The sequence below is a fragment of the Trachemys scripta genome, chromosome 6, assembly GCF_013100865.1.
Source record: "Trachemys scripta elegans isolate TJP31775 chromosome 6, CAS_Tse_1.0, whole genome shotgun sequence".
Classification (NCBI taxonomy): Eukaryota; Metazoa; Chordata; order Testudines; family Emydidae; genus Trachemys; species Trachemys scripta.
In genome coordinates this window covers 71,141,552-71,213,640 of record NC_048303.1, presented here as the reverse complement: position 1 = coordinate 71,213,640, position 72,089 = coordinate 71,141,552, and the positions used below count along the sequence as shown (strand labels likewise).

The following is a 72,089-nucleotide window of genomic DNA, read 5'->3' as shown; positions in this document are numbered from 1 at the left end:
AGACCCGCTACATTTTTTTAGGTTTTATATTGTGGCATTCCTGTAGCCACATTGACCTGTTATATGCATTCACTGGAAGCTGTAGCGAAGTGTGCCCTTGAGCATGTATAATAGTAAGGCTGGAGAGAGTTGAGTAATAGAAGATCTATTTAAAGTGTCATGAATATAAGCCTAAAAGGTCAATATCTGAATCTGTACAGAAAGAACACATATTATATATCATGTGAAAGTGTATTGAGATTAGTGTGTGTGTGTGTGTGTGTGTGTGTGTGTGAAAAAGTGGTGCTTTCATGTATAGCCATTTCAGGTGACATACAACTCAACAAAAGAGAGAAACTTCCTAAAAAGCAAGGGACAGTTAAGTAGTTGTATATAAAGGGGGAAATGTTTCTGGCTCTACTCTGTTCATACTACATCTTAAAATATAAAGAGTCCACTTCCTGCTTGCTGAGGGGCAGAGCTGTGAGTCAGTTCACAATAGTCAGTACTAAGAAATTAACAAACAGACTGCGTTCTCAGTATTACATGTGTAATCACTGTTGCTGTTTGTACCATCCCATCCTGGACACTAGTTATTTTCTTTATTATTTGTGTCCTCAAGAAGTAAACCACACACTGTACTCTGTCAGGGTGATTGAAAGAAGGCTCCATGAGAAAGCAAACACCCAGTATGCTATTCACTCCAGAAAAAGGGGCCTGACTTGACTGACAGCCCTCCCCCACAGCAAACAGGCACATCTAAAGGTACAGCCTCCAGCAAAGAGACTCATATTATAGACCCTCTGTTTGCATAGCTACATTTGCCAAATGGGTAGCTAAGTGCTATGTAGGTTCTTTCATTCTTTTATCTCACACCACCTTGTCCTCTGGTTTGGTTTTGTTTGCCCACTGTGTCCGTAAAGTCTGGTAAGCATTTAGGATGTACACCGTTTAGAGAGAAGGCACAAATGTTAATTGCATAAACATTTCAGTGTAGTCAGATCTGCATAGGCTTCTGGAAACACTTAGTTCATGCTATTAATACTAGCATAGTCTTCCCTACAATAACATTACATAAATTCATTTGCATAATGCCCAGAGGTGAAAGTAAGCTTCACCATTTTGGCATGCACTATTTCAAGATTAGCAGCGAGATTGATAACACATTTTTTTCCCCTTCCTCAGTGAGATCAGATATTCCTAGATGTTTCTCTAGGAAACATAGCAGAAAAAATGCTCAGGTGGAAGTATGCCACTTCATATTTTATGCCTTCAAGATGTAGCCTGGCTCTGTTTAAGTGTGCTTTTTTTTTTTTTTTTTTTTTTAAAGCACCATTCAAAGAAATAGACTACAGTGGGAACTGTTAACAGAGTTAAAAACTATTAATCTCAAGGGTCAGAACCAGTGGAAAGTAACTTCATTGATCTGAAACTGGCCAGTGAGGAAAAAACAAACATTAACCACAATAGAGATATGTGAACTGGAAAATTGGATAGAAGAGATGTCAAGCCACAGATCAGCAGCAGGTGCCAAAGTGACCTTTCCATAAATGATTCATACAGGAAGAATAATAGCAGGATTTCCAGGTTCGGCTCTCAATTAGAAAAAAGCATAAGGAATTATAAATGGCTGAAGCAGATAATGAAATGACTGTGTCAAAGAGGGAGATTGAGTACCTCTTATTGAGATTCACCAGCTCTTGGAGAGGCCTGAAAGCATTGTTTGGCGGAATGAGTCCGTGTGCATTCATCTTTAAGCCCTTTGTTAGTAATAATACCGTCTTTTGCCTAGAAAAAACTTTGCACACAAACATATCCACACCCTACCCCTAGAAAGTAGAAAAAACATTTTTTTGGAAGTTGTGCATCCAAGTAATTTCATGCAGGGCCTAGGCACAGGTGATAGGCACCTTAGAAATACCCAAAGTAGCATAGCTTTTAGAAAAATTAGTTTTCATATTGTGCTCCAAAGGAAGCATACCTTGGCATGCCTTCTAAAATCAATATCAATAAGGAAACATATTAATTACAAAATTATCTTTTTATTAAGGCTGAGTTACATCACACTGAGAGAAAGTGAAAGTCCTACAAAGTATTTCCTAACCCTATCCAAAATGTCTGCCAGTATCCTCAAGCTCCCATAAACTCCTAAATGTTTCTTTATACTAGGGAAAATGAGTGGATTTACTTGTTTTTCCTCAAGAATTTTTAAAATGCTACTAAAATGTTTGTTTTGGTCATGGGGCCTATCCTCATGAATGTTTAATTTTCTTTAGTTAAAATAATTTAAACTATTAAATGATTCTTGTCAGAGAGGTCAATTGTAAGAGTCATTAGACAATATCTGTTAACTGTGTTTCTGTAGCATCAGGAGAAAAAGAGACAGCCACATTTTGCCCAAGCAAGGATAAATTGCCCATATGGCCAGGAACCTGAAAATTTAATCCCGTCTGTATACAGTAGAGATTATACCACTATAACTTTTAATAGTACAAAGGCCTATGCAGACAGCATATGATGATTTATCTTGATCTGAGACACAGCATTATAGAACTCTGTGGCTTGTATTGTGGCTACCTGTAGCAGGCCCATCTGCCTCAGTTTCTCCTCTTGGTAGTCATCCATCGCTTTCCAGGCTAGTTAGACTGCTGAGGTGACTTAGCCCTCCAGCTAAGTCTCAAAGTCTACCCCCTTCCAGAGTTAATCAAAGGCCAAAAGTAAACACAACCCAATCTTCTACCTCAGATTCTTGCTGGGCATAACCACCTCTGTGGGTCTGTCCTCTTCCACGACAGTCTTTAGCCCTTCTCTGGGATCAGCTCCCAGCCCTCCAATACTGATTCATCCCCCTGTTGTGAGCAGGCATACCATCTCAACAGGTGGCAGCATAGGGAGAACCCACACTCACCTGCTACCAGGGTTTCCAACCCTGGGGCCTTAACAATTGAACTCTGTTCCATAATGGAAATTGTCCAGTCTTTCCTTCCTGGAGCTTTTTCCTATGTACAGAGCCTAGCCTCCTCATTGGTCCTTTACTGCTCCTCAGTGGAACATCCTCTCTCAGGTCAGTTTTCACTGGAGCTTTTCCCTTTACTGAGCATAGGCTACCCTGATATCTCCCAGCTGGCCTCATCTATAGTCACAAGCTACCCTTGTAACATGACCCCAACACTCATTCCCTTTACCTGGAGAAGTGTTAAATAGCCCAAGTGTGGCTGAGTCCCACTTCTCCTTTAATGAGCCAGCTCCACCCTGACACTATCCCAGTAAGGGAAAGTTATTTACCTTATAGTAACTGGAGTTTCTTTGACATGTGTGGTCCCTATCTGTATTCCACTGTAGTTGAGCATGTGCTCCATGTGCCTCTGACCAAGGAGATAAAGTGCAGGGAGGTCTGACTGCCTCTCCAGTGAGAATCAGAGAAAAACCGAAGCAGAGGGGAAGGAGGGCAGTTAGTGGAATAGAGATAGTGACGACATCTCAAAGAACCTCCAGTTACTACAAGTTAAGTAACTTTGTTTTCAAATAATGGTTCCTATGTGTATTCCACTATGGATGATTGACCAGCAGAACTCAAATAGGAGGAGGGTGCAAAGTTGTAGATGGCAGAGCTGAATGAAGGACGGCTGTTCCAAAAGATGCATCAGCAGAGGAATTCTATACCAAGGCATGATGTCTAGCCAATGTGTGGACTGAGCTCCATGTAGTTGCCTTAAAAATAGCAAGTAGAGGAACCTCTTGAAGTGATGCCATAGATGTTACTTGCACTCTTGTGGAATGAGCTCTTACCCTATGAGGAGGGAGAAGATTAGTTAGCTGACAGCAGAGCAAAATATAGCCCGAGATCCATTTAGAGATTCTTTAAGATAATATAGCCTGACCCCTTACCCTTTCTACTGTGGCAACAAATAGTCTAGGGAACTTCCTGATTGTTTTTATTCTCTGCAGGTAAAAAGGTTGTGGCTCTCTAGATGTTGAGGGAATGGAACCTCCTTTCTTCTGAGGATGTCTGAGGTTTTGTGAAGAACACAGGTGTGACATTACTGACATGAACGGTGACCATATAGATCATTGTTGCAACCACTGTTATATATCTGCAGCAGATATGTACAAAGGTTGTCGAGTGAGGTGTCTATGACAAGGTTATCATATAATCATAAAATTATCAGGGTTGGAAGGGACCACAGGAGGTCATCTAGTCCAACCCACTGCTCAAAGCAGGATCAATCCACCACTAAATCCCCAAATGGCCCCCTCAAGGATTGAACTCACAACCCTGGGTTTAGCAGGCCAATGCTCAAACCACTGAGCTATCCCTCCCCCTGGTTATGATTATGCTATCTGTATATGTGTATCATTTTTGTAGTTGAAGTTATGAATATTGGCTATGTATTTGTATCTCAATGTGTTTGATTCTAAGTAGCATTAGTGAAGCATTTGGTCAGCTTCTTGAGAAAGGAATTTGCAGATTAAGTGCCCAATCAAGAAACACTTAACTGACAATGGCCCTTGGGAGACTCCAATCCACATAAGAAGTCTTCCTGGGAACCTTCAAGTTAACATGTGAGCAATGGCTGCTCTCCCTGTAAAAGAACTGAGTCATGCATGGACATGTGACTTGCCCATGTGACTCCAAACTCCATCTTGCTGCTGTGATTTTCCACAGTAAGAACAAAGGAGTGTCCTTCCACATGGCAGAGGATCTAAAAGGCTCTGGAAACCCATCCATTTTGTCTTCAATCCTGCTTCTTACCTCTGGAGGAACCTTGCTACACACTAAAGCTCTGAACAAAGGACCGAATTCCCATCCAAGCTGTGGATGTACTCCAGAGACTTGATTTGAACCTGCAGTTTATTCCATCACTGCTACAAGCCTGAATCAAGAACTTTGCTATTACTGTAGGTAATTAATTCCATTTAACCAGTTCTATCTCTCATCTATATTTCTTTCTTTTTATGAATAAACATTTAGATTTTAGATTCTAAAGGATTGGCAACAGCGTGATTTGTGGATAAGATCTAACTGGTATATCGAGCTGGGTCTGGGGCTTAGTCCTTTGGGACTGGGAGAACCTTTTTTCTTTTACTGGGGTATTGGTTTTCATAATCATTCATCCCCATAAGGAGTGGAGCTGATGGTCATATTGGAAAACTGGAGTGTCTGAGGGAATTGCTTGTATGACTTCTGGTTAGCCAGTGGGGTGAGACTGAAGTCCTCTCTGTTAGGCTGGTTTGGTTTGGTTTGTCTTAATAGTAAAAGAAACCCAGCCTTGGGCTGTAACTGCCCTGCTCTAAGCAATTTGTCCTGAATTGATACTCTCAGTTGTGTCCCACCAGAGGCCGCATCGGTACAACAGGTAAGCGGATAGATTGTTTCAGGTAAAACTCTAGACTACTTTGAGGGTGAATTACAGTGTAAACTTAATGAAGCCTTATGGAATATAGTGTAAGGAGGCTCCACCCTCCATGCCCCAAACTCACTAACCCTTCTGGCTGAGGTGATGGTTACCAGGAAAGTGACCTTCATGAATACAAGAGACATGGAGCAAGAAGCTAATGGTTCAAAACAAGGCTTATTGAGTACTGAGAGAACAAGAGTCAAGTCCCATTGAGGAGTAGGTTTTTTGTTTTGTGTTTTTTTTTTAAATAGGCGGGAAGGTTCTGATCAGGCCTTTCCAGAATCTGCTAATCAGAGAGTAAGGGAAGATTGAGTAGCCCTGTGAAGGCAGAGTGTAAGCACTGATTGCTGACAAGCAGATCCTTAAGGAACTGACAGATAAACCTGTTGTCTTCAAGGAAAAAATATAGTCCAGAATGAGAGGACTATCTGTAGCTTTTAGAGAAATAAGTCTTTGGTTCTCCCTGTTAGAAAAATGCTTCCCCTTGGCTAGGTTACTCTTCCTATTAGAACAGTGGTTCCCAAACTGTGGTTCGTGAAATGTTACAGGGGGTTCTCAGAAAAAATTCCCTAATGGCAGACAGAGCTGTCCTTAGGGACCCCGGGCAGCACGGGACCAGCAGCCTCGCAGCCCCTGGACTTCCAAGAGCTAAGCAGATCGAAGCAAGCACATCTATCACACTGAGGAGATTTAAACTTCAAGACTCCTTATAAGAAATGGAAAGGAAGGTGGATATTTTTTGCTGTTTTTAAAAAATAGGCAGCTAGTATTGTTTTTAAAATTATTATGCGGTGCGCGTCCCCCGTGCCTAGTCTCCCTCCTGCCGAGAAGGAGCAGCTGGACGCGCGCTGCATGTGCCCGGGGCAGGCCGGGGGGTGCGTCCCGCCAGGAAGGAGCCGCAGCCGCGAGCAGGAGGGAGAGGCGTGGGGCTCCCTGGCAGCAGCAGGGATTAGGCCCCCTGCCACCCACCCGGCTCCTGCCCGCTCTGCGCTGCCCCCGCTTGGACCCACTGCGCTGCCCCACGGGCTGCAGGGCTGGAGCAGCCTCCAGGCTGTGCTCCCGGCCCCGGGTGCAGCGGCCCGGGCAGGAGCCCTCTGGCACGGCGGGGGGACTCACAGCTGAGCCCCCCCCCATCTCCCTCCCTTGCCAGCCCCCCTTTTCCCACCCGCCCGGGTGCCAGAGCTGACTCACCAGCTCCAAGATCCAGGCACCACCGCCACCCCCTCCCTCCAGGCTTTCCCCGCCATGCTGCAAGCCTGGGAGGGAGGAGGAATGCTGCGTGGTTGGGGAAGAGGTGGGGCCAGGGCGGGGATTTGGGGAGGGAGCCAATGGGGGAAGGAGGGGGCAGAGCTGGGGCAGGGGGGGTGCGAGTGCCAGAGCGGAGGGCAAAATTTCTTTTTTGTCCAGTGTCCCGACCAAACATTGGTCGGGACGTGGGACAAAGAAGCAAATAACGGGACAGTCCCGATAAAATCGGAACCTCTGGTCACCCTAGTTGTTTGCTTGAACTGCTCAAGACCTGAATGCTTGTATAAGAGGAACTCTGAGTTGGCTTCTTAGATACCTTCATGCTGTTTTACATCTGATACTTCTTGATGAAACATAGGAGCCTTGTCTTATAACAAGCTACGAAAGTGAGATCTTGGAAGAGTGTTGCCATTTTCATAATGTAATAAAAATACTGTAATGATAAATAATAATTAATAATAGTGTGTAATAAGCAGGTCATAAAAACAAATGTTATATTTCCAAGATCACTGCTTTTATAATTTATACTCAGGTAAAGGAGAAAATCCCTGGAAATATTCTTTTTTAGGAGGGGGTTCGCGAGACTTGACATTTTAGTGAAAGGGGTTCACAGGTTGTTAAAGTTTGGGAACCACTGTATTAGAAGGATGTTCTGTACAGCTTCAGAACATGATTGCTCTAAGAATGATGCCCATGCAAAAACCAGGCTCTGAGTTGAAACCACTGTAGGTTGGGATGCCTGATCTTGCCGTTTCTATGAGTCAGGAGATTGGGAAACATAGGACTAATGATTTGTGCCCGAGATAACATGCATAGGCGGTTCAGGAACCAAAACTGTCTGGGCCAGTTGGGGGCAATGAGAATAACTTATGCACTGTCCTGCCAAATCTTGCACAAAACTTGAGGCAGGAGTGGTAGTGGAGGAAGGCATAATTCAGATGATCTGAATAGGAAGGAGTAGAGCATCTCATTTTAAGTCGCAATCCGGAGTGTCTTTGGAACAACACATTTTGTACTTCCTGTTTGTTTGGGAGGCAAACAGGTCCCTGGTGAGGATCTTCTATAGAGCAAAAATACTGTTTACCACAGAGTTATGAAGCTTCCACACGTGATTGACTGCAAAGTGTCTGCAGAAAGAGCCTGTTAGCAAATACTGGTTTCCTGGGAAGCAGACTGCCAACAGGGTTATTTGATTGCCAATGCACCAGATCCACATACGGATTGTTTCTGTACACAGAAAGGTGAATCTTGCTCCTTCCTGTTTGTTGATGTAAAAGACAATTGTGATGTTGTCTGACATTATAAGGGCATGGTGACCTTAAATTAACAGGAGAAAAGTTTTGCAAGCCCTTCAAACTGCACGCAGCTAAAGAGCATTGAGGTGCATTCTGGACTCTTGAGATGTGCCTTGCACTGTATGGATGCCCATGTGAGTCCCCAGCCCAAGAGGGACATACTGGTAATGATCATCCTGTCTGGTACAGAGATGAGGAAGGAAACATCAATGAAAACCTGATGGGGATTCTTCCACCATGATAGGGATGATATCACTTTGTTGCTTATGGACTGTTGATTTGGCGAGTACACAGTTTGAAGCCATGCTTGTAGGCAACAAAAGGTAGAGTCTTGCAAAAGGCATGACGTAAGTGCATCGGGCCTTATAGTTTAGGAGAGAGAGATTGGTCTTGACAGGCACTCTGGGGTTGGTTTTGATAATATCAAAGCCTGGTCTATAATATCATAGCCTAAAACCTGTCTCTTGGCAAGTAAGCCCTTGCTATAATGGAATTTAAGAACATCCTGACAAAGTCTGAAGTCCGTGCAGGGGTAAGAACAGATTTTTCAGCATTACGCTGATCTTGGAGAGGAATTGTAGCATTGTCAAAGTCAATGCCTGGGCCTCTTGGTGTAACTTAGTGACAAGGTGCTAATCGGTGAGGTAGGGGAAGACTGTGAAATCACGGTATCTGATATAGGCTGCTATGATGAGAACACCTTGGAGGTAAAGACACGGTGATAGCAATGCCGAAAAAAAGAAGTACTTTGTACTGAAAGTGGTCAGAGCAGACTATGAATCTGAGAAAGCAGGGTGAATGTCCATGTTGAGACCTATACACCACTTTTTTTTCCCCCCAGGGATGGAATTACGAATGCTAACATGACCATAGGAAACTTAAGTTTGCAAATAAAGCTGTTGATATGGCAAAGGTTGAGAATGGGTGTCCAACCACCTTTGGGGGGGGGGTACCTAGGAAATATCAAGTAAAACCACCTCCTATGGTACCAAAGAGGAACCCACCTTATCATTCCTCGCTGTAGGAGAGATTTCTTGTTTGAGAATGTTCTTGTGAGAGTGGCCACCAAGAGGGATGGGGAAGAGGGTTTTGGAGGGGGCAGGGATGCAAACTCTATATAGTCAGAATGGATGATGCTGAGCATCCATTTGTCCATTGTTATTGCACTCCAGTGTTGAAAAAGAGTGCCAGACAACCCCCAAAGGACATGTGGGAGTTGGAAGGTGTTTGACACAGTGGTTTGCAGCTCTTGAGCTCCTGCCAAAAATAATGTTTGGTACAGGGCTGGCATTGGAATGAGGAACCCACAGCAGATGATGTGGAGAAGTGGGTCTTTTGAGCTCTCTGCCTCTTATGGGGTGGCACATAAGGTCTCTGGTGGAAGAACTCTTGAGCCATCGGTCTAGGTTAGTGTTTCCCGTTGAATTTTCTTTTGGGGGCAGGAGTATATATTCCCAGGGAGCAGAGGGTGGCCCTGGAGTCCTTTAAAGTGTGTAAGGTCATCCATCTTCTGATTAAACAGATGAGTCTCATCAAAGGAAAGGTCCCCAATAGTATTCTAGACCTCCCTGGGAAATCCAGAAGCATGGAGTCACAACTCCCAGCTCATCATGATGGCAGTAGCTATTACCCTGGAAGATGCATCAGCTGCATCCATTGGTGATTGGAGATGGTCCTGGCAACCATTTTGTCTTCCTATATGAGAGCTCCCCTGCTATGGGAGACTGTCAAAGTCCGCAAATTTCAAATAGTTCAGGAAGTCATACTTAGCCAATTACCAACCACTAATGGCTATCTTGAACTGGAGGCTAGAAGAAGAAAACAAAACAAAAAAACCCCTTCCCTTCACAATAAGTTGAGACCGTTGCCCTCATCATCAGTCAGGGTAAACTGAGGTTGTTGCTGCTTAGATCTCTCTGTAGAAACTTGGACCACTAAATAATTAGGAGCAGGGTGAAAGAACAGAAAATCCGCCCCATTGGCTGTGACATAGTACCATTCCTCTGCCCTCTTAAGGGTAGTGGCTCAGGTAGCTGGGGTATGCCAGACCACTCTAGCTGGCTCCAGAATGGCTTTGTTAACAGGGAGTGCTATTCTACTGGAGCTGGAGGATTGAAGAATGTCCAGGAGCTTGTATCAAGGATCCTGTACCTCCCCTAGAGGAATCTGCAGCTCCCTTGCAATTCTGCAATCAAGTTCCTGGAATTGCTTATAGTCATCAGGGGGATGGAGACATCAGAGTCACTGCCTCATCTGGTGACGAAAATGGCAATCTCATTGGATCCAGTGGAACCACTGGCTCTGGCATGTACTCCTCCTCAGTTGGATGCGGGGCAGCTCTGGTTGTCCCCTCAAAAGGGGAGGGAAGAGGTGACTTCTTAACAGACTGGACAGACTCTGTGGGATGGAACTGGTCCCATGGCCCCCATTATGGCCAGTAGGACGGGGCAAATGGCAGGTGGTCCCCAAAGCATGAGGTATAACTGTTTCAAGGCGGATGATGAGGTGGAAGTTGGTCCCAGGCTGGCCCAGGTCTTTTGACCAGGAAGGTGTCTCTTGGAGGAGAAGGGCATAACGGTTCATTGGGTAGTTCAGAATCTCCCCATAAGAAAACTGCTTCTGCTTCCTACAGTAGTACCAACAGTGCTGCTGGGGGCAAATCATAGCCAGAAGATGGAATGGGAGACAAAGCCAGCTCCCTTGGTGGAGTCATGACATCCCTCAAAAGGGAAGGACCTGAAGGAGTGGAGACTCAGGGTCTGTGACAGTGAATATGTCCTCAGGAAGAGCATAGGTCTTGGCTCTTCCTGGTGCAAGAGGGATCCTGGCTACCCGAACCACCAGAGCTGCAGTAGAGACAGTCTGTGCCATAGCTATGTCTGTGAATCCGCAGGTGACTGATGCTCTTGGCAAGTGGTCTTCATCAGTGCCAGCAGATCCCAGGATTAGTGCTTGGAAGGTCCCGGAGGCACTGTGGCTGCCAGGTCGCAACTGGTGCTGATGGAGCCTTAGACTTGTGAGCTTTCTTATCATGTCTCTGAGACTTAGGATCTATTAAGTTCTCTGGGGCTGAGCTATTTCTTGGTTTAGGCCGGGCTGGATCTGACTTCTTTGAAGTGGATTTAGAGGAAGACAGCCTCATGCTTATGACAAAGTTCCCTGCTCTCCCATCAAGACTCTGCTGAGGGATCTGTGGGGATAGATTCCCTCACTCCTGATTTGGACCTCACGGCAGGAGGTGCACTTCTTGCTGAGTCAGGCTGATGTATGGGGGTAGGGAGTTCCCCAGTCCGGGTCCAATTGTAGCCTCATGGCTTTTTCATTAGATGCTTCCTAAGGTGAAGTTCCCACCCTTTCCGGGTTCAACTGGGGAACAAATGGAAGATACTGCATCTTGCCACGATGTGGGCTTCCCCAAGGATGTACAAGCAGCGTTGTTGTGGTCGCTGTTGACCAAAAAGGATCACAGGCAGGAAGCACAAATTTTCAAGCCTGGAGTCCTGGGCATAAGCCAGTACATGTGTGCGGCAGGGAGATGCTCTCCAGGTCAGGGAGACTAACTATAAAACACAAACTATCAGATAAAAACCTTCAAAACTCTAGAATATAGAACTATTTACAGATATCTAAATATATATTCACAGATGAAGAAAGCTGAAGCTTTCGACATTGGAGGTTCTGACCTGAGCCATGCAGAAGGAATTGGAGAGGCAGTTGGTCCACCCCACCCTTTATCTTCTCAGTTGGAGGCACAAAGTGAGCCGAGGCACAACGTGAGCCAAGGCACATGTGCGGACCAATGTACATTGCTTTCAAAATCCTCTGACTCCAGGCAATTGAAGCACATGCGACCACATTAGAATTATGCATAGGGACCAGCACTCAAAAAAGAAAGGTGGTTTCAAGATTCCTCCACCCACTGAAGTTGGGTGTGCTAACATTGGTTAAATAATCACCACCAGAGAATCTCTCAAATATATAATGCAAGGTCCTTGTGATGTCAACCCTTTCCTTCAGAGAGGTGAGAATAGAGAATCATTTCAGTATTACTTTTGCTGCTTTTATTTTTAAACCTAGGAGCCTATTGTGGTCATTGAGTAGGACTTTCGCCAGCTCTTGAATCCTCAGTTTGTCACCAAGAGAACCAGAAAACCGCTTCCTGAACTTAATGGCAAGTGACAGCATATTGTGCAACACACAATGTGTACACTGTTCTAACCAATTGCAAAAGCAAACACAAACATTTAGCACCAATCCACATTCATAGGAGGTCTCTCTAATCTCCGTTTGGCAAGAAACATGTTTGGCATTAGTTGCACACATCACTCAATTAACTGGAAAAGTTGCGCTGGGGGCATCAGCAGAACAGTGAGGTAGCACACAATTCCATTACGTGGGAGACCCACCTTTTACAGTAGACTCAAGCGTAAGGTCACATCTGGGGCTTAAAGAACGGCTGAGCTGGCATGTTATAATGAATTAGTAGAACAAATCTATTAAGATAGGAAAGTGGGAGGAAAGGATAGCTCTTCTGCTCTCAGAAAACAACTATTCCACTCCATCAATGGAAGATGTTGGTTTTTCTCCTACACATTCCCTTCATAAAAATCCATTGATTTGGCTTCTTGTAGCCACCAAAGACAAAAGGAAGAAATAAACAGAGGTAAAAAGATTAGAAAATAAGCTGATTTAAACTGATTTCCATAGAATACAGTATGTATTGGCATTGACACCAAGCTATTGCAAATAAAAACTCCACACAAGTTGTGGTTTAAACTAACAACTGCAACTTTAATAAATACATGGAAAATTAAAAATCCCAACAACTCCTGGCTGTCAACGCTAGTTCAGTGCAATTATCTCCTCAAAACTATGGCCACAAGCAGCTCCAAAACCGACAAGAGCCCTGGCTGGGTACAGCCAAACAGCTGCCTCCTTAAGCTGGGCATGAAATACTGGTACTTTTAATCTGTGAGTGATGTAAACAGCCTCCACCCATCCTACCACTCATTACATCCCATTGCCCTCTCACTCCTGGCCCTGTACTAGAGTTTGGCATAAGCCTCAATATGATCTATTATTGCAAAGAATTCCTGTGTACACAACCTAGTACTGTACACACAACTCTCCACCCCCAAAATGCATGGCAGACCTCTTGACTGTTTCTCAGGAACCCCCTATACCCCACTTATTTACCACATGATCAAGGAAAGGCAAAAACTCCCAGCTGCAGCAGGTCAATTCTGCACTGCAGGAAAAATTCCTTCCCAACCCCAAATGGTGATCAGCTGCAGCCCAGAGTACATAGGGAAACATGGAATGTACCATGGTGGTGGCCCATATATTCTTCTAACTGGGAAGGGAGGAATGAAAGAGAGGAACAGCCACTTAACTAATCTGCACAATGTAACCCCCCCTAACCCCGACCAGAAAGTATTCTCCCACTTTCCCATACCAGGCCAATCAAGGGCATGCAGTGGGCAAAAAGAACTGCCTTTCATTGGTAGTTGGTGTAAAGAACTATCCCTTCACTGTCACTGTATGTTTATCTCAGTCCCAACCCAATACTGTGTTTGGGATCAACGGTGGGTCTTGATATGCAGAGCATTCCTCCCACAGAGAATGAGCACAAGCTTGAACATGCCCCTCACCTAGCCATGTAATTAAAAACTGTTCCATCTGAAGTCTCACATCAGTAAGAAACATGTCAGTACTTATAGCCAACAGATCAGCCCACTCACCCTGCACATCAGAACACACTTATGAAATACCCGGGCCTGATCACAGCACCTACTCTTTCTCCCTGAAAGGTACTAGTCTCTCCCTATTTGCAACTCCTCTTATCTACTCAATCTCAGGTTGCCTTGTGGTACTGCAACATACCTGCCTTCAAGGCAAATTCAGACAACTGAGAGCAAGATAAAATGCTGTGCTGCAGAGATGGCTTTTGACTTGAACAAAGAGACCCATTCTAGTCCCACCAGTGAGATCATCTTTCCTCAGGTGAATGTTTATCAATATCTTTAGGTGATCCAACCATACTTCCTTAGAGCTGAGTACAGATCAAGACTCTTGGTGTTGGGCCGCTGCAATTGTTTGTGCTCCATCTGGAAGTCCAGTTGCAATCCACTCACCTGTTGCAAGCTGTTGAAGGGCATAGTGGATGACACGTGGCTTTAGAGCTGGATTCTCCATGGACAATGTCTCACAATCTCATGAGTAAAGTAAACAGAAGACATTAGCAGTCAGCTGACATTAGCAGTTCAACCAGCAACAGCCAATGGATTCTACTTAGGATCCAAGTCTAGCACAACCAGTGAAATAGCATCTCCAAATGAAGGTAGAACAAATTCTCCCCCAACCCATTTTTCAACACCATTCCAAACTGAAACATGAGCAGTACACTACCATCCCCAGGCAGGAACAGAAGGCCTGGTGCAGCTGGTCAGAAAGGGAGATAAGATTGTTGAGCATACACATATACCATGTTCCCTGAGTACTCTGGAAAAGACCCTATGTGCTTGATCTATTTTGGAAAAATGCTATCTGAACACAACAACACCCCACATCCACTGGGAGTTGTCCAGCCCTGTGCCTGGCCAGAGTAATCACATGACAAATGAGGCATTAGATTGCCAATTCAAAATGTTCCACAAAGGCTACTACCATCGAAGTATAAGAACTACTGAGATGGATGTTCTGAAGAGCTACCAGCAGATATCAGATCTTCTGAGTGGTGACAGACTGATACAATTCCTCTCCTCAGAAGTTGTTAATTCAAAGCCTCTAGAATTATGCACACCAAGAAACTTATTCACCTAAGCAAAGTCTGCTGAGTGAAAGAAAATACTCAAGATATGATATGGTAGACTAGGCCAGCCCTAACTAGTTTTAAGCTCTCCACAGTTCACTCCTTCCCCACATTTCTGTATTCCCTCCTTTGTAACCCCCATCTCCACACTCTGTATCCTGTCCTCATTGTTTCATGCCCTCCTCCCTTTGGACTCCTTCTCTTTTCCAAGTTCTATCCCATACTTGTTTCCATTCATGCCATCTACACTCATTCTAATCTCTCTTCCCCCTCTTAATTTCAGAGTCCCACCTTAACCTCATAGCCACCCATGCCTTTTCCCTCCAACCTCCATGATATCTGCTCCTTCCACTCTCAAGTACCCCCTTAAAAGACAAAATGATCTGAACTTACCCACTTTCTCCCAAAAATGTTTGTGCACAGAGAGCCACCTCTGAATTAGTTCCTTAAGGTTTTCTTCTTAGCGAATAGATGTTTATTTGGAAACCTGTATTAAGTTATAATTTTGCTTCAGACATCTATCACCATTTTGTTCCACATGACTTATCAATTTCATACTTGCAAGTGAGGTAAATCTGAATGCACAATATGAAAAATAATCAGTATAGTAGCATCATATACACATAAAACAGCTGACCTTGATTCTGAACGTTCTACCAATATAAATATTGGTTTTAAAAACAGAAAGCAGAAGCTCTGATTATTAAAACTTGAAGTACTAAGAGTGGAGAGATCACCTTGGCACTTTGTGGTCATTAGATATTAGGAAATTTTGCCTTGTGGTATGAACATATTGATATAGTAATGGATTTAGCTCCTACTATTATCATATGGTTTATAAGGAGATACTATTCCTATATTCTACTTAGGAGGAAAATAAACCACATGAGTGATTTGTATGATGTTTTGGTTACTCTGGCTATTTATGTTGAGGCTGCAATAGAATTTCTTCTGTTGTGCACATACATTAGATGTAATAGAATATAATTTATTATAGCTTAGTACATTAGGGAAAAGAGGAGATTCTTAAAGCAATGCAATACAGACAATTTTTCCTCAAGCAATTGTACATATCAACAGTTCTGTAGCCACAATGAACTCTCTAGGTAATGGCTATAGTATATATAATTTTTTATTATAGAAATGTATTTCTCCCCTCCCACAAGGGACCAAAAAGGAGTTGTGTCTATTTGTAAAGGATGCAAATGAGATCACATGGAAACTTTGTGGTTAAAATAGTGTAATCCTTTTCATAGTTAAGACCATTTTATCCAACAAACAAATGTTTTCCTCTTAACTGTGAAAGTTGGCTGACCTGTCAAAATGTTCCTATGAAAATTTATACAAGTATTGCATGTTCTTTGTAAAAGGATTGCAGATATACAGATTAAGTTCATAGTAGATGCCAAATATACTGATATGTGGATATAGATTATATATAAAACTATTAGCAGCTGTATCAAGAGGTAGATCATCCCATCTGATTTCCAGTTACATAGACACAAACAGGAAATAGATATTTGAGGCTTTTTCCTTTTCAGTGAGTGAAGACAGTAATGTGTTCCTGCTAATTCTGTTACTCTCTCCATAACTCAAAATGGCTATTTTCTCTCTTACACACGTTTATCAATGTGGCTCTGATATAATTGGTTCTTATACCGTTCAGGCAGTTTAGCTACTGTCATATAGAAATCACCCTAGTAAATCCATGTGGAATTCCAGTATATCTTTTGATAGCAATGTTATGTAAACTGGTTTCAGCAAAATGCTGGAAGACAACTGAGGGCTGACTGGAGCCAAAAATATTTATTTTATTTTTTCCTCAGGTTTGTGATTAAACTCTGAAGGATTTTTATTGGAGTCAGGTAAGGGAGGCAAATGCGGATCTGCTCATTCCCATATTTCCCTGTCATCTTAGTTTTAGAAGAGGGATGAAATACTCCCTGCAGAAGACCTGATTTGGTTGTCTGCTGATAGAGGTGATAGCAGCCAGAGGAAACAACAGGGTTGTCATCAATCTTTATACCTTTTAAGTGTAGGACAATCTGAAGGGAGTTTAAGTTGGTTAAAGAAGGCAATGATGGGGTAAAAATGCTTGCTGATTATTTGATTTTGTTTTCTCTGTGACTATATATCTACACACAGACACACACGATGGGGATAGCTAAGATCATCAAATCAATATTGAAGAGTAGGATACAAGCTGATCCAATACAAGCAGAAACTGCACCACCTGTCTGTACCTTCTTTGTACAACTAAGATGAATAATGTTTGATGAATATTTCATTACATTATATACACGGCCTCATTTATCACTTGTCAACTTCTCCAAAAGCCAATATAGCACATCACGGGTTACATGAGTTTTGATGACACCAAGTGCTATGGTCAATCAACCAAACAATAGTAAATACATTATGCATCCAGATGATTGAGCACTCAAGTGTACAAAACAAACATAAAATACCATGGACTTAACAGAGACACCGGTTTTATGGCTCATTACAAAATTTGTAACACACCCTGCTGCCTAACACTTGGTTGCCCACTTAATTTCAAGTGGTCTCCTACAGCACATATGAGCCCCTTATGCTTAATCTGTTCCACCTTGTATTTAGCTGGGCACTCTGATTACCTTCTCCAGACCTGAGAAGGAGCTCAGTGTAGCCTGAAAGCTTGTCCTTTCTACCAACAGTCGGTCCAATAAAAGATACTATCTCACCTAGTCTCTCACATAAAATACTGAGGGTTTGTTTTTTTAAATCCACAGTAAAATCCACCGATTTTGTTAACTGAGAAGCTGAATTTTAACGTACCAGCAATTTGTTTTATGTTTCTCCTATTAAAATCATAATGTATCAGGTTCAGTGCATCCTCAGTAAATAATGAACACAATATTTTATCAGTAATTTAGGACAACTATACAGCTTCAACTTACACCTCTACCTCGATATAACGCTGTCCTCGGGAGCCAAAAAGAAAAAGTCTTACTGCGTTACAGGTGAAACCGCGTTATATTGAACTTGCTTTGATCCACTGAGTGTGCAGCCCTGCCCCCTCGGCGCACTGCTTTATCACGTTATAGCCGAATTCATGTTATATCGGGTCGCGTTATATCGGGGTAGAGGTGTACTTTAATTTTCAAACTGAGATAGGTACAGAATGCTAATTTGAGATAACACTTCAATATTTAATATATTATAAATTGATATTTTTATTATGTTTAATGGCTATGAATAAAAAAATTCACAGGCAAAAGACATTCTCTTGACATGGCAGAGGAATTAAAAGCCAATTTAATTTTAAACTTATGATGATTAAAAGGCACTGAATTAGATTTTATAGAGTGAAAAACGACACTGTAGAATTATATAGCTCACTTTAACTACCATTTCCCTTTCCCTATAAAACTATATCTTTGAAAATCTATAATCCAAGTGTCTTCCATCACTGTCATAAAATTGACTTCTTTGTAGTCAAACAAGAATGCTGGGTGACAGTTATTCTTACTGCGCTCTAGAAGAATGTGTCAAAGTTACAGACTAGAGGGGATTTCTGATATCTGGCAAGCTTCTAGTAATCAGTTTTATAATCAGTTTAACCTATTTTAAGATGCAAGTATATGGCTGGATGATTTAATGGGTTACTGGACTTCACCTCCGGAAATCTGGTTAATAAATTGACTACATTATAGTTGCCTAGATCGTGGACATTTGTCCACAGTGTGATAGCACAATTGCCAATTCATGATCAGGGGAAACCCAGAATTTGACTAGCCAAAATGTTTCAGGTCTTGACTGAAGCGCAGATGTGGAAGCTTATGCAGCAAATGTACAGACTATAGGCTTGGTTCTAAACAGTGCTATATCACATCTTCCCTTCAAAAAGAGTTCAAATTCACTCTTGGGGGAGGAATAGCTCACTGGTTTGAGCATTGGCCTGCTAAACCCAGGGTTGAGAGTTCAATCCTTGAGGGGGCCACTTAGGGATCTGGGGCAAAATCAGTACTTGGTCCTGCTAGTGAAGGCAGGGGGCTGGACTCGATGACCTTTCAAGGTCCCTTCCAGTTCTAGGAGATAGGATATCTCTAATCTCACTCACTGATGCTGTTTTATACAGGAAGAGTGGATGACTCAGTGGATTAGTAGTGCAATATGGAGTCAGTCTGTGATATTGAACCATATTTCTAGCCAGCCCTCAGGAACCTTCCCTCTCTCATCAGTTAGAGAGAAAGTGGAGGGAAAGAATATCCTTCCCTTCCCACCCAAGCAGTCTGATGTGGAGAAATGAAAAAGATGGAGCTGCAAAGTCACAAAATAATCAGGGTATCCTCATGACATTACATCACCAATAAGTCACTGATTATGGACAAAATGCAATATGAAGATGGCTATTTTTTGGCTCTCTGAGACACTATCTGATGACAAAATAGTTCTCCAGCCCTTTGAAACTGAGAATTATTAACTTATCCATTTCTAATTGGCCCAAGCTGGTACTGACCTTAACCCTTCACCATCTGCTGGATGTTGGTGGCCTGTATAAAATAATTTGGTATTCTTACCTATGCATCCCTGTCACAAAGTCACATTGGGCACCCTTCTTGGCATACTTGAGTCCAGTGAGTGAATGAGCGTGAAGACTGAACTATCCTTCCATTTTAGAAAGGAAATAATTAAATTGTAATGGTGAGGCACGTATCAAGAGATTGCATTCCGCTTCACAAGTTTACTTTTTCTAATTTAATAGGTAAACAGAAAAAACATGCGAAGTGTGGAGTGCAAACATTCTTTGGTTTACTCATAAAATAGAAGACATATCAAACAGCAAAAAAACTTGGCAATTAAATACATTGCAAAGTTCTTTATAAGCTTCTGCACAAAAATTCCTCAGGTGTTTGAAATGTTTTAGCATGTTACAGTGTTTGGGAGTCACATATTTTTTGTACCAGTGAAAAGAACTAGATAACATTTTTTGATTTAATCTGTGGTATTGTAAATGCCTTCTCTCTATTTGTTAAACAGTTGTTACTATATGTAACCCAACAACATAAGCTCGCTATATACAAAGCAAACTGCTGTGGAATTTATTTAGCCTTCAGATACTTATGTTATCTAAATTCACATTACCATATCCGTTATCTTAATGTGCAGAAATACATCAACCCTTACGTTTTCAGAAGAGGATGGATATAGTAGTAGGACTCGCATGTTAATTAATGAGCGTTCTTAGCTCACTCACTGCATTTTATCTTTTAATTGCACATGGAGTTTTAAAATTCTGAAACAGAATTATATATCACAGGTGCTTTCTTCTACCACACACTATTCAGTCTGTAGAATGCATTTTCCAAGCCAGGCTGAATTATTGTAGTTTACTGTTCCTAAAATAATCAAACTTAACAGGCATCAGAGTTGATCTGCAAGGGTCACTGGGTAAGTTTTCAAACAACTGATTTTCATTACTGGACTGCAGATTAACAATGCAGTTCAAATGCTGCACAAAAGTATCAGGGATATGACAACTGTAAAACTGAACTGTTCATAAAGGCAGCACAAGGAAGCTGTTATCTACACATATACATAGAATATATATTTGATGCATTTATATTCACATGTGCTCTTTCTTTTTAACATGTGAGTTAAAGAAATTACAGAATGTACCATCACCATGCTAGTCTGATACAAAAAAATAGCCTTTTGATGATTTATAAATATTACTCTAAATGTAAGATTACATAGTTGGATTGTTTGACTACATATAATTTCATTTTATTATATACTTCACAAGAGTCTTCCTCTACTTGAGCTGCTCTGTTTCACAACCTTTATCTAGCCGTTTCCTTAGGCAAAGCACACTAAAGCAGTATTGTTCGAAGTCTTTGTTCCAGGTTGACTGGGAATAGCAATAGATGGCTCATAATACTCAGTTTGGTAAAGATTTTTCTGAAGCATCTGTTATATTAAAAAAACTACCTTTGTATGGTCCCTTATTCCTTCATAAATCAGCAGTGTTCCTTCTACAAATTACACACGAGCAGTCAACCGTAATGCGAGTACTTATATGTTTCCCTCATCTAGCATTTTGTTGACACCATCACAGAGTTTCTGCAAGTGGGGCTTATAAGGTCCGAAGGGATTGTATAAGGCAGCCAAAAATTCACAATCAGAGAAATGATCAAACACGTTGTTGACACGTCCATGTGATTTTGCAGTTAGGTGGCGTTGGATGATTTGATGAAGTATCTCTCTACAATCATTCAACAATTTGGACAAAAAAATCCTGTCAAAGGTATAATCCACCTGATGGAAACTGACCACGGTTTTAGCCAGCTGATGAACCTTCTTCTTAAACTTCTCCATCAGTGCTATTTCTTCCTGATTAAACTGGTTATTCCTGTAGAGAATTGCCAATTTGATGACTGTTTTGATGAGATTTTTAATGATTTTTTCTGCTTCTTTCTTGTTTTGAGTGTATTCCCTTGTCACCCTGTAGAGCTCATCTAAAACATCACTGCTGGTGTCATCTATCAAGGTAGTTGCTATTGATTTGGATACCATTTTGCCAAGGATCTTCTTCTGGGCCTGAATGGCCAAGTTTTTGGAGTTGAAGATATCCGTGGCCACTGGAAAAAAAAAAAACAGTACAATCACTAGATCATTACAGGCACATTACTGACAGCATGTTAAACAACATTTTTCTGCCCATATCCATTTATTTTACAGTTGGCATACCATATTCCTTCAAAAGTAATGGAATTAATCATCAATGTGTGAAAACTGCAGTTTTGGTTCACAGACTTCCTGTGGCTCTTGGTATGATTTGTGTAGGTTTGCATTCACTGAGTTTGTTTTGGGTTTGAATGAACACAAAAAACTAAGTGAAACTCAACCAAAATGGATGAACATAAAGGCCTAGATAAAGCGAATGAACACGTGTGAACACAACAATACAGATTTTGCTGGGACACGAATTGGCTTCTGGCTGCACCCCCCAGTAGTTTTAGGCTGTCTGAAAGGAAACCCTTCATCTGTTTACATTCATTTCACATATGGAATGTTTTCTTTGCAAACACAGGACTGGATTTTTTTTTTTTTTTTAAATAAGATGAAAGCATATTCTGCAGATGCCCGTGGGCAAAGTTCTGCATTTGGAAGAGAAAGTTTCCTACTAGCCATGTGTATATATGTTCAGATACTCAGTTGCCAGCACATATAAAGGGTATTTGTTCAAAGGGGCATTTGTTAAGCTATAAAACTATATTTCATCCTTCACGGCATCTTTGAAAAACTCACAACAGAATCCCATTCTAGGATTTGGAAAGCTTCCAGCCCACTTAATGAAAAAGTAACCACATTCTGCACAGTTAATTAATTAAAAATCTTAGATCATTTGAGTATATCTTTTTAAAGAGCTAGTTCTTACCAGATGAGGATACTGAAGTACCAAAGAACTCATTGTTAGCTATTTTGGGAGCAGTAATCAAGCTCACAAGACAAACCGCCTTTTCTAAACCATATGGGTCTGAGAAACAGCTAAGGATCATAACTAGCCAATCAGAAAAGTGAAAAATACTTGAACAGTTTTTGTATTTTTAAAATTTAATAATAAATCTGTGTTACTATTTAAATAAAAACAATCAACATATTTTAAAAATCATCAAGTATGAAAAGCCACTAACCAGTGCTTAGGATAGTAGAGATCTATTTTTATCTAGTAAAGATGAGCTTCCTTTGAATTATGATTGCCACTTTACTATAACAAAAATAATTAAAACCACACCCCCTAAGTTTCCTAAATGCTCCTTGATCATCTTCTCACCAAACCAGGAATATTGTCCTTCCCTGGCTTTATTTGTTAAGGCCACAAATCTCAATGATTTCTGATGTTCCACAAATTTATACAGATTTCTTCTGCTTTGACAGGAGCACTATGATGGGTTACAAAGTACCTTTCCAACTCTTCGGGAATGAAAAAGCAAAAACAAAAATTTATTTCATTATTTTCCTCTTTGGATTTATACAAATGCCAAAAAGGGCATTTATCCAGATGCTATAGCCACCCTTGCCTTAAAACTACATCACAAATAATACCTCAATATAACTTAAAGAACTTGCTACTAACAAGCACCCCTCCTCAAATCAGTCTCTAACCATTTCCTATCCTTACAAACCCAGCCATTAATGGTTTTGACACTCCAAAACCCCACACAGGGAGCTTTTCTAAAACAAAGTCATAATTGAACATTTGACTTTTTCTTAAAAAATAAAAACAAAACAAAAAGACCCAGCCTTAAACATATGATTACGGTGGTGTTAGCAAATAAAGAGTTCTCTTTCACCTGCATATGAATGTCAGATTCTGAATGGTTGCCCTATATGTTATTAAAATGCTGGGGCTATGTCGCTTGTACTACTTTCTATACATCTACATTTGTGCTGTTAGAGCACAAGTCAACTTTCATTTCTTTAATTTGTCATCATTCCACAAGTTCTGGCTGGAAAATACAAACTCTGTATCTTAAAAAAAAAAAGTTATTCTAAAACCCAGTTGGACTATATTATGAACATTTATTTCTTGGTTTCTCTCTTCTGTTATCAATACCAGAAAAAGAATTGAAGAATTAAAATGCAATTTATTTACAAAGTACTTAAATAAAACTGAGTTTAAGTACTGAAAGGAATCAGTCTTCGAAGTAAAGACAAAATTTCCCTTGAGAAAGTTAAAATTTTACTTACTGTTCATCAACAAGTAGAATTACAGCTTTTACTGAGATGGTGATGCCAAAGTCACGTTTCAGGTATAGTCACAATGTGTATGAGGCAAAGACTGGACTGGTAGCTTGTTAATTAAATTTAACATCAATACTTTATCACAGTAGCCTAATATACTCCCCTCAAATAGCATCTGAATCTGATACAGATTTAAAGTTTTTTCATCCTCTCTCTGAGACAACCTCATAAAAGCATTTTCTTCTGAACTACCTTTTTCTTTTCAGCCTGAATTGCTCCATTTCACTTTGGCAACTCAAAGTGCAAAAATTACAGTGAAGTAGTTTCACTTCCTTGAAAGGAAAGCTTAAAGGAAATTGCATTGCTGAGCAAGCAATGTAACATTAATAGCCGTTATTGGTAACTGACATCTGGGACAATGAACAAAAATATAGAAAGAACAAAGATAAAGTAACTTAGAAAGGGCATACTTGGTTCTTTGGAAGGGACCCCTATCTCCTGTAGCTAAGTGCTTATTTCCTGATCTCCTATTTTTGAGCTATTCATTCAAAATTAAAAATGAACTTATTTGAACAAAACATGTTTAAACTAAACAGGCCCAAACTAAACTCAGATTTTTGATTACCCAAACTAGGCCTGTACTATATTAACAGAGAAGTTATTAAATATTTTTCCTATAGGTTTGCATTAGCGATGCGTATGAAGCAAACCTCCAGATCTCAACCTCTGCACTTTCTGGGGAAGGTTTGAAATCTGAAGTTTAACTTTTTTAGCCACATCTCTAGTTAATACATATTCTAATACAGTGGTTTAATTACCTTTTGCCCTTAGCTGTAAAACTTATTTGACCTTCAATCCGTTAGCAAAAGATGGCTTCCAAAACATTCAATCATTAGAAATCCAATAAGATAATAACATGGATTTTTTTTTAATTGTAGTAAATATATTTGTAGAGGGAATACAGTATATGTCCATTAGCAACTCAAGACCATTCATGAAACTTTTCAAAAAGCCAGATTCCAAAAGCAAATAGGTTTTCCATTCTAGCCTGCAAAGTATAAAAGATTAACAACAACAAAAAAAGAGTAATTGCTGGCTGAACATTGCATGCTGAAAGAACATTTCGAGAAATGTGGCAACTGATTTCCTGCCTGTCTTCCTGCATGGACAAGTGCATTTGCCGTAGTATTGCTGTGGGTTTGAATCATGTTACAATCTTTGCACAAGATTAGGATCTTACATTCTTAGTAAAACAGACTCCTAGAGTGAGGGGCACTGTCTTACACCTGAGGGGCATCTACTTGAAAACAAGTGGGAGGAGCAGTACTGTTAGTGCCAAGTGTTCAAATATCACAAGTGGCTTGAATTCATGAAACTTAAAACCAATACTTTATTTATTATTTTCTTAATTATCTGCTGGGTTTTGAGCCTTTAAGGTTTATGTTTTCAAGCAACAATAAGCGCTAGAAATTAAAAAAAAAAAAAATACTGAGGTCATCATCTTATCACGATTCCAGCAAAATAAAAACCACCAAATATCATTAAACTTGTGATAAAATTGCAGAAGTTGACAACACTGCAGGAGCAGCTTTTGACAGATGAGTGGATAAAATCTGCAGCAGGCAAAAGTGTATTCCCAGAACCCTGTCTCTGCCACACATTTTACTGTGCACTGATCATAAAGATAAAACTATAAGAGAGGCAACCTGATGTTTTGAACTCTGCCATCATAATGTATAGCTTCTTCCTAATTAGTGTCACATTTTCTAAGCCTTTGGACATTATCTTTTTAATGAAAGACTTGATGCTTAGATTCTAATGTGCAATAAATACTACAGATCATATCTTGGGTGAAAGTATATTAAATTTAGTTCTTTAAAAAAAATAAAGCTCAAAACATTCCTTAATGTACTGCAGCAGTTCCCAGACTGTGGTCCTCAGAACACATGCCAGTGTTCTGCAGCAAGCTGGCTGGCACTAGTGCTCCTTGTTTTTAGGTGCTACTACGGGTGTTCAAAAGTAGCTGAAAACAAGAAGCCACTCTAGCTGCTTTAACAAAGAACTGATACTACGGAGGAGAGGAAACAGGAGTCAGCCACATGGAACAGAGCCAGCAATGGGACTGGAACTGCCAAACAACAGTAGGAGTGGAGAGAAAAGGGACTGAAACTGCTAAACAGAATATCCAGTGGAATAGAGGGAGGAGAGGACCAGATAGCTTGGACAGTCAGTCCAGGGGAGAAGAAAACTAAAGAACAGAAGTAATAGCAAGGAGAGAGAAAGGAATACAATAGATATGAAGGGAATATCAAATGAAGAGCAAAAAAGAGCATCTCACTTATTTAAAAAATGACAAAGCAACAACCTTCATTAAATGCCTTCCAAATATCAAATGTCTCCATATAGGCAATTATTATGGTAGGCACAAGGAAGTTACGTGATGGCTATAGGAAATGAGGCAGATCCACAAGGTAATCACTCTGAAAATATGATCTATACTTAGAATACATTTTAACATGAGAAGGCACCAGCGTGACTATCTAATCTGATCTCCTGTAAGGGTTAAAAAACCCCACAGGATTACTGGTCTAGTGGATGGGGAGGAGCAGTCGACATAATACATCTTGATTTTAGTAAAGATTCTGACACAGTCCAAACATGACAATCTCTGAGAAAACCAGCGAAATGCAGTCTGGGTGGAATTACTAGAAGGTGGGTAAACTGTTAGAAAGATTGTACTCAGAGTAGTTATCAATGGGTCACTATCAAACAGGGAGGGCATATCTAGTAGGGTCCTGCAGGTTCTGGGTCAAGTACTATTCAATATTTCCATTTATGGCTTTGATAATGGAGTGAAGAGTATGCTTATAAACTTTGCGGATGACACCAACCTGGGAGGCATTGCAAGAACTTCGGAGAACAAGATTATAATTCTAAAGGACCTTAACAAATTGGAGAATTGGTCTAAAAATCAACAAGATGAAATTCAGTAAAGACAAGTGCAAGTTGTTACACTTAGGAAGGAAAAATCAAACGCACAAATACAAAATGGAGCCTAACTGGTTGGCCAGTAGTATTGCTAAAAGGATCTAGGTGTTATAGTGGATCACAAACTGAATACGAGCCAATAATGTGATGCAGCTGCAAAAAAGGCTAATATTACTCTGGAGTGTATTAAAAACAGTACTATGTGTAAGACATATGAGGAAACTGTTCCACTCTACTTGGCAGTGGGGAGGCCTCAATTGGAGAACTGTGTCCAATTCTGGGTGCCACATTTTAGGAAACACGTGGACAAATTGGAGAGAGTCCAGAGAAGAGTAACAGAAATGATAAAAGATTTACAAAATTTAACCTATGAGGAAAGGTTAAAAACTAAGCACATTTAGTGTTGAGACAAGAACTGAGGGGGAAACTTACTAACAGTCTTCAAATAGGGAAAGGGCTGTTATAAAAAGAATGGTGATCAAATCTCCATATCCACTGAAAGTAGGACAAGGAGCAATGGGCTTACTCTGCAACAAGGGAGACTGAGGTTACATATTAAGAAAAACTTGCTAAATATAATGATAGCTAAGTAAATATAATGATAGCTAAGTTATTCCAGAAGACTGGAAAAGGGCAAATATAGTGCCCATCTATAAAAAGGGAATTAAGGACAACCCGGGGAATTACAGGCCAGTCAGCTTAACTTCTGTACCTGGAAAGATAATGGAACAAATAATTAAGCAATCAATTTGCAAACACCTAGAAGATAATAAGGTGATAAATAACAGTCAGCATGGATTTGTCAAGAATAAATCGTGTCAAACCAACCTAATAGCTTTCTTAGACCTAATAGCTTTCAAGCCTTAAGGATGGGGGGGAAGTGGTAGATCTTGATTTTGGAAGGCTTTTGATACTGTCTCGCCATGACCTTCTCATAAACAAACTAGGGAAATTCAACCTAGAGGAAGCTAATATAAGGTGAGTGCATAACTGGTTGGAAAATCATTCCCAGAGAGTAGTTATCAGTGGTTCACAGTCATGCTGGAAGGGCAGAACGAGTGGGATCCTGCAGGGATCGGTTCTGGGTCCGGTTCTATTCAATAGCTTCATCAATGATTTAGATAATGGCATACAGAGTACACTTATAAAATTTGCGGACGATACCAAGCTGGGAGGGGTTGCAAGTGCTTTGGAAGATGGGATTAAAATTCAAAATGATCTGGACAAACTGGAGAAATGGTCTGAAGTAAATAGAATGAAATTCAATAAGGACAAATGCAAAGTACTCCACTTAGGAAGGAACATACAAAATGTGAAATGACTGCCTAGGAAGGAGTACTGCGGAAAGGGATCTGGGGGTCACCGTGGATCACAAACTAAATATGAGTCAACAGTGTAATGCTGTTGCAAAAGAAGCAAACATCATTCTGGGATGTATTAGCAGGAGTATTGTAAGCAAGACAGGAGAAGTAATTCTTCCATTTGACTCCGCGCTCAATTGGAGCCTCAACTGGAGTATTGTGTTCAATTCTGGGCGCCACATTTCAGGAAAGATGTGGACAAATTGGAGAAAGTCCAAAGAAGAGCAACAAAAATGATTAAAGGTCTAGACAACATGACTTCTGAGGGAAGTTTGAAAAAATTGGGTTTGTTTAGTCTGGAGAAGAGAAGACTGATAACAGTTTTCAAGTACATAAAAGGTTGTTACAAGGAGGAGGGAGAAAAAAATGTTGTTCTTAACCTCTGAGGATAGGACAAGAAGCAATGGGCTTAAATTGCAGCAAGGGGGGTTTAGGGTGGACATTACAAAATACTTCCTAACTGTCAGAGTGGTTAAGCACTGGAATAAATTGCCTAGGGAGGTTGTGGAATCTCCATCATTGGGGATTTTTTAAGAGCAGGTTGGACAAACACCTGTCAGGAATGGTCTAGATAATACTTAGTCCTGCCATGAGTGCAGGGGACTGGACTAGATGACCTCTCGAGGCTCCTTCCAGTTCTATGATTCTATGATTGTAGAACCATACTTATTCCATGTAATGGACTGAGTTACCAAAGGAGTTTTTCCAATTCTTTAATCACTCTTGTGGCTCTTATTTTAAGTCTCTCCAATTTGTCAACATCCTTCTTGATTTGTGGACACCAGAACTGGTCATAGTATTCTAGTAATAGTCGCACCAGTGCCACATTCAGAGATAATACTAATCTCCCTACTTCTACTGAATATTCCCCTATTTATACATCCAAGGATCACACTAGTCCTTTTAGCCACAGTGTTGCACTGGGATATTCCTGAGGGCATTCTGCGCCTAAAAATTCTGCGCCAAAAATTTCAAAACTCTGTGCACAATATTTTAAAATTCTGCAAGTTTTATTTGACAATAAATAAATGCAAAGGCTCCAGCATGGCAATGGGGAGCACAGGCCACTGGCTGCACGAAGGTGAGAGATCACTCTGCAGCCTCCCCACCCCCGGGACACAGACTCAGTAGTGAGGCTGCACCCGACCTTGACACAGCACAAGGCCTGGGTCTGCCCCAGAAACACCCTGGGGCCCCGCCCCTCTGCGCCAGGTGTGCAGATAGTTGGGGGTCAGTGGTGTAGGGGTCTGGATGTGGGGGCTCAGGGTAGTGCAGGGGGCGGGGCTCATTAGGGTGTGCAGGGAGCTCATGGAGGGTGGTTTGGGTGCAGGGTTTGGAGGCAGGGGATCTGGTGCAGAGGGCTCCAGACCAGGGATTGAGGTTCAATGGGGTGAGGTTTGGGTATGGAGAGCTAGGGGGTTCTGGGTGTCTGGGAGGTCTAGATGCATGGGGGTTGGGGCAGATGGGGGAGCAGCTCCCCCTCCCCTGAGGAGTGATGGGGGCATGAAGCAGGGGAGGATGCTGAACTTCCTGCAGCTGGGAGAGGTTTCTGGGGGTAGGTCTGACACAGCTCCAACCACTCCTTACAGGGGAAGAGGAAATCCCATCCTCTCCTACCTCCAGCCCAGCTGGGACTAGCAGTTGATCCCAGCTGAGGGTAGGAACCACTGGCTGGGGTGTCCCCAGCCCTGTGGTGATTTACCTCTCTGCTAGATGCCTGAAATGATGTACCTGCGCAGCTAGGAAGTGGTGCATGACTGCTCTTGCAGCTTCCCTTTGCTTCCCTGTCAGAAAGTCATTTTTCTGTGGAGAAGCAAAGAAATATGTGGGAAACATGAATTCTGTGCAGGTGCAGTGGCGCATTATTCCCCCAGGAGTAACTGGGCGCTCATGTTCAGTTGATTATCCACCGTGACCCTAAGTCACTGCTTTTCAGAATACTGTCCTCAATCCTGTAAAGATAGCCTACCTCTTTATTCCTACATGTATAAATTTACATTTTGCCCTATTGAAAGGCATATTTTGATTGAGCTCAGTTTACAAAGTGATCCGCACCACTCAGTATCTGACATGTCCTCTTTGTTATTTACCACTCTCGCAATATTTGTGTCATCTGCAAGTCTCATCAGTAATGATTTTATATTTTCTTCTATGGTCACTGAAAATGTATTAAGTACTATAGGGCCAAGAACTGATCCCAGCGGGACCCCACTAGAAAAACAACCATTCAATGATGATTACCCATTTACAATTACATTTTGAGACTAAATTAGCCAGTTTTTAACCCATTTAACATGTACCTCGCTGATTTTGTATTGTTCTAGTTTCTTAATCAAGACGTCGTGTGGTATTAAGTCAAATGCTTTATAGAAGTCTATGTATGTTACATCAACATCAGTAGCTGAAAGCCCACGCTGTCACACTGGTGTGATTCATAAATCTGAAAATGGCTGAGAATTCAAAAACTGGATGGTAACAGATCACACATTCCAGTGATGACTGAATTTAGTGATATTATAAACAAAAATAACTCTTCACCATGCTTGTAGCTGTTTCCATCGCTTCGAACTGATTCCACAGATATTATAAGCTTAAGAGTGACACACAGATCAAGTCACAATCCTCGAATCTTCATTTCTGTCCCAAAGAGGACACAGTTCTCACTCCCAATGGACCAGATTAATTGAGGAGCTGGTACATACCCTTATGAGACCCCCCAGAGATGGAAAGTCTACTGGGAGAAGTGGTTGCAGCTGTGCAAATCTTCCACAACTTCAGCTGCACTGGAGAGGTTGTCTTACAGTATTTGCACAATCAAAAAAATGGGCAGTGTTGGCTGGAAAAGTTATGACACCACGGATACACTGAATCAAAAGCCTCAAACTCCTGCTGTAATCTAGAGCTTCCCTGCTCCCCATCATCAACCCTGAGGGAGAGTACTGGCAGTTAACACCTCTTCCCTTCCCAAAGGTTTAATCCATTCTGAGTTACACTTCACTTTCTAGGCCCTCTGTAACTCAACTCTTCAAGCATGCACTTTGGCCCCAAGCCCCTAAAAATAAAGGGTTGTAGATCATACCCATCTCTATAGAAAAATGTTCATTTCCACTCATTTCTCTCCTATGCACCTTGCCACTCACACCTTTATGAAGAGCAAGTGTTTTATTTAGCACTTTTTTCCTAGGAAAATATTCAGATTTCTATGTGAATGTCAGTTTTAGTTAGAAAAAATGTTTAAACCAAGTTTTTTAAATGCATGAAATGTGCATGTTTCTGGCCCCTGACCTGGGAGTTTATCGTTCTGTACCTTAGGCAAGTCTTAAAAGATTCTTGCTACAACTTTTCCCCATCTAGTGCTATAAAAATGCTGATTAGTCAAGCAATTTATAATCATTTTAATATTTACACTGAAAGACCTGGAACAAGCAACTAATCTCACGCCCTGAAGCCTAGGATAAATAGTAAACAAGAGGTGTTGCATGGACATAGTTTGCAGCGTATAGAAGTGGGTTATCCCACTCTTGGAGCATAAAGGCTGCTAGCTAATTCCTGGTTGGAGTGGTTCCAACAGTGCTGCATCAGGAGGATTCTCAGGATCAGCTGGGAAGACCGACGCACTAACATCAGCCCTCTCTCTGCAGCCAACTTCAGCAGTATAGAAGCGCAGGTCATGAAACACCAACTCAGCTGGGCTGGCCACTCTGTACATATGCCTGACACTCGCCTCCTGAAGCAAGTACTCTTTTCTCAGTTAAGTCAAGGAAGAAGGGCTTGCGGAGGGCTGCGGAAGCACTTCAAAGACATACTGAAAGAACACTTTAAAAAGGGAGGCATCAACCCAACAAACCGGAAGGACTCGGCGTGGAACAGAACACAGTGGCGCCACACCATACACCAAGGTACAACTCACTTTGAGGAGAGCAGATGTGCTCATGAGATAGAAGCGACAAAAGAGGAAAGAAAGGGCACAACAGTCCAGCCAACAACTACATCTCCTCCAAGATTACACCTGTCACTTCTGTGGGAAAATCTGCAGGGCACGAATTGGGCTCTTCAGCCACTTAAAAACCCACCAATGAACCCCCTTGGCAGACATCATCCTCGCATTGAGGGATAGCCGAAGAAGACTGGATAAGGCCATGCAGTCAGCTGTGTCAGCTGCAGGCGGGGGAACAAAAGAAAGTAAGTCTGGCAGAGTCCCTTCAGAACAGAGAGTTGTGGAGGAATAGAAACAAAAAGTCTCCAGAACCATAATATGGATAACATATCCTAGTGTTTCTCAAATGCGGCCACCATGGGCTTTTCTTACGGCCACAGCCTCCTGGGCTGTGACTGGGGGGGGGGGGGGGGAGGGCAAAGCAGCAACCCCTCCTCCTCCCTGTTGCTCCTGGATGCACCGCCTTGGTGTTGGCTGTTAGGGCTGCAAACAGGGGTTGGGCCCTGCCCACTCTGGAGACAGCTGGGACACAATGCTGGAGCAGCCACCTGGTGAGTTCCCCACCTTCCCAGGAGCGGTGGGACTCAGGGTTTGCGCTTCAGCCCTGGGGTGGTGGGTCAATAGGCTCTGGCTACGGGGCTTCAGACTCTGGCCCCTGACTGTCTCCTCCAAACCCCTAACCAGGGCTTAATTTGCCCATCGGTTTGCTGGGGCTAAGTATGCTGTGAAAACTGATATTTGTTAATACCACTTTTAACAACAAACCTTCTAGCTAGCAATAAATAAATTACAATTATTTGGATGTGTATATATGTGCATATTTATTTGTTATGGGAAAAAGTGTGAGAGTGACCACACTCTGAGGCCACCAAAAAATTTGTCCTGAGAACCTCTGCCCTATATCCTCTTTTTTGTAGGACGCTAGAAAGGAAAGTGTTATCTCTTTGCCAATGGGTTCACAAAGTCATATGCAATATATGGTTGTTGCAACAGAAAATGCCTTGGCTTGGCTAAGCTAGCTGGACACAAATGATCTCTGACTATAAAAGGTGGGAAGAGTCAGTTGCCAGGCAAACAGAAAGCCCCAAGATGAGTATGTGTGGTGGGGAGGAGTGGACGGGGTGGTGAATGATGCTATTCCAAACAAGAATGTGTGTATAGGGTTTTGCTGCCCAATGAGAGCAATCTGCACCAACAAGTTATTCTGGTTTTACACGCCTGAGCTTTCCACAGCCACCCCCTGTATCACATGATATATACCGTAGCTAGTTAGGAGATTCACAAAGCTTTTTTAAAGGCTTGCCCACTCTTCCCACTAGAAGCCATGGGTGTTTTTATTTACACTGCCTTGACAAGAAGAAAACGATTCAGATGTAATACTTTTTTTATACACATAGGGTTGCTATTATAGAGCCACATTCTAAAATATACTGTGTACTTGAAAAACAAAGAAGGCTGATCCAGTCACACAGAATAGGGTGACGAACATAGTCTGGCATTTTACTCCTTATTTGTCTCCTTTCTTGGAATGCAGCAACAGGTGCTGTGACATTAAATATAGATCCAATATATTTCAGCTGTTGGATTGGTCTAAGTAGGCAAATGACAGGTGCTTCTCTGCACCTATATCTGCATGTGCAGATCTGTGTTTGCCAGGAGCACACACGTATGCCACAGTCCACACTGACACTACAAAGATGTTTGGTAAGATAAAAATGTGTATCAGTCATTTCTGTAGAACAAACAGAATGCAATCCAGATACTGTAATCATTTATGCAGCCTCATAAATGCATACCAAACTATAATAGGTCACCACTGTCACCGAAGGGCATAAGAAACAAGCAAACAGGACAGGACAAGATAGAACATACTCCAAGTGGAGTTTGGCCATTACAGCTAGAATGCTTGATCGAACAGAATTATTTAAAGAATATTGAAGGAGGAGAGGTCTTGTTATATATTAATAGGAAGGTAGTCATGGCGTATGGACTTTCATGCACAAAAGGGAACTAGGTATGGGGACAGGAGTCAAAGGCGGTGACAAGAGACAAGGTTGGGCAGAGCATAAGGAGCAAGAGAGTTCAGGAGTCTTGGACAGAGATGCAAACATGCAGTGCGAAGGAGAAACTTGCACTTGATACAGAAAATAAGTTGGAGGCAAGGGAAAGGCCAAAGGCTATCAGATACAAGCCCCATGTGGCAAGAATATAAATCAACTGACAGCTGAAATTTGAACTGACTGGAGATAGTGGGGACAAAGATGACATGAGGCACAACAGAGAGAAGGTAGCTGCAATGATCTATTACAAGAATGGACTAGTAAATTGGAAATCAGAAAGGAGAAGGGAGATATTTTGGAAATGATGTGGAGATAGTTGCAGCAGGATCTGACAAATAACTGGATGTAAGGAAAGCGGGAAAGAGGAGTTAACAAATGACAACAAGATGGTGAGACTAGAAAACAGCTGTTAAATTAACCAGAACGTTTGATTTTAAGGCAAATTTGAAAATGTCTAATTTTATTTTCCCTCAGTTGCCTTCTTGATTCTGTGACTTCCTCCATGTCACACTGTACAATTGCAAGAGTTTGTTTCTCTATTAGTGTACCAATCTCACTTCCTTCATTCTCCTCCTCCTTCAAAAAACCCCATACCTATTTCGTAAAGCACTCAAGCTATAGTAACCATGCCTTGCTCATTTCCTCTCCTCAATTCCCTGACTCCCATCTGTCAATACAAAAACATACCCTACTGTACAGTCCACCTCTCCCATCTCACTCACCCTCTGCATTGCTGCTCACCTTTTCCTTTGGCTTGTCTTATTCCGTAGCCCTTTGATTCAAAGCCAATGGTCAAAACAGCTGTTTAATTGACCAAAACATTTTAAATATTGTAATTTTTTAAACAACGCTGTTTTAAGTGTTTGATTCTGAGTAGGTTAAAATGAAAGTTGAATTTTCTCAGTCCTAATGGCTGTTAAGACTGTCAAACTAGTGATTTCCTCTGTTTTTTTAACACTATATTTTACTTCCTTAGGGTTTGATTTTGCTACTCCTAATTTACACTAGCATAAATGAGAGATCTAACAAAAGTTAGAAACTTAGGTAAAAGGAAAATTAGGCTCTTAATATTTTCAGATTCATGCTTCTGTGAAATTAGATATTGTGGTTGAATATCTTATGTTACAGTCAAAAAGCAATATTATTACATAATCTTTATTGACTAGTAATAGCACTAAAATATCCTATTTAAATTGTAAGCTTAGCAAATGTGTTTACTATTTAAAATTTGGACCTGCCCTATGGTTAAGTACTTTGTGCAGATGCCTGAGAGATTAACTCTCATTACATAGGCTGGTATGGATGGTGAGCACTGCATAGGTCAAATGTCTAGCCCTTGTGCTTTGCATTGTTCCATAGTAATACACATGGCAAGCATTTAGCAGTATTGATGAACTATGAAGTGAGTCCCATACAGCCTTTAATCAAGGATGGTTGCGGCACCTTGTGATCCTGGGGGTTATGATGTGAAAAGGTGACTTGGAAGAAAACACTTGAACACTGGAGAAGGATAAGTCCTCCCCTGACCAAAACCAACCAAACAAACAAAAAAAACCTATTGATCTAAAACTTAAATTAGTGAAATGACATTTTTGCAGTGCCTATGCATTAATAGTTTGCCTTACCTTACCATGAGGTATTACCATCCTCTTTCTCTATAACATTTCATTAAGTGGTAAACAAAATTACAGCAGATTGATCAATGCCTAAACGCCACAAGTGCAATAAATTATGTCTTGCGACTGATCATAATATTGCTTGTTTGTTGTAACACAATTTTAGTTTAAACCTACATTCAAGACAAATTTTGAGTTCCTTTACTGTACCAGGGGTTCTACACTTTCTAGAAATATCCCCGTAGACTAATCAAACCATATAAATTAACCCCCCCCCCAAAAAAAACCAAACAAACCTGGCAGAGAGCTATCCTACGTAAAATAGTGTCTAGCAGAAGAGATACTACTCAAATATACAAAATCATATTGTGTCTAATTGATTGTGATCCTAAGAGCGGTTTGCCAATCAACAATTCATGTTTATTCTACTGGGACCTCGGGCATCTTGTTAGCAGTCACATATGCATCATTTATCATCACACAGTCCATCCAACAGACAGTGTTAAAATGTTTCCATCACAGAAAGTTATAGAAACCCCAAAGCTGTCCCCTCTTTAAAAAAGCCCAACAATTTGCATAAGTAAAAGAGAAATAGATCTAAATCTTCCACATTAAAAGATTTGATTAAAATACAACTCTGACACATGTCACTTGAGTTGATGTTAAAACTTTCCTTCTATTTTTACAAATGGAAAACAGTCATATCAAACACTGAAATTTCATATACAGCCATACATGGCAACAACTGCTACTATAGTTTTGTAGATGACTGGCTTTGTGAAACGATTAGTCTCAGTTCAGTCATCCATAAAACAGCAAAGATGAACAAATGAACAATGTGTCTTGGAAAAAGAATCTAGACTTAAATATAACCTATTTCATAACAGTTTAAACTTCACATTTCTCCCTCTGTGACTGATGTAGGCTAAGAGAAGAAAGAAAGCCACTTAATAAAGAGCCATATACAAAAACAACTTAATTTTCTCATATTACAACACAACTATAAACTTACATTTAATGGATGAAACTTTATATCTATTTACTTCCATAATCCATGACATGCCATTCACTACAGTAATCACCTTCTTTTTCAAAGAATGTAAAAATTAAACTTGAGATTAAACTTGGAATATGACTTTTTAAAATTATTTATTACTATATTGATTTAAAGGTTGGGGTTATAGCAGTGGAAAAGAAACAATGACAAACATCACTACAGTACATAAGTGAATGTGACAAAACAGTATTGACACTCTGATTAAAAGACTTGCACAGACCTTTGCATCATAACCTTATCTGATTGTTAGCTCCCCAGTCTTACCTTCTACATACTTTGCTCCATCCAGGCTTCACACAATAGTCATGCATTTTATGAGGCCATTGCTTTTATCTGCTTAGATTTTGAGCAGGCTGAGAGCCAACACCATCTTTGAGGGTTTGAAAAAGGGCATAAGGCACAGTGAGCAATCCCGTAAATAAAACAAAATAGTAGTAAGAAGAATAAAGAAAAACTAAGCCACTGATATAAAGTGTTGTCCTAAACGGAAAGCTTCACATAAATCAAATACTGTAGTGTCATCATAGCTCATGTTGCTATGCATGGACCAACATCCAAGCAGTTTGCAATGTATAGTTTCACATGTGGTGCAATACCTGGGTACAGTTAGGGTGACCAGAGGACAAAGATGAAATATCGGGACGCGGGGTGGGGGAAGAGCAAAAAAAAAAGCTTGAGCGCCCCACCCCCACGCGGCAGTGGCACAGCCCCGTCTCCACCCAACTCTCGGCTCCAACCCCCAATACACCCCCAGCTCCCCCATCCCCTCGCTCCGGGCCCAGCCTGGGCTCCGAGCTGAGCAGCCGAGCCACGCTCCGGGCCCTCCTGTAGCTCCCGGCCCAGCCGCTCCCGGGCTCTGTCGCTTCGGCCCCGCAGCAGAGGCTGCTCCGCTCCACCCCGCCTGGGACACTTGCCCCCGCAACCCCGGGCAGCCCCTCTCCGGCCGCAGGGATCTCAGGGACCCACCTGGCCCCTCCCGGCAGGAGCTTGTCCTTCCCACGCATGTCTCCACCCCCTGCTGGCTCCGCGCTGCCCCGGGGGCTGCAGGGCTGGAGCAGCCTCCGCGCTGTGCTCCCGGTCCCGGCCATGGCCTGTGTGCAAGCCTGGGAGAGAGGAGGAATGCCGCGTGGTTGGGGAAGAGGCGGGACCAGGGCGGGGATTTGGGGAGGGATCCAATGGGGCAGTGAGGGGGTGGGGCTGGGGGCGGGGTCAGGGCCGGGATTTGGTGACAGATCCAATGGGGGAAGAAGGGGGCAGAGTCAGGGCATGGGGGCGAGAGCCCCTCCGGGCTCTGCCTGTGAGCTGGAGCGAAGATCAGTCGGGACGCGGGACAAACAAGCAAATATCGGGACAGTCCCGATAAAATCGGGACATCTGGTCACCCTAGGTACAGTGCAGTGAGTTAAGGGTTGGATCCTGCTCATAATTAATTACAGAGTTCTGTCACTGCTTTTTGGGGGAGGACTGAGCCCAAAAGGTTTCAACCTCAATTATAAGTTGTTTTGCCACATGCATTGAAGTCAGACCCTGAGGAGCAGATTGTGAAACATGGTCTCAATATGTCATCTTCTGTCCTGATTTGGATTCTGCGCTCCCCACAGACTTCAGTGGTGTAGGGTAGTGCATAAAACAGGGCAGAATGGATTAACTCATAAAAAGCCATGAATGCCTCCCTTTGGTGCCCACCAAACCACACATTTGAGTGCACAAATGAGCCCATAGACACAAAAATGCCCATTTGTGAATACAAATACAGGTGTCCGCAAGCACATCCTTTGCATTCAAAGATAAAAAGCTACTTTTATTATACAAATGTTCCTCTTCTGTTGTTTAAAAAGCATTTTTATTTAAAACAATATGTATATACTAAAAGTGTGAAAAATAATACAGGCTAAAGGTAAAAAGTGTCAACACGATGATGTGGCAGGAGGATAGAGAGTTTGCTTGACTCAGTGGTTTGAGCATTGGCCTACTAAACCCAGGGTTGTGAGTTCAATCCTTGAGATGGCCATTTAGGGATCTGGGGCGCGCAAAAAAAAAAAAGAAGAGTCAGGGACAGTACTTGGTCCTGCTAGTGAAGGCAGGGGACCGGACTCTATGACCTTTCAAGGTCCCTTCCAGTTCTATGAGATACATATAGGTATATCTCCTGATTGTCAATCCCAAAACATGATTTCAGAATCACAACAAATTACAGGACTATGGAATGGTATAGGCAGAAAGGATGCATGAGACTGAAAGATGTATGGTAAGATGCCTTACACATACACCTCGGCATTTTCAAGTACATATGGGTGAACACTAATTCTTGTTTGGAGTTTGAAAACTGGGCATAAAAGATTCTTCACTTTTATTCAAAAGAGAATCAGTTAGTGCAAGTTACAGTCATTGAGCTTGATTCACCTTTTGTTAATCCACATTTACAACAATGTAAATTGATTCAAGTCTGAAATTATACTAATGTAAAGTTGAATTGATGCAGTGGTAAATCTACGCCAATAATTGTAACTTAGTTGCTGATTAGAGTTCTAATCATTCTGTCAACCTAGTGAAACCAAAGGCTACAGTCACCTGTCTTTGCAATGCTCTCTCTGTGACCTCAGACAATTAATTTGACCTCTGCTTCATTTACTTCAAATGTACAAGGATCTTACCTAACTAAATAAGGGGTGGCATGAAGACTAGCGCTTGCAAAGAGCTCTGTAGATGAAAATGGCTCAATAGTATTTTACAGGAATGGTATATGGCTAAGATCTCTGATTCAACACAGCATTATCCTTTGCTTTCCAGAATAGCTAACTCCTGGAAAATCAGATATACTAGCTCTGTGACATCCAGTGTGTTAATGGAAAAAGTTTTCCCAGGGCAAAAGACAAGATAAGGAAAAATATAAATAAAAACAGTCATTCTTTCCTTGTTGCTCTGGACTGAGATACAGAACTACTTGGGAAAGTGAATTCTCAGCCTCGTGTGGTTTTCTAGCCTTGATTCTCAGGAGAAAATATCATCTCAAGGAGATGAAAAAGGCCTATGGGAGTTAAATTAGTACTACCACCTGAATCATGCCATGTTCTCTAGTCACATCATTCTGCTCAAATCCCTTCACTGATTTCGGGCATTTTACCACATCAAATTTATGCTCCTTCAACTCATCTTCAAGACAGTAATAATTTTGCCTTGTCTAGATCTCTCATCTTATTTCCTCCAACTTCCCCAGAGCACCTTCCACATTACTGTACTCTTTCCTCCCTTCACACTCTTTTACAACTACTATCATGTTTCCCTTGGGCCTCTTTTATTGGCCTACAAAAGGCCCTTATTAATGACCATTCCCATCTCCTTCATACCCACTTCTTTCCTATCTTCTAGCTCCCTTTCCACAACCTTCCGTTTCTTGAACTAGTGCCCCACCTCTTGCCTTCAGTGTGTCCTATGTAGCTTGGACTGTAGCATCTTCAGGGCAGGACTGCAGCTATCTGTTTGTGTAAAAACCATATAAACATATGGCATGACGCAAGTGATATCCAAGTAATAAAACTCACACCATGTCATCCTCCTTCTCCTCTGCAGTCTGAAGTAGGGAGAGTTATCTGTGCAACACCCAGTCTTTAGTCAAGGAGTCCGAGGCCTTGTCTACACTGCCACTTACAGCACTGAAACCTTCACTCAGGGGTGTGAAAAAAACAGTGCTCTCCTGTCGACTCTGGTACTCCACCAGAACGAGGAGCTTAAACAGAGTCGACGGGAGAACATCAGCCGTCGACTTACAGCAGTGAAGACACCGCGGTAAGTAGATCTAAGTACGTCGACTTTAGCTACGTTATTCACGTAGCAAAAGTTGTGTAACTTAGATCGATTCCCTCCCCCCGTGTAGACCAGGCCTGGAACCAGGGTCTTCTGACTCCTCAGCCCTGTGCCCTAATCACCATGTTACCTACACCAGCATCCACAATCGCCTTGAAATACTCTCATATCATTCCAAAAAAATGGATATTTTGGCACAATTCCATTTTTGCTAAAATGTTAGAAGGGTTTTGTTTTCACTCAAATGAAGAATGAAAACAAATTTTGAAACCTTAAAAGTTGCTGGGAAACAGAATTATTGTCCTTCATTCAGCTCTATACCTAATAGCTCAAATAATAAGGAAACTTCTACCTCCATCACTTGTATACTATGAATGTCCTTCCTCACTTTGATGAAGAGTCCAGCAGTAAAGGGTTCCATCACAAAGGCCAGTATGGGAGGTAGCAACAGGAAGAAACTTCTGTAGATACACCCTAGATTGTCCTTAGTGTTGGATGTTTGGGATTGAACAAACTTCAAGAGCCCAATAGCAGCTCCTTAAAAATGCTTTCCCAGTTGATAACATTGGTCAAATAGAGAACATTCCACTCCAGTATTGGGATGCTGGGGGACTCCCTGACTATTCACAAGAGCTCATCTGCCTGACTAGGAAAAAGGTAGTTGCAAAATGTCAAAATATGATCCATAATCACTAGAGGGGGTGAGTATTTACCTCTCAAATAGGGAGTACTATGGGGCCTCACAACCTCTACATCGAGCAGCTAATTTTGCATGTCCTGAGTCCTAAAAGGAATAAAACATGTGAGTTCATTCCTCCATAATCTCATTTACATTTAAAAAACGCTAGCATGGCTACTCAAAGCTCTCAATGTTTTTCAGGAATGCACAGATTTCAAGCCGATGAACTGCAGAACTTAGAACTGACTTGTAATAAAGATACAGTAGATACTCTGGTTTTAAATGATGCTACTTGTGCATTCTACTAAACAGCGGATGATGTGGTGCATTTCAAAATCTTTCATAGCAAATATCATTCCATTGTACTTTAGGGGCAGCAGAGTTTCTCTCATGTTATGTTTGGAGTTGAAAGTTCTATTAGAAAACAAGATTATGTATTTGGTAAATATACAACAGAAAACCTGTAGAATGAATGTCTCAGCTACAGTATTCTAAAGTTTTACACATATTAATATTTTATCCTAGGAGAGAGAGATGCAAAAATAATTTATACTGTGTTATCTCCTTTTTAATTTTACTGCACTAAAAGCATTTAGCCTCAGGTCACTGCAAGCAATGAAGTCAGAACCTAAACCAGTGCAATTTTTATAGCACTTACAGCTTTTTTTGTTGTTGTTGCTCTGTGTGCCTAAAATAGGACATGAGTAGACCAGAAGTAGTAGTACATTACAGGATTTTTTTCTCTTAATTTTACCATGCTGTACGTTTTGGCCTGTACAAAAGTATCTATATATAGAGGTTTGTGGGTTTTTTTAATATCAGAGTTTGCCTCTAAAAAGGTAAATACACTAATGGAAAAATGTATGAAACAATGGCCTTGGGTACACTTGAGAATTCAAGTGTAGTCGCGCCGCCAGCGCTGCGAGAGCTCTCTCGCAGTGCTGCAAGTACTCCACCTCTCCGAGGGGAATAGCTTGCAGCACTGCGAGCGTGCAGCGCTGCAGGCGCTGATTACACTGGCGCTTTACAGCGCTGCACTCACTGCGCTTGGGGGAGGGGGGGAAGGGGCGTTTTCACACCCCTGAGCGCAGCAAGTTGCAGCGCTGTACAGCGCCAGTGTAGCCAAGGCCAATGTTAGTATAGACCAGAAAGTAATGACACCTTGGCTTAAAGATCAATATACAGGTATTTGTTGAACTGTTACTTAGCAACATTAACACCACAGCATGTTTTGACATAATTGAACAGAAAGTTCACTGTTTCCCTTTAATAATTCTCCTCTGGACCATGTAGTAAACAGTGATCAAGGACAGAAGCTGCAAAGCCACACAAGAGTTACTGCATAACCCAAATCCTCAATTTACTCTAGAACTAGTACAATATACAAGAAGGAGGGAGTCTCTCTCTTACTCCTGATTGACATGGGCACAAATTAGATCAAACTCATGCCCAAAGACAATAACGTATTTGTTAGATTAATTTTTGCTACCTAGAATTAATGATTAATTTACCAGACTGTTAAAAAACTGCATCTTATTTCCAGTTTGAATTTGTCAAGCTTACAGAGAAAGCATTTTCACTGTTTTTAATAAAACAGGAATTTTCTTGGTCAGCTATCCAACAGAATCCAAATGCTTGAATTCTGACATAAATACACTGATACATAAATACATTATTAAGCAATTAATTAAGCAATTAATTTGTAAACACCTAGAAGATAAGGTGATAAGAAACAGCATGGTTTTCTCAAGAACAAGTCATGTCAAACCAACGTAATAGCTTTTTTATTTTTTACGGGTAACAAGGCTTATGGATAGGGGGAAGTAGTAGATGTGGTATATCTTGACTTTAGTAAGGCTTTAATACGGTCTCTCATGACCTTGTTACAAACAAACTAGGGAAATACAACCTAGATCAGTGGCTCTCAACCTTTCTAGACTGCTGTACCCCTTTCAGGAGTCTGATTTGTCTTGTGTACCCCAAGTTACACCTCACTTAAAAAGTGCTTGCTTACAAAATTAGACATTAAAAATACAAAAGTGTCATAGCACACTATTACTGAAAAATTGCTTACTTTCTCATTTTTACCATACAATTATAAAATAAATCAATTGGAATAGAAATACTGTACTTACATTTCAGCGTATAGTATATAGAGCAGTATAAACAAGTCATCGTCTGTATGAAATTTTAGTTTATACTTACTTAGCTAGTGCATTTTACATAGCATGTTGTAAAACTAGGCAAATATCGAGATGAGTTGATGTATCCCCTGGAAGATCTCTGCGTACCCCCAGGGTAGGCGTACCTCTGGTTGAGAACCACTGACTTAGATGGAACTTCTTTTAGGTGGGTGCATAACTGGTTGAAAACCATTCCCAGAGAGTAATCAACAGTGATTCACAGTCAAGCTGGAAGGACATATCAAGTGGGGTCCTGTTCTGTTCAATATCATCATCAATGATTTTAGATAATGGCATAGAGAGTACACTTATAAAGTTTGTGGACGATACCAGGCTGGGAGGAGTTGCAAGTGCTTTGGAGGATAAGGATTAAAATTCAAAATGATCTGGACAAACTGGAGAAATGGTCTGAAATAAATAGGATGAAATTCAATAAAGACAAATGCAAAGAACTCCACTTAGGAAGGAACAATCAGTTGCACCCATACAAACTGGGAAATGACTGCCTAAGAAAGAGTACTACAGAAAGGGATCTGGGGGTTATAGTAGATCACAAGCTAAATATGAGTCAACAGTGTAACATAGTTGCAAAAAAAGCAAACATTTGGGAATGTATTAGGAGGAGTGTTGTAAGCAAGACATGAGAAGTAATTCTTCCACTCTACTCCGCATTGATGGTGGTCAAACTGTGGTTCGCATGCCCCGTATGTCCCCCATTCTCTGTCTACCAGACTGGGGGGAGGGGGGGAAGGGGTAGAGCTCAGGACCTCTACCTTGCAGTGAAGTGGTGGGGTATGAGCTTCTGTCAAGTGGGGAGGAGGGTCTCGGGACTTCAGCAGGAGTGGGGCTGAAGCCCCAAACCCCAGCTGCAGGGCTCAGGCTCTCAAACTTCTGAAGATTGTTGTATGCGGCTCGGGGGGCCAGTAAGTTTGACCACCCCAGATTAGGCCTCAAGTGGAGTAATACGTCCAGTTCTGGGCGCCACATTTCAAGAAAGATGTGGACAAATTGGAGAAAATCCAGAGAAGGGCAACAAAAATGACTAAAATGTCTAGAAAACATGATTTATGAAGGAAGATTAAAAAAAAGGTTTGTTTAGTTTGGAAAAGAAAGAAGACTGGGATGGGACATGACAGTTTTCAAGCACATAAAAGGTTGTTACAAGGAGGAGGGTGAAAATTTGTTCTCTAACCTCTGAGGATAGGATAAGAAGCAATGGGCTTAAATTGCAGCAAGGGAGATTTAGGTTGGACATGAGCAAAAACTTACTAACTGTCAGGGTAATTAAGCACGGGAATAAATTCCCTAGGGAGACTGTGGAATCTCAGTCGTAGATTTTTAAGAACAGGTTAGACAAACACCAGTAAGGGATGGTCTAAATAATACTTAGTCTTGCCTTCCAGTTCTATGATTATGCATCTTTGGAGTTTTGATTATGTTTTCAGTGTTACGATAAGTCTACACTGCAATCAGAAGTGTGACTGTTGACTGCAGCTTTGATCTAGCTAGCTTCAACAGCAGCAGTGAAGCTGGAGCAGCATGGGCTAGCCCCTCCTGTACATATCCAGGGTCCTGGGTGGGGTTGTGCAGCCTGTGCTGCAGCAGCTTCACTACTATTATTATTCAAACTACCTAGATAAGGGCTAGCTTGGATAAGTCTACACATGCCACAGTCACACCTTGCACTACAGCATAGACATGCCTTCAGTATGGTGCCTGGGGCCAAGGAGCTACCTGGCAATGTTAAATTGGATCAGATATGGCAGTCTAACATAGCTGCAGACTCACTCAATTTATAATTTTGTTGACTGAATCTAGGCTTTATCTAGTCATTTTCTCCCTTACCCTTATTTGTAGGTCATGACAACTAAAGGCAGTGTGACTGTATTCTCATCTCAAGACACAAGACATTACACACACAAAAATCTCATGCAGCACAAATCATTTCTGTACAATACTATCAGCAATATAAAACTAATTTATTTGTGGAGTTTTCAGTGATCGATACATTAAAAAAAAATAATCTCTGCATACTGATACTCACACCTGCTCTTCCTACACTGCTTCAGTTTTCCATTGAACACTTATTCAGTTCAAAGCAAAACAAAATCCAGTGTTTTATTAAAGCAACTGATTCAAAGTAATCTCTTCAGAAACCAACCCCTTATCTTTGTCACCATGAAGACCTTGGCACCTCACATTATGTCAAGAGAAATTAAACAATCTGTATAAAAACCAAAGTCATCTTCCCAGAGAATTTTAAGAATCTAAATCAGATAGAAGGATATAAGAGCTTTGCCTTAAAAAAATGAATTTACTTTTGAAATAAAGTGCACTTTACAAACTGTCTGACGTTTCCTGTGTGTAAACCAGAGAACATTTCATGCCATGGCGTGCATGCTACTTGCTCTCCTACTGTACAAATGGGGTGGAATGTGCATGTTGCCATAGGAATGTACATTCCCTTTTTTTTCTTCCCCCCACAACAGTTGCTACAGGAAAGTATTTCAATTCTATAATAATTTCTTGAATATTGTATTGGCAAAAAAAGTGTGTGCTTTTTAAGGTATTTGTTCATTTGGGGAGAAAGGGAGGGAGAGCGTATGTGTAATTTCTGAGTACTACAAGAATGCCAAAGATCATGCATAGTCATTAAATACATAGATTATGTTGTCATCTGTATCATTAAATTTCATTCGATCCAGTCCTATTTTTCTGAAGATCAGCTAACTATCCTTTTCTTTCACATCATGTAAAGAATAAGTCTAGGCCTACAGTAATTTTAACATTCAAGTGGTGGCGTGGGATAGAGAAAGGTGGGATGGGGAGGGAGCCTTCTGAAATATTCTGAAGAGCTTTCTGATGGTTTTGTTACCAAATGGGAAACACTTGGGTTTCCTTGTTACTAACCTGGTTTGTGAGAGTCAAACTGTTTCACTCTTTCAGTTTGGAGTCTCCACAGAGACTACTTATGAAGATCATGAAATCAAATTCTTTTCAGAGAAAGCCAGTTTTTTATCCCAGTCTTGACTTTTTCTTCCTTCTGTACAAATGCTCTTTTGTATACATACCGAGTTTCAGGAAATTACTCCCCCTCTCCACCACCCTCCTCTGCAACTTGCACAAAACAAACCCCCCTAAAAATCAACATGGGAGAATAATTGTGTTTTTGTTGAAATGTTTCCAGCTCTTCCACACGTTCATGCTACAAGGAGTAAATGAAACCCTTTGCTTTGGCAACGTTAGTTCCAGGCACACTCCTCTCAGTTTAACACCCCCCCCCCCCACACACACACACACACCCACACACACCAAAAAAGTATGCACTTATACTGGAAAGGAAGTCAGCAGCTGCACCAGCAGCAAGCTCATTCCCAAATTAATGATCTTTCACTTCTCCCCTACACAGCTTCCTCTTTTATAACAAATATATAGCATTTCCAATTTCAAAAGCCTTACACTATATATTGTTTCTTTCATTTACCAGTACTTTGTGTACTCTTAGATCACCCTTGCACAAATAAGCAGACATCTTTGGAATCAAGACTGTGGTTGTTTTGATTCCAGTAAAATCTAAAAAGCAGTCTTCAGATGATTCTGCCAAAGTATTTTTCCCCTCCCTTATGAATGGTTCAATGCTAAAATGAGCAAAACGCTTATTCATGTTCTGCTGTGGCTGCCAAAAGCAGACTTGAAGAAGGCACTAACTGCACTATATTTTTAAATGAAGGCCTCTGAAAAAGTTAAAATCATACCTTCCTTGGATTCATCAGCTTCTGAGCTCATGGTGTCAGTGTAACTCACTGGAGGCCAGATTACAGCTGACGTGCTCTTTGAGAAGCAGCAAGTCAACTTCTCAAAAAAAGGGTGGGTGGGATTATGAGGGGAAAAATTCTGTGAATTCAACAAATCAGCACTCAGCTATGTGGAAAGGATTCCGCCCCTTTCTGAACTGCACACAAGCAACTGTCTGGAAAGCAGCACCTTGCAGAAACTCATTTCCCAGCAGTTAGTTGTAGTTTATGCATTTTACTCCATCCATCCCCACCCCACCCCTCATGTCTTTCAGTCTTCAGAAAGGGTGGAGTTTTACTTGTTACAGCATGCGGAATGTGTATGAGAGAGCAGAAGTGAGGTGAAAATCATTAAGTCAAAAGCAGCACTGAGTGGTAACTTGAACACTTTATGACAGTGATTGACAAGCAGAAGAGGCCTCAGGCAACTTGCTACAAGCTCCAAATGAAAATATTTTTTTAAACCTAAATTGCACTTTTCACCACTACCTGAGATACCTGAAATTGGACTGGTTAACACTGGAAGATGGTAAGATTTAAAAGTACTTCAAGGAGGAAAAATGGCAGCTTTACTTGCAGGGCCGGCTCCAGGAACCAGCTTAACAAGCGGGTGCTTGGGGTGGCCAAGGGAGAGGGGCGGTACCTGCAGCAATTCGGAACTGCCGCCGCCGATCGCCGCTTGGGGCGGCAGAAATGCTGGAGCCAGCCCTGTTTACTTGTTTGTTTAAGCTAAAGTTTCAGAACAGATTATTTTACTATTTTCCCTCCTCCATGTTGAAAATGTGGTACTATAGATCCTCAAAGAAGCAATTCAGCTGTGATTTTTCATGGGGGAGTTTGTTTCCTATTATTATTTCCATTATTCTTCGTACTACATGCCCCCCATATACTGTATATCCACATATAACTTTTAAAGGCCCACTCACAAAATTTTCTGCAGCATAGCAATAGAATGTAATAATGTACATCATTTACAATATCCCCAGACTGTTCATACACAGTACTGTAGATGTTTCAGAGTGGTAGCCGCGTTAGTCTGTATAAGCAAAAAAAAACGAGGAGTACACGAGGAGAGAACAAGGAGTGGCACCTTAGGCCTGGGCTACACAAGAGGTGGGGGTTCGAACTAAGATACGCAACTTCAGCTGAGCGTAGCTGAAGTCGAAGTATCTTAGTCCTCACGGCGGCAAGTTGACCGCCGCGCCTCCCCCGTCGACTCCGCTTACTCCTCCTGCTGCAGTAGAGTACAGGCATCGATTCGGGGATCGATTTATCACGTCTAGACGAGACACAATAAATCGATCCCCGATACATCGAACACTACCTGCCAATCTGGCAGGTAGTATAGACGTACCCTTAGAGACAAAAATGCATTTGGGCATAAGCTTTCGTGGGCTAAAACCCACTTCATCAGATGCATGCAGTGGAAAATACAGTAGTGTGTGTGGGGGTGTGGGTGTGGGTGTGTGTGGGGGCGTGTGTGTGTGTCTATAGACACACACACACACACAGAAAACAAATGGGTGTTGCCATACCAATTCTAACGAGATGAATCAATTAAGAAGGGCTATTCTCAACAGGAGAAAAAAAACTTTTATAGTGATAATCAGGATGGCCCATTTCAAACAGTTGACAAGAAGGTATGAGTAACAGTAGGGGAAAAATTAGCATGCAGAAATAGTTACACAAAGTAAAAACTATTTCCCCATGCTAATTTTTCCCCTACTGTTACTTACCCTTTCTTGTCAACTGTTTGAAATGGGCCATCCTGATTATCACTACAAAAGTTTTTTTTCCTCCTGCTGATAACAGTCCACCTTAATTGATTTGTCTCGTTAGAATTGGTATGGCAACACCCATTTTTTCATGTTCTCTGTGTATGTACAAATCTTCCTACTGTATTTTCCACTTCATGCATACGATTAAGTGAGTTTTAGCCCACGAAAGCTTATGCCCAAATAAATATAGTAGATGTTGTGACCAGAGCATATAGTGAAGGTTCAAAAGCAATGAAGGTAATTAATGGGAGGACTCTATATTTATTGCTGCCAGACTCCATTTAAACTTCTCTCTGTAGAGTGAAGGAACATTTTTCTATTAGTTTCTTTGATATATGTTTAGTACAGTGCATAGGCTATAGAACAACACCTAGTGGAAATGTTATGACCCAAGTATGAAAACAGAGGCAACATCTAGAGCTCAGAATCCAGGTTTGCATTCCCAGCTCAGACACAGACAACTTGTGGGTGAGCAGAATTCATACCTCCCAGAGGTGTTGAGAGGCTTTACATACACACGTAAAGTGCTTTGAAGGTCTTTGGATAAAAGGTGCTATAAACAATAAGTGCTCAGGTCACTGGAGTCTGGCTAAATAAAGTATCTTTCAAGCTGCAGTCAGTGCTTAGGAAACTCCAACTAGCACAGGCAATCAACCACAAGCACATCAAACCTGCCCTCCACTCTCTCTATAGGTTTCCCATAGAATTCTGAATCAAGTTCAAGGACTTGGTCTTTATCTTCAAGGTGCTTCATGGCCTGGGTTCAGAATATCTAAAAGACCACCTAAAGTTCTAGGATGAAGCCTGTGGTCAACAACTATAACAACTTCATTCCCCTGGCACAATGAAGCTCTACAATAAAGAGAAAATTCACCTGTGTGGAACACAGAACCTTCTTGGGCCTGTCTAAGACTATGGAATGAACTCCCCAAGAACTGAGGACTGTCACACACCTCATCACCTTTGGCTCCAAGTGCAAGTTGCATTTCTTTGACCTGGCTTTCTCTAACAACATGTATACGTAAAAAACCCTAAAACCTTACCAAGCCAAGACACTCCACTGCACATGCTCCTCCCACCAGGAGAGGATGAGAGAAAAAAAAACACATGACAGTTTTGCTTCATGCACTACTGGAAGGCAGATGTCTTTTATTGGAACACTGTCTGTTGGTGAAAAAGACAAGCTTTTGAGCTTACATTGAGTTCTTCTTCAGGAAGTGGAAAGCACTACAGAGTGTGGTGTAAAGAACCTATATAGAACAGAATAGGGCAATTTTTGGACAATGCAATTGCACAGATAAAACCAAGGCAACATTTGGCTTGCCGACAGTCACTGGTGATGATGTGAGTCAGAAAGAGCCCAGCTTGACTTTCAGATCCCAGGTTGATAAACAAGTCCGGTAGTTTTAACTATCAACCGAATAAGTCTGATATGGAATGATTAAGATTCAAAGTAGCAGAACTACAAAACCATTTTTACAGTTGCTTTTCAGACTATACTAAGTTACTGTGCAGCAAGCCAGGCTGTGAATCTACAGTGCAATAGCTTGCTGTGCACTAACTTTCCATGTGGACACTGCTACCGTGCAATGAAAGTCTCAGAATGTGGCTAGATGCACTACTATTTGAAAAGTGTAGTATGTCAAGCTGTACTTCAGGCCCTTCACTGAGCTATACCAGTGTCCAGATGGCAAATTAGTGCATAGAAAGCTGGTGCACTGTAGATTCACATCCTTCCCTTGGGAAGAAAAAACAATCAATCTTTATAAAACATCTTGAAAGTCAGTGAGTAACTCCCTCAAATGCATGACTTCAAAAACCCTGTAATATCACCTTTAAAAAAGACTACTGGATTGGTTTTCCTCTCAGGAGCAGGAGAGAATTCCCTTAGGAGACTTAGACCTAAACTATGTGGCATAACGCTTAGGATTATACAACATTTAATAGACTCTGATAACAAAATCACTCAATATGTTATGAAGCTGGAGGACAAATGGGGTGCAGTTGTCCTCTGTAGAGGACAAATGGGGTGCAGTTGTCCTCTGTATAGTATAATGTTTCTCCATCGAGTAAAAACATTCAATGGTTGATGATGGCCTAAAGCAGACGTGGGCAAACTACGGCCCGCAGGCCACATCCGGCCCATGGGACCCTCCTGCCCGGCCCTTGAGCTCCTGGCCCGGGAGGCTAGCCTCCGGCCCCTCCCCTGCTGTTCCCCTTCCCCTGCAGCCTGAGCTCACCCCGCCGCCAGCGCAGTGCTCTGGGTGGTGGGGCTGAGAGCTCCTGGGGCAGCACCGGTGCTCCAGGCAGCGCAGTATGGCGGCAGAGAGCGGGGGGGTTGAATAGAGGGCAGGGGAGTTCGGGGTGGTGATCAGGGGGTGGGGGTGGGGGATGGATAGGATTCAGGGCAGTCAGAGGGCGGGGAACAGGGGGGTTGAATGAGGGCAGAGGTCCAGGGGGGGCAGGGGACAGGGGTCCCGGGGGTGGGCCGTCAGGGGGCGAGAAGTGGGGGGAGGGGAGGCGGATTGGAGAGGGGCTGGGCCAAGTCCCCCTCCCCTAACCAGCCTGCCATACAATTTCCAAAACCCGATGTGGCCCTCAGGCCAAAAAGTTTACCCACCCCGGGCCTAAAGGGACACATTCACTCCACACCATTCCAAGAATGCTGGAAACAACAGATGTTGGGACCCAAGAGTCCAAGTTTACCCAAGCTACGGATGAGCCATTTTTGGTGAAGGATACACAGCTGCAGAAATCTTTACTGCAAAAAAAAATCATGTTTTACTCACATTTTGCCTCTTAGAGCACAGTTTAAGACTCCTCTGTTTACATAAGTATTTCCTCACTAGATACTCTAGTGTCTAACCCTCTTCCCCTCCATATAGCTCAAATGAATGGAAATCAAGCCCACCAAGAGAAGAGCAGTGAATGCTGAAGCTTAATGTTTAGATACCCAATTGGTTGACAATTGATCAATGGCTTACAAAGGAGAAGCAGCACTGCTATGGGAGGGGTAATAGGAGAAAGCTTGCCAGAGGTGGCAACTAACTGTGCAGTAGGAACAGAACATCTAAAATGGAAAACAAAAACAAAACAAAAAACGACCAAAAACAAAAGCCCAAACCTTTTTCTGGGGAGGAGGTAGTGGAGGAAACTTTCAGGCTTTATAAGTATATTCTCAGCAAAAATAGGGTACAACCCCAATTTAAAAAAATAAAATAAAATAAATAAATCTTTCAGGCCACCTTTGTTTGATTATGCTCCTTAAATCAGATAGATATAATCACTGGGCAATGCGTCTCCACACCCTAAGGGCTTGTCTACACTGGCAATTTACAGCGCTGCAACTTTCTCGCTCAGAGGTGTGAAAAAAAAAAACACACCCCTGAACGCAGCAATTTTCAGCACTGTAAAGCACCAGCGTAGACAGTGCCCCAGCGCTGGGAACTGCGCCCCTTGTTGAGGTGTTTTTTTTTTTTGTTTGTTTTTTTTTTAAGAGCACTGGGAGAGCTCTCTCCCAGCGCTGTCCCGAAACCACACAAGGCATGTTAAAGCGCTACTGCAGCAGCGCTTTAGCGTTGCCACTGTAGACTCACCCTTAGTCAACTGTGCTGCTGCCTTCAGGGCTGAGTGTTTGTCTTACTGTGGCTGTTAACAGAAGACTAGAGTACTCCTTTCGATTGTGTATTGTAGAAACATGCTGTGACGGGTTGGATCACAGAAACCCCCTTGGGAGCTGCCACCCGATGTGCAAAGACTACCCCTGCTTCTGCTTTCCCTGCCAGCTCAGGACTCCAGCACCCTGTCTTGCTGAGCCAGACACTCCCGTCTGGCTCCAGACACAGATGCAGGGTCTGAATCTCCTGTCCCAAAGCTGTAAGTTTACCTGAAAACAGCTCACAGTAGTGTGCTTGTCTTTAGCACTCAGATGCCCAACTCCCAATGGGGTCTAAACCCAAATAAATCCGTTTTACCCTGCATAAAGCTTATGCAGGGCAAACTCAAATTGTTCGCCCTCTATAACACTGATAGAGAGATATGCACAGTTGTTTGCTCCCCCAGGTATTAATACATACTCTGAGTGAATTACTAAATAGAAAGTGATTTTATTAAATACAGACAGTAGGATTTAAGTGGTTCAAAGTAGTAACAGACAGAACAAAGTAAGTCACAAGCAAAATAAAATAAAATGCGCAAATCTATGCCTAATCAAACTGAATACAGATAATCTCACCCTCAAAGATGCTTCAGTAAGTTTTTCTCAGACTGGACACCTTCCAGGCCTGGGCACAATTCTTTCCCCTGGTACAGCTCTTGTTGCAGCTCAGGTGGTAGCTAGGGGATTCTTCATGATGGCTCCTCTCTCCTTTGTGTTCTCTTCCACCCCTTTATATATCTTTTGCATAAGGCGGGAACCTTTTGTCCCTCTGGGTTTCCACCCCCCCTCACTGGAAAAGCACCAGGTTAAAGATGGATTCCAGTTCAGGTGACATGATCACATGTCACTGCAAGACTTCATTACTCACTTGCCAGCACACACATATACAGGAAGACTCACAGGTAAATACAGCCATCTGCAAACAATGGGAGTCATCAAGATTCCAAACCATCATTAATGGTCCACACTTTACACAATTACAATAGGCCCTCAGAGTTACATTTTATATTTCTAGTTTTAGATACAAGAGTGGTACATTCATACAAATCAGATGATCATACTCAGTAGCTTATAAGCTTCGTAATGATACCTTACAAGAGACCTTTTGCATGAAGCATATCCCAGTTACGTTACATTCACTTATTACCGTATTTTTTCTAAAACTATCTCAGTTACATTATATTGACTTATTATCAAGTTTTTATAAAACCATATAGACTGCACAACGTCACACATGCTTACCTCTAAAAATGCTTATTTCTGTCTGGACCTAGATTACAATGCTTACTCCCACAAGAAATAGTTCTGTGGTCAACCCTATCTACTTTCAAAACTAAATACAAAACTTATTTTAATTTAGTTCTCTTTCTTTCTCTGTCTCTCACACCCACACCCGTTTCTCCTACAGAATGGGAAGGAAGAAAGAGAGGTTGTATATTGATATTTCTATTTAAATACCTCAGGCACTCAAATACTACCTTGTTAATAACCATTTAAGTAGCCAAACAGATAAATTAGCTCCATTTTTACATGTTACTAATGAACAGCTCGCCACCTGCTGAAATGTGCTCGTGCAGTTAATTGACTTGGACCAGAAAACGAAAGCCTCCTAAGTAAACATTTATATTTGTGAACTAACAGCTACCATGTAAGAAACTCCAGTGGCATAGGTGCAGCTAGACATACTTTTACTTCCCACTAACCAAAATCTTACCAAATCTCCATGAGCAAGGTGAGGTTTTTTTTATTTTTAAAATAAAACCTTAGATAATTGGGGATTGGTCTTGCTTTGAGCAGGGGGTTGGCCTAGATGACCTCCAGAGGTCCCTTCCAACCCTGATATTCTATGATAATATTTCCCACTTTGTTCTATGTAGGACACCAATTCTGCCGTTTCTCTCACTCCCATGTCTTGCTTCATAAACTTTCTTTGTTATGTATGCATTTGTTTGCCCTAGATTTTCTATGACGGACCTCAGATTTTTCTCAGGTACCATACCTTACTCAAACCAGCCAGCATGCATGTATGTTCCTAGATTATTACATTCAATTCTGGGCACCATATTTCCAGAAAGATTTTCATTAACTGGAAGCAGTTCAGAAAAGCAACAAAGAGTTAGTAGGGGAATGGAGGAATTAACTTACAAGAAAAGAGGTAAGGAAATAAATGTAGTTGCCCCTTTCCATGGGTGGCAGGTATCATAGGCTGGGGGAGGCTGTGCCTCCCCAAACAGCCAGGCGTGGCCCTGCCCACACTCCACCCCCAGATCCCCTCCTGCCAGTTCCCCTGTCCCATAGCCCCAAGTAGGCCTCGGGCTGGGGCTGGAACTGCGCCGTCTGCCCTCCTTCCCAACGCGCCAGGGCTGGGGGCACTAGCCTGAGGCAGGGGCCGGCAGTTGCGGTGGGGGAACTCTGAGGGGGAGGGGAGAAAAGTGGGGCAGAAAGGGTGGGGCTGGGGGGCTAGCCTCCCCCAGCTGGCGATTCAAGCACCGCCCAGGCCCCCTTCTTTTGACTAGTGTCACCCCTCTGCTGAGTAGTTGTAAATGTACAGGGCTTTGCAGGTCAGCTTCCCAGTGGAGGAGAAATCAGTGACAGTCTGGGTAATACTCTAAGTATAACTTGCTTTATTTATACATTGACCATCTCCTTTCAGGATTGGTATAACAGCATACAGGCAATTCATTCTTTTCAGAATCACACCTCAACACCAAGGCTCAGTTCCCAGGGAGCAATTCTGCCTCAAAAAAGGGACTCTTATCAGACCCCAAGAAACAGAGCACACTCTCCTGCCACTCACATACCACCTTGTCTCCCAAAGCTCCTCCTATACTAAAACATAATAATCCAAAACTAACACTACAGCATTTCTTTTGGAATGGTGGTCAAACCATGAAGGGGCATACAAATGTTTAGCATATCTGGCATATAAGTAACTTGCAACCCGGTTACAACTATGCCATGCAAATGCCTGATCTCACTCTCTGCTGACATTGTAAATAAGTGGGCAGCATTATCTCCCATAAATATAAACAAACTTGTTTGTCTTAGTGATTGTCTAAACAAGAAGTAGGATTGAGTGGACTTGTAGACTCTAAAGTCTTATATTGTTTTGTTTTTGAGTGCAGTAATATAAACAAAGTAATAATTCTATTGTGAAAGTGCAACTTACAAATGTAAAGAGATTGCACTACGATACTTGTATGAGGTGAATTGAAAAATACTATTTCTTTCATCTTTTTTGCAGTGCAAATATTTGTAATAAAAATATGAAGTGAGCACTGTACCGTTTCTATTCTGTGTTGTAATTGAAATCAATACATTTGAAAATGTAGAAAAAAAATCCAAAAATATCTAAACAAACAATATTCTGTTATTGTTTAACAGGGTGATTAAATCTGCGATCAATCATGATCTTTTAAATCACGATTACTTTTTTTGAAATCATTTTACAGTCCTAGAAGCTATTTTAGGGGTAGAGGAACACAACATGTAACTATGTTGCTGTATTTTTTTGTTGCTGTTGTTGCAAAAGAGGACTGCTGCTTTGTCCTACAGACATGAGTGCAATGAAAAAAATACCAGCTTTTATTCAGCCTTTAGGCAATTTTGCTGTTTTGGGTGTCAATTTTTTGCGCTATCAAAAAGGAATTTTGACTAGTTGTGCAACTGTATTAGAATGGTTTAAATGGGTCTGTAGCCAGAAAGCCTCTAGACACAGTAACCCATCTGCTCCTGTCAAATTCTACCCTGATTTCTATTTGCTTTTATTATCTTTTAATGGAAAATTTATGTTTGAAAGTTTACCAAGATAATCCAGACACTGCTCAGGTTTGCCTGTTGTCAGGAATATTAGTGTTTCAAGTGCAGACTATGACTAGAATCATCTTATCAGAAAAAGGATGATTTTTTACATAACTTCAGTTTTTACAGCACATTATCTATTAAGAACAACCTTGGAACAAGTTGCAATCTACACTATCAGTCTTAACAAACATAAACCAACAAGCTGTTTTCAGCTTATCAAGGTTTGCTCGACAAACAGACTGTACCAGAGGATAAGCAGGGTTAAAGCAACACACCAAGACTGGCAGATGCATAAAAGTCTACAGTCATAGTCCCTGGTCTTCACTGCATGCTAACCTCAATACTCAACCCTGTTTCCCCCCCCCTTAATATAGTATGTGTTCACACACCCACTATTAGCTCTCAGTGCCACATGGTATAGCAAGCACTATATTCTGAGCTATAGGTCATCTTGTGAAGTAGCTTCTGATGTGTGTTGCTACCATAAGGTTAATGCAGTGAAAGCGTGCAGCCAACCCCACCCATAATCCCATTCCTATGTACTATCTTGTCATGTACCCCCTGGTTAGAAGTGGTCTCCCTTCACAGTTCTCTGCTCAAGATCACACACTGTTTGGAATTTCTCTAAGCTTGGTCATGGCCTGTGTTTGAAACAACAATGGCCCCAAGATGCCTGTGTTTCAGCATGCACCTATGTGGTCATATGAACAAACACCTGAGAATTTTGGTGCAGCTTTGAGCCAAAATGAGCAAAACCTATGACTTCAGCAGTGCAAAGAAGCACTCTGAATTGTACAAAGGCCAGCCACAGGATTGAACGGACTCGACATCAATGCAAAATAAAGATATAGTGTCTCAAGGTGAGCTACCAGAAAGTCAGGGATAAGAGTGAGAACTCTGGTGCTGCCCAACAGTCAATTTTACCATGAACTGGACTGCATCCTGAGCATCCACAAGAGCAGAGAGCCCCATTTCAGCATGGAGTCATCCATAGAATTGAAATGAGTGTAGGTTCGAACTTGGATGTCTGCGAAGACAAGACCCACCCAGCGCCCTGGACAGCCAACAATAAGAGAGAGTAGGATCCATTGAATAGACAGAAGCTGGGTGAGGAGTACTTGATATCTCAGACCAATAAGATGATGGAGAACATCTTTGTTATAATGAAGGATATTACAAAATAACCAGTGGGTTCTTAGTCTATTCTAGCTTTGGCTTCAGCTGAGGGTGCATGCAGGGCCATCAAGTTCATCTATCTCCCTGTCCCTGCATTCATCTTACAGTGGTTGAACGCAGTAGTGTTTTTATTTATTGAAAAAATTATTCATATAAAGATCTAAAAGGTTTGTGGCCATATCCCAGCCAAAATGTAAGTCGCCATTAAGCTATGTTTAAAGCCAATCACTGCCATCCCAAATCAGCTGCACATTAAAATACCCTGCTACTAGTGCAGAAACTGGTTTATTACTGATCTGATTTTGATCTGTCCCGAAGGAGTAATAAAATATAATTTTTCACTCATTAGAAATTCCAGATGGTCTCCAAGATTCCTTGGTAATGTAAGCCTCCCTCTGCTGCCACTGTAATTTGCAATTCCTATTCAGGAAGTTATCAGCTGCTCTCTCACAAGTCACAGAAAGATTTCCTTGGCGACTCAGCCTGGAATAATTAATTGGTCTTCTTCCATTCTGGTATCTGAAGCAGCACATCATCTTGTAAGGTGGCAGCAGCCTGAAAAAGTGTGCAATATCACCATAGCTGCTATGTCTTCCAGTAAATGGCTCCAGACATCTCTCCCTTCCCTTCAAAAAACGTTTTGGGTCATTGGAAGGTAAAATTAACGCACCATTTCTTCTCTTGGGATAGCTCCTTTAGAAAAGTTCTCAGAGATGTTTAATGGCAGAATGAAAATACAAAGGAAATAGAATTCTTTTGAGATAAAAATTGTCCCTTTTACTTGCTGCTACATAGACAGAGTAGAATTACGTGAATTCAAGGGCACTCACCAACATTTATTCCTTTGCCTGTCAGGAACAAGTGCAAAGGTATAGACTTGTCAAGGGATGCCTTGGCAACTAGGAGACCTGTCAGTGTCAGTAAAAGAATCCTGAATTTGAGGGCAACGTGACAGGAGCAGGGACGGCTTGATAATAGAGATTCATAAGGAGTGTTCCAGACTATCAGAAAAGTTAGAGCTGGAGAAGAACCTACTGTAGAGTATCTCTGCCATGACTGTGAAATAAGGAAGTGAGACTTGGAATTTCACAGGAACATGTTTCATAGACTACTCAAGGCCATGCATCATGGGGGTGAAACCCCAGGAATCAGGAGCCCCATGGAGTCAAATTCACATTACTATTATCAAAATATAACATAGAACAATTCCTGGTGGAATCAGTCAATTAAGCATGGATCACTATAGCATCAGCAGTAACAGCTTCACTCTATACTTAATCCAATGTGCCAAAAAAGAGATAGATACACTAATGATTTGTATTGTTTATGACCTGTGTCTTATGCTTGCACATACTTTCAACAAGTTACAGCAGCTTATATGCTTACTCTTTTAGCATCAATAAATTTCAATACAGTTGAATTAAAAGGAATTGTTAATGCTTGCCTAAGCTCTACATTTGAATACAAGGCAACAGCCTCAATGCACCATACACAACACTCCAAATGTTCTATGCAATCCCATTAACACACCTGTACTCACTGTACAGCTCAAATACACAAGTGAAAATGGCATCTGTCATAACTATAAAGGGAAGGGTAACAGCTCTCCTGTGTACAATACTATAAAATCCCTCCCGGCCAGAGACTCCAAAATCCTTTTACTTGTAAAGGGTTAAGAAGCTCAGGTAACCTGGCTGACATCTTACCCAAAGGACCAATAACGGGACAAGACATTTTCAAATCTTGGTGTGGGGGGGGGGAGAAGGCTTTTGTTTGTGCTCTTTGTTTTGGGGTTGTTCGCTCTTGGGACTGAGAGGGACCAGACATCAATCCAGGCCCTCCAAATCTTTCTGAACAAGTCTCTCATATTTCAAACTTGTAAGTAAACAGCCAGGCAAGGCGTGATAGTTTTTATCTTTGTTTTCTCAACTTGTAAATGTACCTTTTTGCTAGAGTGTTATCTCTGTTTGCTGTAACTTTGAACCTAAGGCTAGAGGGGGGTCCTCTGGGCTCTAAGTTTGATTACCCTGTAAAGTTATTTTACATCCTGATTTTACAGAGATGATTTTTACCTTTTTCTTTAATTAAAAGCCTTCTTTTTAAGAACCTGATTGATTTTCCTTGTTTTTAGATCCAAGGGGGTTGGATCTTGATCCACCAGGAGTTGGTGGGAGAAAGGAGGGGGATGGTTAATTTCTCCTTGTTTTTAGATCCAAGGGGGTTGGATCTTGATCCACCAGGAGTTGGTGGGAGAAAGGAGGGGGATGGTTAATTTCTCCTTGTTTTAAGATCCAAGGGGGTTGGATCTGTGTTCACCAGGGAATTGGTGAAGAGTCTTTCAAGGTTACCCAGGGAAGGGAATTAGCACATTGGGAGTGGTGGGAGTGGACCAGATCTAAGCTGGTAGTTAAGCTTAGAAGTTTTCATGCAGGCCCCCACATCTGTATCCTAAAGTTCAGAGTGGGGAAGCAGCCTTGACAGCATCTCTAATGGCTTTGGCTGTAGCAGACCATATAGCAGTAAGATTCATATGTTGTCATCTGTAAGTACACACTGATTCAAAATTGTCAGCAACCCAGTCGAACCCAAAGTACTCTCCCATAAGATAACTTATATTGTGAAACATATCACATGGTTCAATCACATGTATGATATTAAAGACACTATAACCAATATGAGTTTGCAAGTAGCACCACCTCACCTTTATTAGGCCAAAGGGACATTCTATCACCATCCTGCAACTTGCTAGCATTTAGTAAAATTGCCTATTGTCATGTTGATGCACATCAAGATAAGGTTTCATCAACCACATTAGCAGAGGGAACACTGGCTCGCCTAAAAATCACAGTTGGTATGAACACTCCATTGATGACTGTACATTGCTCGCAGCAATACACAAGCTAGCCCATGCTTAAAACAGGCCAGACTTATGAAATAATCTGATTTAGTGTCAATAAATATGCCAAGGTGATCCACAAGGGCCTGCATAACAATGGAGTAGTATCCTTTCCTCTTAATATATTTGGTTGCTGGCATAGGATGGGTATACACATCCTATCAATCACATCTGCACAGTTCAGGAAGCTCAATTAAAACTGCAATTCTGACAAGCCTGGGGGACAGCACAGCATTAATTGCTTTGCAGACCTCAATGACCACTGTGCCAGCTATAGATTTTCCAACCTCAAGCTGATTGCCAACAAGTTTGTAGCAATCTGGGCTTGCCAGTTTCCACAGGGCAAGCATAACACGCTTATTGACTGTTATTGGGTCTGTCATCTGGGTGCTCTGTCACTCAAGTACCTGGTCTAGATTCTCTCACAGCTCCATGAATGTGCCTTTCTTCAAGAGAAAGTTCTGGGCCCACTGCTGTTCCTCCCATGTTTGCAGAACAACATGGTCCCACCAGTGTGTGCCTGTGATCCTGGGCCAGAAGCCGCACACTGTGTAATGGTCACATGCCATTAAAATCAGCCACTATTCAGTCCAAGCATCCGTGTTTGCATGATCCCATTCAGATGCTGCTGTTGTACTACTCTTAACTGCAATCATCTGCCACCATCTTTCTCTGACCCCAAAATTGCCTCTGAAACTCAGGCCATCATCTCATAGCAGCAGCTTGTACAGAAGCATGAAAAAGAAACACTGCCTCTATAAAAGGCAATAGGTCTTGATCCTGGTAATTAGGGAGAAAAGACCCATATTTTCAGCATCTAATAGCACACCACCACACGAGCTTGCTTACTGCCAGGAAATGAAAAGCCTTGGAAACTGTGTAAAAGCATGTGGAGGGAAGCATTGTAGTCAAAGTTAACTGTGGGGACATACTGCAGACCAAAGCTACCTGCCCCTTCCTTTCAAGGATATGCACCAAAATCTGCAATGGCTATTGCCAGAGGTTAACAACAGTTCTCCTCCAGTTATTGAAAATCCAATCTAAAGGCTTTGTTTTCCCCCTTTTTTGGTTCATTGTTTCCTTGTACTCTCCAATCTATTGTGTTAGATTGTAAACACTTTGGAGCTGGGACCAGGCTTTTGCCCTGTGTACACCTACCACAATGGAGTCCTGGTCCATGATTGGGGCTTCTAGGTGCTACAACAATACAAACAACAGAACTCATATGCTGATTGCAAAGTTTTTATTCAGACTAGGAGAGACCTTTATGTGAAGAACTAGGGAGTGATGAACCCGACAGCAAGAACAACTCAAATGAACATGAGAGCCTCAACAGATAAATACTGAGAAACACAGATATAGAGTACTCTAGACTTTAGTTATTTTAAACTATTTTTCTCTGACAGGCAGATCAACGTGTTCAGCTAACAAAGACATATAATCAGTTGGGTGTTCCCGGAGGTGCTTTATAATAAAAATCCTTATCTGCCAACGTTTATTTTATGATATGGCTTATTGCTTTCTGGAACAATACTAGAAACTGGAAGTCTAAGAGGAAATCTGAAGAGCAAAGAGCCAAAGTCACAAACCCACTTGAAATTCTTTATCAGAAATAGGAAGCCTGCAAGAAAATAAGTGGATTCCCCAGACTCCAGGGGAATTAGTATAGTAAGAACATTGCACAGAGGCTATAGCTTCATCACAGAAGAGGGGGAGATTCTTAATTCAGAGCTACTTCTTGCAGGCAATGAAGCTGAGGTATTACCAGACACTGATGTGTCAAGAGAGAGAGTTGGGAAATGGTTTTTAATTAAAATTGCAACAAGTCATGAGAAGCTAGTGGTATTGATCCAAAAGTTCAGTGTGTGTAGTGGCTCAGCCATTCCCAGTCTATTCAAGCCTAAATTGATGGAGAGATTGAAGTGTTCTCCTACTGGTTTTTGAATGTTATGATTCCTGATGTCAGATTTGTGTCCATTATTCTTTTGCGTAGAGACTGTCTGGTTTGGCCAATGTACATGGCAGAGGGGCATTGCTGGCACATGATGGCATATATCACACTGGTAGATGTGCAGGTGAACGAGCCCCTGATGGTGTGGCTGATGTGATTAGGTCTGATGATGATGTAATTTGAATAGATATGTGGACAGTTCACCTCTCTGGTCACTCAGAAACAGACTTAAAGGTGGCAATCTTGCAACAGAAAAGCTTCAAAAACAGACTCCAACGAGAAGCTGCCGAACTTGAATTAATATGCAAACTAGATACCATCAATGTAGGCTTGAATAGAGACTGGGAATGGCTGAGCCACTACACACATTGAATCTATTTCCCTATGTTAAGTATCCTCACACCTTCTTGTCAAACTGTCTGAAATGGGTCATCTTTAGTATCACTACAAAAGGTTTTTTTCCTCCTGCTGATAATTGCTCATCTTAATTAATTAGCCTCTTGGCGTTGGTATTGCAACTCCCACCTTTTCATGTTCTCTGTATATATCTCTATCTCCTTACTATATGTTCCATTCTATGCATCAGATGAAGTGGGCTGTAGCCCATGAAAGTTTATGCTCAAATAAATTTGCTAGTCTAAGGTGCCACAAGCATTCCTGTTTTTTTTTGCGGATACAGACTCTCAGGCTGCTACTCTGAAACACAACATTTAAGTGTCTTTGGCCATTCAGAATCACCTGGGGAACTCTGAGGTGCAATCAGAGAAACTTCCAATTGCCAGGAAAAGTTAAGGTTCACAGGAGCAGAAGTGACTGAATCAATCAGTCACTGAACGGCTGAATATGTAGTTAGGGGTAGGGGTAGGAAACAAAAGTTAGAAAATTTTTCACTTGACCAGAGCTCAAAGAGTGCTACACAGCCTCTGCTCTCACTAATGATGATTTGTGGGGAGTGGGTGAGCAGGAAATAATATTTAAGTTGCATGCAAATATGTGCACATGCAACTTTGCATTTTATAGCATTTTTCATCTATGGGTTTCAAAATACTTTACAGATGTTTAGACTCAACTCTTACAAAACAAGTACTTATTCTCATCTTGGAAAAAGGAGAAACTGATAGAGATTAATGACTTGCACGCAAGTTTGGGAGCAGACTTGGCAACAGAACTCATTTCCCTGCACATTGAGTCCTGTGTTTAAAGCATACTGTGCAACCCCACCCCATTCCTGTGCCTGCTGAAACTCTGGGTAAAATGGAACAGAAGATATGAGAGGTGACACATTTTCACTTCTGACTTCTATCTGTGACTAATATAGGTGCTGTAGCTATAGTAGTTTTATACAGTACCACTAGGTGGCAATAGTTACATGATAATGGCTGGGAAATATCTGAGCATAAAAATCCATTGTTTTTCCCCCCACCCCTTTGGAAATGTATTTTATACCAGATTTTTGTTTAAAGAAACTTAACTAAAGTTCAACAGGGCACGTAAAGTCAAAATGGGGATAAAAAAGTCAATCTGTTGCAGTTTAACTTCAAAACACTTTTCATGTTAAATTAAAATTTTATATAGCCATACAAAGATTACTGAAAGCTCTTTGGGCTATAGATAAATCTTCTTTAACACAACAGTCTTTGCTCTAAAACAGATAGGACATTCACAGCACTGGACTATATTTGAAAAAAATTTCAATTTCTACTCCGTGTCACACAAGATTTAGGACCTAGCATATATTCCATACCAAAAAATCCTATATAAGGAAATGTTAAGGTTGTAAAGGTAGCATATGCCACAGTTCAAGGCTGCACATACAACCTTAACTATTTCGGCTCCCACATATTCATAATGCATAGTCCCTTTTTACATTTTTCCAATATTTATATATACATAATTATATACACCCATCCCTATTTCCATTCCCTTATACTACATTAGTTTCATCATCATAAGGTCCAGTATCTCTAACAGAAAACTTTTCAGAAGACAAGTTCTCTTCTGTCACAGTTATGTATTAATTTTTGCTCAAACCTAGGTTCTCTTTTCAATCAGCATCACAGCTCTCCTTCAAGGCATTTCAGGGGCACATCAAATAGATTACAAAGCTAACCTACTCTGCATACACATGAATAACAAAACCTTATTATTTGCAGTTCAAGAGCTAAGAAAGCCAGATACAAAGCTAATTTAATTGCCAACCTAGGTGGCTCACACATGTTGGAATGTAATTTATTACTACTCTACGTTGTACATGTTAAAGTATAATCTATTACGTACGCAGGCGCACGATGTAGTTTCCATAAAAATAATACATGGTCTGTCTTGCATGTACAGTTTACTACACGTGTATCTAAAGTTGTAGAAAGAATTGTACATATTTATAATAAAAGCAAGCGGGTACATGACTAAACTCCCAAATTCAGGACAAGATTTAAGATTATGATACATATCATTCACTCTCATGCTTTATGAGTAGGGTGCACGTGACAGGAAACGAGTTCATGCTGGCATACAGAAAATGCACTTTTAAGGTATTTCAGTGTTTCTTTAAAAGTTAAGCCTTAATATTTTCTGGCTTTCCAGTTTATGGGGTTCTTTTGTTTTTGTTTATTAAAGTTAACTTTAATGATTTTCTTCCTTGATTTGCTGGTCTTCCCCACTGACAAAGCTCCTGAATTTCATCAGAGACCTCCTTGTTCATGACAAATTGCACTCTCTAATGAAAAATGTATGGCAGGTGTGGAAAGTTACAAAGGTAGGTTAGCAGTGTGTATGTGGCAGCACACAAACATTTTAGCATACAATTGTCAAAGGTCATAACTAAGACTACGATTGTGTCACGGATATTTTCAGTAAAAGTCACAGACAGGTCACGGGCAAAAAGAAAAATTCATGAAAACCCTGACTTATCCTTGACTTTTACTAAAAATATCCATGACAAAATGGGGAGCCCCTGTGAGCCCCACCACCCATGGGGGTTCTAAACAGCAGGGTCCTCCTCTCCTCCCCTTACAGCTCAGAGCTGCAGGGTCCCCTGCCGGCAGGCATACCAGAAGACCAGGGAGGCCAACAGTAGATTTGGTGGTGAGCCGCAGACCTGCCGCTTTTACAACAAGCTGCATGCCATACTTGGTGGAGACCCCACCAGTGCCCCACAGAGTGCTGTGTATACCTTTGAGGAGCCCAAAACACAGAGTCCTGCCATGAACAGCAAGGAGGAGGATGGGGAACATCTGACCAGGAGTTCTGGCTATGCTGCAAACTCAGGATCCGTTTGAGACTTTGCAGTCAAGTCACTCTAAAACAACCAAACGTGGGAGAGCCCAACGCAGGGGAAGTAACCTCGGCTAAGCGTGTGAATGCATTTCCCATTATGTTTCAATGTACAGACAGCGCCCAAACCCAGCATAGAAGAACACAGGTATTGATTTTCTTTAATTTACTTGTACTAGAAGAGGTAGTGGTACAACAAAGAGAGGTAGAGTTGTTATCTGCTTTTCATTTCCCTGTAGAGTTAGCCAGGTGGAGCCATGCAGAGCAGTTAGTTTATGTATACAGGGATGCCCACTGATTCCTCCAGAGAGATCTAGCTGAAGTTTTCATGGAGGACCTCTGAAATCCTCTCCCAAAGGTTTCTAGGGATGGCAGCCTTACTTCTTCCCCCAGGGTAAGACACTTTCCCACACCACTTGAGCAGGTACCATTGCAGCAAACAGACTAGCAGCATACAAGCCTGGCCTGCCCATCTTGGGATGCCAATAGCAACTGTGTTCTCTGTGCCTTTGTTACTCTCAGGAGCAAGATATCAGCTAAAATCACCACTGTCTGTGGAAAATAGTGCTAGTGCCCTGCACTCATACCCATGAAAACAGGTCAAAATTGTATTGTTTCATGCAGCTGAACAATTCCCTCCTTTAATTCAAATCTTGAACTTTTTTGCTATGTCCCATAGCAACCTGTCCTCCACAAAATCATCACGTCCCCCAGTGTTGTGGGTCTTCCCACAGCTCTCCAAATACCAGAGGATTGTTTGTCCAGTGTTTACAACAGTCATGACAACAGTCCAGAGCTGTGCAGGCTCCATGCTTCTGTCAGAGATGGTGGACAGCAAGAGGTGCCGAGTGGGTTTGTGGGATTTTTAAAAAAAGGAATGAAAGTTATTGGATCTGGATGGAGAAACTTGTGTGATTGGAACTTAACCTCTTGCTCCTATTCAATCCCTACACGACTTGTTTCTGCCCCACTGTGCATTGCCTAAATTTTGCACAAGACATGGCACCAGATGATGGCAAGTTACGCACTGGGATACCCATGGTGCATCACGCTGTGCTTTGTCACAAGCATTCCTGGTGTGTACGTGCAGTGCCAACACAAGGATCCAAGTATGCACGCACACAAGCAATAAACTAACTGCAGTGGCTTTATACTGACATAGCTTGCATTGACCAAAGTTTGTAGAGTAGACATGACCTAAGTTACTTCCAGACCGAGTAAAAGCCTGAAAATTTCCACCCAAAATATGAACATTTTCAGAAAATTATGAGCAACTGAAAAGAAGAGGTTAGAAAGGAAGCCATTATGCAAACCTGACTGACAGTAGTCACCATTGCACTTATTATAATAGTGATAGATACTATATTTAAATAATAAACCTAACTAATATCCTTTAACATATAATCCTTTTCTTCAGTGTGATAGTTGCATAGGTTTAAAATGCAATGCCAATTAACAATTATTTGAAAAACACATTTCTTTTGTAGACGCATAAGGCTCCACATAATACTAACAACAAAGATGTTAAAGGGAAAATTTGTATGATTTTAGTCTTAATTTATCTGGGGCTCCATTAGAGATGTCCATCATGCTCTGAAAAAATGTTTAAATGTCTACCCACCGTTTTAAAGTAGGATACCTGAACTGCAGAACAAAAATCTCCTCTTTCTGCCCCCCAGAAAAAAAATCAAGCAGAAATTATTTTATCAGTCATCACACATATGATACATTAAAAGAAGTCATTAAATGTATGAGATCCTCTTAAAAAGTTCTGTTTTGTTCTTAGAGCTAAGGAACAAGAAATTTTATTTTTCTCCCCTCCAACAACACTAAAATCACAAAGATGATGTCCAAAGTCAAATAATAATGGCCAATTACATCCTTTACCTCTATCCTGCTCTGTTACAGTAGTTCCAAAATAGCAACATTTAAGAAACACATATTAGCTGAAAGCAGTAGAATACCATCTCTTTTCAGTACAAGGAAAAACCTAATCCTCATAATCACAAATCCACTACGTTCAATTTGTATTTTTTTAAAAATAAATTTACCTAATCTCAGCATCAGTCTTGGATAAAAAACTTTTGTCTTAAATAATCGCAAGTGTAGTGTATGAGCTGAAAAGCAGAGGTAAGATCCAGCAGCTCTCTGTCAAGCTACTTTGCTGACATTTATGTTTGACTCGAAGGCTCCGCTATTTTTTCTTAAACCAGGTAACAAAGCTTATTCACACCACAAAATAATCAATAGAACTTTACCTAAACTGCAAACAGTGAACATGTTTGGTCAACAAAAGAATAAAGCTGTCATTCTTGTTGTTCTGGGAATTTGGTTTTATAATCCACTAGGGTATTTACAACATAGTACTCATTGTAAATGTGGTCCAACCTTCAGCATTGTAATGGAATCAAGATGGTTGCTCAACATTCATTACACAAATAACTTAACCCTTATTCAAATACCCTGCAGAATTATAGCCAGCACTCCACATGGGCTAGCATATTTGAAAGCTAGCAGAAGCAGGAAACCTGGAGTTTTAATGTGTCAGATAAAACAAAATAGGATCTATACCAGGGAGATGCTCCGTCATAAGATCACACATGTAAGAAGCACATTCAAGGATACTTGTCTGACCAGTAATGACAGGATTCTCTGTTTACAGTCAGCACTGGAAAAAAGTTAGAAATTTTTATTGGTCAAAGGTGATTTCAGTATATTAGGCCACAATAAATACAGTAATAAAACAATTTTACTACCATCTTTTGTATTCATCCCTATAACTACACACTGGAAAAAGGTGAAATACGGTACATAATGAAGTCAAATGCAAAAGGCAAAAAATGGTTACAGCATCACTAAAGCTGTATATATATCAAAAACTCAAGGGACAAAATATTGTTCTATGCAGTGTTGTTGTAGCCACATTGGTCCCAGGATATTAGAGACACAAGGTGGGTGAGGTAATATCTTTTATTGGACCAATTTCTGTTGGTCAGAGAGCATGAAATCTTGTCTCTCTCACCAACAGAAGTCGGTCCAATAAAAGATGTTACCTCACCTACCTTGTCTCTTTAAAACATTGTTGACATGAAAAAAAAATCTGTTGGAAAAAGCTAAGAAATTGTAGTGTAAAACTTTAAATGAAACATTGAGAAATATGGAAATACACAGTTAAGGTGCCCAAACAACATTAATTTTTGTCCTCCCCACGAGTGTTTCTGCCACCAAATACAGACTCTGCGTTATACAGAAGTAGTATTTAACTTGCACCTAGTCCAACAATCTGTTTATTGAAAAAAGAGCGTCTCTGTTTTTAGCACTTTGGGGGCCTATAGTGTAAGTGTATGAAAGGTAAAACTAAATTAGAAAATGATAAGTGGATACAGGTGAATTGCGCATTTCCATACTCAAAACAACCCATTTTAAAAATTTTACTTAAATATTTTTTAGCTTTCCAACTTTTGTTTTCAAAAATTCAAAACATTTCAGTTTTCCCACTTTAAAATATGTCTTCAGATCTTTGCTTTTGAAACAGAACAGGGAAGGAGGAGTCTTTTGGAAGGCCATTTTATGACTGTGGTTAACTGCCTATAACATATGCTTCATAAAGTGTTCAGCAGGGTTCCTGGTTCCAAGACCCCCTTCTACTTTAATTGTCCTGTGCAATTTACAAGCTATCATGCCTCACTGGTCCATCCTGATATGTTTATGCACATTAGAGAGGTTCCTGGCCTTCCAAAGCGAATCTACTGTACTTCTCTCCTACAGCAAACCTGCTGAGTTTAGGAGCTCCATTGTGTCCTTGCTTCCCCAGCTTCAACTGAACTGTAAAACTGTGGTGACAAGGCATGGATCCTCTGGGGTTCCTAAACTCTATGGGCTCATCTGAAGGCGAGGAGGAGCTAGGAGAGAAGAAACCCTCTCTAAAGCTCCAGAGAGTATTTTAAGTCTGGTTAGCCAACCAAATGTGCATTCATACATTGTGCATGGTCTGCTAGTCTCAAAAATGTCCTCCAGCACTTTAACACTTCACAGGATCAGTGATTTGTTGCCATCTCCTTAGATTCCTCTGTGTACAGCTTTAAATTTACTGCAGGGCTTAGGAGCTACATAGACCAATGCACATAACAAAATAGCCCATAACCTGTTACGGCTCTTAAATCTAAAGAGAGCAAAGATTAACAGATTAAGGCCAGAAGGGACCATGGGGTGAGAAGGCGTCTGGGGTTTCCCTTGGGATGTGGGTGGGGCCTTGGGTTGTCCCCGGTGGTAAGGTTTTGTTTCGGCTTGCCCCTTCTGATATTCGCTCCAACTGCTACTAGTTTTTTTCTTTTCTGCCACCTCCACCCATTGGGCTCCAATCTCCCCCGCCTCAGTTACAGTTTTGAGCTTCCTATCTAGGATGTACCTTTCTATTTCCTCAGGAACACCCTCTAGAAACTGCTCCATTTTTACTAGGGAAAGCAGATCTTCCAGAGATTGAACATTTGCTCCTGATACCCAGGCATCACAATTTTTGTCAATGTGGTAGGCATGACGGGTAAATGACACATCCGGTTTCCACTTTAGGGCTCTGAACCGCCGACGGGCATGCTCGGGTGTTAGCCCCATTCTGAGTCTGGCCTTGTTTTTAAAAAGTTCATAACTGTTCATGTGTTCCTTAGGCATTTCAGCCGCCACCTCTGCTAAGGGTCCACTGAGCTGCGGCCTCAGCTCTACCATGTACTGGTCTGCAGCGATGCTGTATCCAAGGCAGGCCCTTTCAAAATTTTCTAAGAAGGCCTCAGTATCATCGCCTGCCTTGTAGGTGGGGAATTTTCTGGGATGGGAAGTGGTACCTGGAGGGGGGTTGTTAGCATTGGCTGGTGCATCCTGCTTAGCCTTTGCTACTTCCAGTTCATGCTTCCTTTCTTTTTCTCTCTCCTCCATCTCTTTTTCTTTCAGCTCCATCTCTCTCTTGTGGGCCTCCTCTTTGGCTTTTTCTTCTCTTTCTCTCTGCTCTGTCTCGAGTTTTGTTAATTGAAGCAGTCTCTGATGTTTTCTTTCATTTTCTTCTGCTTCTAGTTTGGCCAGTTCTATTTTGTTAGCTAGTTCTTTGGTAGTCATTTTCCTGTTTTCTTGTGCTGGGTAACCCCCTCTGCAGTTGGCTGAAACTGGGAAGCTCTCCGCTCTGGCTGCTGCTGAGTTAACAGAGACTTTCTAACTAGCTACTCCCGAGGATGTAAAAAGAAAAAAAAACAATTCAGCTTGTAAAGTCCTTTTACCAGTCAAGTTTGCTAATTGAACCCTTCTCTTAACAAAGGACCTGTTAAAAAAACTTAACACCTCTGCCTTCAGGCAAGGAGAGATAAGATATGCATCTATCTACTTCCAGCTCGGCTTTCCAAGCAGCTAGAAGGAGAAAAAAAATCTCACTGGCTTTTGGGTTTAAAATGATCCCACCGCTCTACCACCATGTCAAGGCTGGATCCCCACTTTGAACTTTAGGGTACAAATGTAGGGGCCTGCATGAAAAACTTCTAAGCTTAACTACCAGCTTAGCTCTGGTTCGGCTGCCACCATTTCAATGGATTCCCTTCCTGGGAAGCCTTGAAAAACCTTCACCAAATCCCTGGTGAAAACAAATCCAAACCCCTTGGATCTTAAAACAAGGGGAAATTAACCATTCCCCTCCTTCCTCCCACCAACTCCTGGTGAATCAAGATCCAAACCCCTTTGGATCTAAAACAAGGAAAAATCAATCAGGTTCTTAAAAAGAAGGTTTTTAATTAAAGAAAAAGGTAAAAATCATCTCTGTAAAATCAGTATGGAAATTAACCTTAGAGGGTAATCAAACTTAAAGAGCTCAGAGGACTCCCCTCTAGTCTCAGGTTCAAAGTACAGCAAACAAAGATAAACACTCTAGTAAAAGGTACATTTACAAGTTGAGAAAACAAAGGAAAACTAACACGCCTTGCCTGGCTATTTACTTACAAGTTTGAAATAGGAGAGACTTGTTTAGAAAGATGTGGAGAACCTGGATTGATGTCTGGTCCCTCTCAGTCCTGAGAACGAACACACTCCCAAACAAAGAACACAAACAAAAGCCTTCCCCCCCCAAGATTTGAAAGTATCTTGTCCCCTTATTGGTCCTTTAGGTCAGATGCCAGCCAGGTTACCTGAGCTTCTTAACCCTTTACAGGGAAAAGGATTTTGGAGTCTCTGGCCAGGAGGGATTTTATAGTACTGTACACAGGACAGCTGTTACCCTTCCCTTTATAGTTATGACACGCCCCCCAAATCACAGATAATGTTGGACATTCGGTTCCACACTGGCTGTGATTTCTTCCTGGAGTTCTAGGAGAAAACAGAGTTAATAAGACACATGTACCTTTAGACATACTACTGATTATATAAAAACTAACAATATGTTTCATTCCAAGAACAATTGTTAACCAGTTAACTTTGGGAAACTTTTCCGGGAGAGTGCATCAGCCACTTTGTTAGAAGCTCCCGAAATGTGTTGTATTTCAAAATTAAAATCTTGGAGAGCTAAACTTCACCGAAGAAGTTTTTTGTTATTTCCCTTGGCGGTATGAAGCCACTGTAGCGCAGCATGGTCTGTTTGTAGTT

The 72,089-nt window shown here is 41.4% G+C and overlaps 1 protein-coding gene across 4 annotated transcripts; it reads right to left on the bottom strand.

Annotated features, from left to right (window-relative positions):
* Nucleotides 1-20,356: 20,356 nt before the first annotated feature.
* On the bottom strand, nucleotides 20,357-47,019 carry TNFAIP8 (TNF alpha induced protein 8). Of its 4 annotated transcripts, none has more exons than XM_034774555.1 (2): nucleotides 46,903-47,019; nucleotides 20,357-21,355 (listed from the first exon to the last, which is right to left on the bottom strand). In XM_034774555.1, exons 1-2 carry the CDS (start codon nucleotides 46,931-46,933, stop codon nucleotides 20,790-20,792), a joined length of 597 nt encoding a protein of 198 aa, XP_034630446.1. In that variant the 5' UTR covers nucleotides 46,934-47,019; the 3' UTR covers nucleotides 20,357-20,789. The 4 variants fall into 4 exon arrangements, with proteins under 4 accessions (XP_034630446.1, XP_034630448.1, XP_034630449.1 ...); XM_034774557.1 differs by lacking the exon at nucleotides 46,903-47,019 and adding an exon at nucleotides 43,170-43,243; XM_034774558.1 differs by lacking the exon at nucleotides 46,903-47,019 and adding an exon at nucleotides 23,715-23,780.
* Nucleotides 47,020-72,089: the final 25,070 nt, after the last annotated feature.

What these genes read in the sequence shown, in the direction of transcription:
- TNFAIP8 (XM_034774555.1), bottom strand. Translation starts at nt 46,933, where the DNA reads ATGAGCTCAGAAGCTGATGAATCCAAGGAAG. An exon ending in AGCTGATGAATCCAAGGAAG is followed by an intron (nt 21,356 to 46,902) that starts GTATGATTTTAA and finishes TTTTTTTTCCAG; the next exon opens with TGGCCACGGATATCTTCAAC.